This window comes from Sceloporus occidentalis, unplaced genomic scaffold, assembly GCF_023333645.1.
Source record: "Sceloporus occidentalis isolate IW3139 unplaced genomic scaffold, rSceOcc1.0.p SCAF_134, whole genome shotgun sequence".
Lineage (NCBI taxonomy): Eukaryota > Metazoa > Chordata > Lepidosauria > Squamata > Phrynosomatidae > Sceloporus > Sceloporus occidentalis.
Genome location: NW_028317114.1, coordinates 1,631,302 through 1,691,800, shown reverse-complemented (window position 1 = coordinate 1,691,800; position 60,499 = coordinate 1,631,302). Strand labels below are relative to the sequence as shown.

General features: G+C 38.7%; 3 protein-coding genes across 4 annotated transcripts; 1 reads left to right on the top strand and 2 right to left on the bottom strand.

Moving 5' to 3' along the window:
* Positions 1–342: 342 nt before the first annotated feature.
* On the top strand, positions 343–27,808 carry LOC149281358 (oncoprotein-induced transcript 3 protein-like). Its single transcript, XM_089499387.1, has 10 exons — positions 343–354; positions 4,606–4,657; positions 5,917–6,291; positions 6,370–6,480; positions 16,053–16,175; positions 20,017–20,139; positions 23,490–23,650; positions 25,855–26,270; positions 26,934–27,033; positions 27,635–27,808. The coding sequence occupies exons 1-10, from the start codon at positions 343–345 to the stop codon at positions 27,806–27,808; spliced, it is 1,647 nt and encodes a 548-aa protein (XP_089355513.1).
* Positions 27,809–32,079: 4,271 nt separating this feature from the next.
* PLA2G12B (phospholipase A2 group XIIB) lies at positions 32,080–37,521 on the bottom strand. 2 transcript variants are annotated; one of them, XM_089499388.1, is made up of 4 exons: positions 37,290–37,521; positions 35,398–35,486; positions 33,072–33,237; positions 32,080–32,198 (listed from the first exon to the last, which is right to left on the bottom strand). In XM_089499388.1, exons 1-4 carry the CDS (start codon positions 37,519–37,521, stop codon positions 32,080–32,082), a joined length of 606 nt encoding a protein of 201 aa, XP_089355514.1. The 2 variants fall into 2 exon arrangements, with proteins under 2 accessions (XP_089355514.1, XP_089355515.1); XM_089499389.1 differs by lacking the exon at positions 35,398–35,486 and having other exon boundaries at positions 37,290–37,319.
* A 7,571-nt stretch (positions 37,522–45,092) lies between these two features.
* LOC149281356 (prolyl 4-hydroxylase subunit alpha-1-like) lies at positions 45,093–59,970 on the bottom strand. Its single transcript, XM_089499400.1, has 15 exons — positions 59,960–59,970; positions 56,474–56,565; positions 56,003–56,099; positions 55,248–55,399; positions 54,758–54,895; positions 54,431–54,670; positions 52,760–52,935; positions 52,371–52,547; positions 52,029–52,099; positions 49,808–49,907; positions 48,565–48,618; positions 47,192–47,257; positions 46,244–46,312; positions 45,364–45,460; positions 45,093–45,163 (listed from the first exon to the last, which is right to left on the bottom strand). Exons 1-15 carry the CDS (start codon positions 59,968–59,970, stop codon positions 45,093–45,095), a joined length of 1,611 nt encoding a protein of 536 aa, XP_089355526.1.
* Positions 59,971–60,499: the final 529 nt, after the last annotated feature.

Below are 60,499 nucleotides of genomic sequence, written 5' to 3'. Positions count from 1 at the left end.
AGAAAAAAATAAATAACTTGGGTTACCTTGACAAGATTTCCTTGCAAACCAGATATTTTAATTTCCTTTGCAATTTTTGTTCATTTACATCATTTTTTTTCCAGCTGTTGTAACAGAGATTTTTTTTACAATGATGAATGTTCTAGAATTCTCTAGCCTTAAATGTACAAACTTGTAACATTTCTGCCCTTGCTATGTGCAGATAAATGACGTCCTTTGTCTTGGACAAGCTGACAAGTTGTTTGTGTTCTAAAAACCAAGCTGTCATTATCGGAAACGTCCCTTTATCTCAGATTTCTTTAACATCCTCGGGTTTTTAACAATTTGATAGCTCAGCACTAGATGTTTTTAATAGTTTGTCAAAGGAATTAACATTACCTCATAAATTATTGCCTTTTAGCATTGCGTAAATATGGTGGATTTAATAGAGAAAGAAATATACATTAGTCATATCCCCTGACAGATTAGGACAATTCTTGGGATGGAAATATTCTGAAAATAAATTAAACTTTTGGCTAACCATACATCACAGTAATAAGATAAAAAGATTCCAGGGCCACTGGGATTTTTGCTCTTCATGGACAGGAAAGCGTATTAATCTACACTCTTGAAATTCGTTTGGAGCATATGAAACCAGTGATATATTCTGACCTAGGCGATTTAGCCTAGGCCTAGGGCTGGAAATCCAGGGGGCAGCAGCCCCTCTAGAATAACAAGCAGCCTGATACTCAATGGGCTGGTTAACAGCGACAACTGGCCCATTAACACTATTACCACAGTCCTCCATAGTTTCCTCCCCTGCCTCTTTTTGGTGTAATTTCCCAGGCCCCAGTAGTGTGGATGGTACAACAGGCAGGGCTGTCCTGAGTTAGTCATAGAAATGTTCCCAGAGTTAATATGTGGATGAATTGTCTGAGTGAGGGAGAGCATGAGTTAATATGTGGATGATTTGTCTAAATGAGGGAGAGCATGAGTTAATGTGTTTGTGTGTATCATAGATGTATAATTGTGGAAGGGCAAAGATGGCACTAGCAGGATGTTTGAGCCTTGGGGACCAAGATGGCACAGGCAGGGTGTATATGGGACAAAGATGGCAAATCTTATGTGTGTTATCTGGGTGCTGGCCAGGTTCTATGTGGGCAGCGTGGACGCCAGGGCTGACTTTGGGGTGTGCAACCTGTGATCTATGCCTGTAATTTAGGGGGTTTAAAATATACCTTTAATACTGTGTTTTTATGTGAATTCCAATTGACCTACACCTGCAAAGCTGGGTTTCTGTGTTATTCTTTAGATCCATATCTGCTATGCCATGTTTCCATACATTATTTATGTATACCTGCAAATACAGGGTTTGTATGTCTTGTTCAGTTGATTAATACGTGCAATGCTGTTTCCATGTATTTATTTGATCTATACCTGCAATGCTACATTTCATATATTATTATTGTATACCTGATTCTGTTTATTTGATATATATATATATATATGTTGGCAGCAGGGACTAATATTAATATATATGGCCAGCAGGGGCTAATATATATATATCAGCAGCAGGATCTAATATTAGGCCCTGAAATCATTTAGTGGAAAAGTTAAGGTATTGTGTTTAAAGGATTTCAAGGATAAGTCGTACTAAATTGTGGCTTCAGGCTTCCCATGTTGAATGATCAAGTATTGTATTGTCCAATAACAAAAGTATCATTCCATAGCACATTACTTTTGGCAATATATATATATATATATATATAGATACCGGTGTGTGTATATATATATATATGTTTTTTCAGTGGTATGATTTAATGGTGGAAATTATTAATGCCCCCCCAGTTTGACTGTGGTATCTTGTATGCCCCCCCTATATATTGTTTCTAGAGTCGCCACTGTGTGTATATGTGTAGTTAGCATGAGCGTGTATGTTTATGTCCGTGTAAGAGTGTGTATGGAAATGTGTGCCAATGTATATGTTAGGCAGAGGCGTATCTACTGAAAATAACACCTATGGCAAGCACTGAAATTGTGCCCCTGTCCAAATATCTTAAACCCATTTATTAGCCCCTGCTGCCCACATATATATAAATATTAGTCCCTGCTGCCGATATATATAAATATATATATAAATATAAATATATATATATATATATATATATATATAAATATTAGAGCCTGCTGCCGATAGCAGGTAAAGATCAACACATTAACACACAAACCCAGATCAATTGAAATTCACTTGTGATCTCAGCACTGAAGGTATATATCAAATAAACAGAATCAGACATACAAATCCTGTATTTGCAGGTATACAATAATAATATATGAAACGTAGCATCGCAGGTATAGATCAAATAAATACATGGAAACAGCATTGCAGGTATTAATCAACTGAATAAGACATATTAACCCTGTATTTGCAGGTATACATAAATAATGTATGGAAACATAGCATAGCAGATATGGATCTACAGAATAACACAAAAACCCAGCTTTGCAGGTACAGATCAATTGAAATTCACATAAAAACACGGCATTAAAAGGTATATTTTAAACCCCCTAAATTATAGGCATAGATCACAGGTTGCACACCCCAAAGTCAGCCCTGGCGTCCACACTGCCCACATAGAACCTGGCCAGCACCCAGATAACACACATAAGATTTGCCACCTTTGTCCCCAAATAGCCCAGCACAAGTCAACTTTGTCCCCAAACAGCCTGGCCTGTGCCATCTTGGTCCCCAAGGCTCAAACCTCCTGCTAGTGCCATCTTTGCACTTCCACAGTTATACATCTATGATACACACAAACACTTTTACAGTCATTCACTAATTCACACTTTCATTCAGACAACTCATCCCCACATTAACTCATGCTCTCCCTCATTCAGACAATTCATCCACACATTAACTCATGCTCTCCCTCATTCAGACAATTCATCCACACATTAACTCATGCTCTCCCTCATTCGGACAACTCACTCTCCCTCATTCAGACAACTCATCCACATATTAACTCATGCTCTCCCTCATTCCAACAACTCATGCTCTCCCTCATTCAGACAATACATTCACATATTAACTCATGCTCTCCCTCATTCACTCAAGGCATCCACACATTAATTCACACTATTTACTTAGATCTACCCCCTCTCCCTCCCTTGTCACTTTCTAACCCCTTTCCCTACTACCCTCTTCCTCAATATCTACCCCCTCTCCTTCCCTTATCACTTTCTACCCCCTCTCCCTCCCATATCACTTTCTACCCCCTCTCCCTCCCTTATCACTTTCTACCCTTTCCCCCTCCGTTTAAAAGCTGCTCACTGGAACCCCCTTTCAAATGGCGCCTATGGCACAAGCCATAGGTGCCATACCCTAGATACGCCTCTGATGTTAGGTACCAAGTGTTGGGGTGGGAATTACCTGCCCAACCCAGGGCCAGAAGTTGCCAGCCTCCCCTTTTCTTTGGACTTGAACTCCACATGGGCTCATGCCAAATGTTAGGTATATCACATATAATGTAAATTCCAAGGACGGATAAGCAAGGAAGGATTATATCTGTTCTATTGGTAATTCTTGTAAGAGTTTTTTTCTGATTCATTCTGATGGGTTTTCCTCCTAAAAAGAAATAACAGTCTCATCACGTTTATCTTCTACTCAGTGGAGTAAGGTCAACTTCCACTACAACACCATGTTCTGCTTTTCAGTTACTCTTTGTTCGTCATGTTGACACTAAAAAGGTAAACATTTTTACTATCCTGCTTGATGCTTTTGCTCTATATGCCATTTAGCATCTTGGTTTTGTAGGCTGGATGCAGCAGAAATTAATCTAGCTCTCTATGTTGAAACATATAATAATGTCTATGTACAGCTCTATCTATCTATGACTTACACATACAGGATCTCTCTGCACACATAAAAGGGATACTGTTGTATTGATTTAAGAAAAAAGTTTTTAAATCAACAAACCTCATTAGAATAAAATGTAGTCTCATATAAGGTTTCAAGACCTCAGAGATCCATTACATCTGAAGAATGGTCCAGAAATGTCTTGAAAGCTTATTTGATCCTCCATTTTGCTCCGTGAAAGCGACTCCAATACAAGGTATAACAAATTTATTTGATGTTTATGCAAATGTAACTCAGTAAATTGCTTTTAATTTGGCATGGTTCATTTTCTAAATTCGGGTGCTTCAGGTCTGAGCGTCATGTGATTTGGTAAGAGAAAAGGAAGGGCTGATTTCAGCTTATGACCTGTCTCCTGGCATGCCTCCTCAGAGTTCCTTTTGGATAAGACTATGTCACTTTCAGGATTCCAACACGGGATAACAATAGGAGGATGAGACATGAGAATCAATCCTTAAAATATCCTTGTTTACAAAGTAGATATCTATTGGAAGGGTCAGAGGTTTGCCCCATTTCATCCTCTTCCTTCTGATAGTGTGTTCAGTAGACTTGATAAAGAAAGAACTTTTGGTGGTAAATAAATTAAAACAAAGATAGAATATACTCACGCACAGTCAGTGGAGGGTGGAAAGAAGCAGATCAAGAGAGAGTTTCCAAGAGAAGGTCCACATCCAGTTTTGGTAGTTTGATCTTGAGTTATTGAGATGCTGAAGCTCCTTCTAGCTTTCTGCCTCTATGTAAGGCTGAAACCAGTGACCTCACTTGGTAAGTAATAATAATAATTAATGTGCACCGAATGGTAGTTGGTATAACATACACTCAATGGCTATTTTTGTGACTCCAAACTGTTTCTATTGTGAATCAGTTGAGACATAAGTAGATGTAAGTGGGCTACATTCACACAAAATCTTCCTCTGATGTTATGTATTTAATTTTAAAACATTTGGTGAAAAATGAGAATTGCCTTTTTTGTGTGGTACATTATTGTTCTGTAGCATTATTTTAAAAAGAGATTTCTTTGCACTGTGGAATACTTCGCAAATGAGTTTGCACATTTTCAGATCTATTTTTTTAGGAGACGTACAGGTTTATTTGCCTGTTTGCTGTGAAAGTGGTTTCTGTGTTTTAAATAACGTCTGGGGTCCTAAAGCATGCGCTTGTAACAATTTTTTTGTGTTGTCATACTAAAACTATTATTCTTATTAACACTTAACTTACTAAATTCGCTTACTTAATTCTCTGAAACAGAGGTGACTGGTGAACTCGGGCATACACACAAATGTAATTGATCCTGCTTGGTAATTAAAATTATTAGTTTAATTTAGAAGTCAGCCTACTAATTTTATCAGTAGTATTTTAACACAGTGCTAGTATAGCTAATTTAAATGTAATTTAGCATTAAGTTCATTCAGCTTTTGTTAGTTTAAAACTGATGATTTAAAAAAATCATAGTAAGTCATTTTTGAATTAAATAAGTGCTGGAAAATCTTGAAATAATGTGAGAAAAAGATCTTAGAATTAATGCAGATTGGTTTTATTTTCTTAATTACATACTTTAGCGAATGCTGTAATAAAATACTTCGGGGATTATGTAGTAAAGATGGAGTTTGCAGAAGAATTTAATTTTGTCTTACTGACTTGACTTTATTTTATACAAGGTAAACACCTTAAAGTGAGATTTTAGAAAGTCACCTCACTGATGGATCTATATGGAGTTTTTTTCCAATAATTATAAAGGGATTATCCTTTATAATTAGGATAATTAGGATAACTCACTCACATCTCTGTACATTGTAAAGGGACAATTTTAGCCAATTTTACCTAGAATAAGGGCCTTGTTTGTCCTGCCTAGTGGATTTATATAGCCAATAAGAAGTGATGTGTTTCAAGTGATCAAAGTGTCCTCTGCTAGGGAAAAACAGCAATAGGTCCAGTTTCCTCCTGGGTTTTTACCCTCAATGCAACCATAAATTACCAGATCTGTGTAAGGGAACTAATTAAATGCAGATTTTCCTTTCTTTTAGCTCTCGACCCATGTTCTGCATATATAAGCCTGAATGAACCATGGAGGAATACCGACCACCTGTTCAATGAATCCCAAGACAAACCTATGTGTGACAACCATCTGGAAGGAGAGTGGTATCGTTTCACTGGCATGGCTGGGGATGCTATGCCAACTTTTTGTATCCCAGAAAACCACTGTGGTACACATTCACCAATCTGGCTCAATGGGAGTCACCCCAGTGAATCAGAAGGTGTTGTGCAAAGGCAAGCTTGTGCTAGCTTCAGTGGCAACTGTTGCCAGTGGAACACAACTGTGGATATCAAGGCCTGCCCAGGAGGGTACTACGTCTATCGGCTAACTAAACCTGATGTGTGCTTCCATGTCTACTGTGGACGTAAGTTTTTAGCTTGATTTCATGTGTATTTTCCTTTTTTTAGATTTTTTTAACATGCAATTTTTTAACATTTTCCAGATTTCTATGATATATGTGACTTGATGGAGTGCAGAGGCACATGTTTGGATACTGGAGATTGTGTTTGTGGAGCTGGAACTGTTCTAGGACCCGATGGGCAAACCTGTCTTGGTAAGAAAACATTATCTGAAAGTGTCAACATAAGTAACAAATGATAATTAAAGAGATTCTGTTCAGTGCTTCTGATTACACCTTTTTTTTCTCTGTGCCAGTTTCAATTGTCTTTTAGGAGTACCTGCTTCTTCTACTGTCAGTTACCTCATCAGTTGCTGAATTTTCATTGTCTCTTCAAATTAAATGTTTGCACTAGCCTGATGGCAATTCGTACAGACCTAATTACAGCCACAGTAGAGTACAAACAATATGTACTGAAGCTGTAAACATAATAAATGAGACGTGTACATGAGAGTTAGCCATGTCACGTTTCTCAAATAAACCAAAGTGTGTATACCTGTGAAATATAACCATTACCTTTTTTAAAACTTAGATAATTGGTTTAATGTTTGTCAAAGTGAAGCAGTTCTTGGCAGATACATTATGTTGACAAAAATATTGGGACACCTGACTATTACATCAACAGGGACTTTTATGATACTGCATTCTAAATACATAGACAATGTTCCTGTTTTGTAGCTATAATAGCTTCCAATCTTCTAGGAAGAGTTTCTGCAAGATTGTGGAGTGTTTATTTGAGAATTTTAGTCCATTCATCTAGTGGAGCATTTGTGAGGTCAGGCACTGACATTGGATGAGAAGGCCAGGCTCTCAATCTCTTTTCCAGTTCACCCCAAAGTTATTTATGGGTGTTGAGGTCAGGGCTCTGTGCCAGCCAGTCAAGTTCTTCCACACTAAACTCATCCAACCATGTCTTTATGGACTTTGTTTTGTGCACAGTCATGTTGGGATAGAAAAGGGCCTTCTTGAAACTGTTCCCACAAAACTGGAAGCATAGCATTGTTCAAAATATGTTGGTATGCTGAAGGAGACAGAGATGTGTTTTTTCCTTTGCCTCTCTCTCTCCGTCCCCCAGTTCTGTGTACGCACACACATTGCATGCAATAAAAGCTGCTCTAAATTATAAAATAATCCTTGCTTGTCTGTAGAGGTAAATTAATCCACAGCCTTGCTTACAGATACTGATACAGAAGAACTTTGAGGTCCACAGGACACATGAGATTTGTACTTTTATTTAATTTTATTTAATGTAATAAAGTCTTACTTAATGTATGGAAAATTTACTTAACTGTGTGGGGGGGGGGGGGTATGTGGAACAGCCTCCCAGTAGAGGTCACTTGAGGTCCACAAAACCACTAAGACCTTTTTTTTCTTTTCCTCATCTTTGGCTCTCTCTAATATACGTTGGTTGAGATTTTTAAAGATATTATTAAAAGTTTCATTTTAGAGTGATCTGTTTTTTTTTTCTTTTGCTGTAGATAATCTTTTGCACCTTGTCCTTGATTGTTTTCTTGTGAAATTTGTGTTTGCTAATACTTAATAAGAAGCTGTTTTATGGGGCTCTGAATGCTTAACACATGTACCAACTTTGAACCTCAGCCACATTTTCAGAGAATGATAAAAAGTTTCATCGGGGATCGCCCTCGTTTTGGGAGATTCGTAAAAAGCAACTGAACAAATTTATACGAATTTGAAGTCTAAGATATATATATACATGGTACATGTGTTAAGCATTCAATAAAATAAACAGGTGCTGCTTATTAAGTATTAGCAAACACAAATGTATTTAGATATATGTATATATGTGTGTATATATATATATATATATATATGTATATATTTGTGTATATATATATGTATATATGCAAATTTTGGCTTGATTATTTACTTTGGGAAAGTTTTGCGCATTTCACAGTTTCAAGAATTATGTTTTTAATGCTGTATTTACTAATACACAATAACAATCGTATTTAATCAGAAGTAGGCGGAATAGAACTTTAAAAAAAAGAAAAAACAGACCACTTCCCATCCCTGAAGCAAACAATATTTTGCCATGTAAGTTACATTTTCTGTGTTTTAGGCCCTGTGCACTTCTAGTCTAATGTGTGTTATGATGGATAGAGGGTAGCTCTTGCAGTTAAATTAATAGTCTGTATCTCTGAGCTACATAATGGGCAGACATTAACAATGCATGCCTGTCACAAGAATATTTTTAGTTCCTATCTGCCAAAAAATCAGAGGCTGATTTATGGCACCTTTGCCATGAGATATGAGGCAGAAAAATAATTTTTCATCTGCTATTACTGATCCATTCATTTGACCAAAGCATATTAGAAAGATGTGAACATCAAGAGAGCTGGGACAGGGGAAATGAAATGAAATAAAATTCTGACTAAGGATTAAAACGGATGAAACGAATTGTTAGAGATATTGATGCAAAATCTATTATTTCCAAAGCTCTAGTGTCTTTTTAACACAAAATGCTATAGAAAATAAATGAAGTGCTTGTGTTACAAAAATGTAAAGGTATTAAGATGTTATGGAGTCATGCTATACATAGAGCGTGATAGAATGAACCATGTGACCCTAGGAAGTCTTATTAGAGAAATCTACTATGTGAAAAATATTACCCTGTAGTTTTAGCTGGTTTTGGTACTGATAATAAAACAACGCTTAACTGAAAGAGGATGTGTCATGGTGTCACATAAAATCCATGTATTTAGCAGTCGCATGAGTTATAAATACCGTAGTTCCTATTAGTTGAACGTTCAGCGCCGATATAGATGACAATATGACATTAACCTAAATCCTGGAATGTAGTAGACCCCTTTTATTCAGGGCATCCAGTATATTTGTGTTACTGATTTGTGGGTACATGGTACATGGTTGAGTCATTTGTGGCCACATAGTCTTATAGACAGGCCAAAGGCGCAACAGGTGAAGGATCAGGGTGCACAATTGCTGCACCTTCTACCAAACAACTGCGGTGTTTAATAGATTGTGAAAAGGGGGGCGTGGCTTGGATGGCGGCTGAGTAAGACGTGCGGTGCGGGAGCTCCTCCAACTCCTAAGCTATATTCAACCGATTTCGGCAGTTACCGGGATATTATCCACGGATCTACTTCTACCCACTGCGGGCATTATGTCGGCGAGCAAGATCAAGCCGTCGTCGGGCTCTGTTCCGGCTTTTTTCGAGCCCAAACCCAGACGTCGGGCCTCTTCCCGCGCCTTACCTACCATCCGTGACGACGCGGAAGACTCCGACGCTTCACAAGGCCCGGACGCTGGCCCCTTGCCACACTCACCTTCGCCTCCTCCGAGTGATCCAGGCGACGGCGTCTTAACCGTCACCGCCATGAAAAGGCTTCTGGACGAAATGCGCTGTAATTTTAAATCGGACATGGCGGACGCCTTATCCAAACTCCACGTGGACCTCCAAGAGCTTGGAACTCGCACATCCCATTTAGAGGACAAAATGGAAGAATTTTCTTCGGCACATAACACAGTGGCCGATGCGTGCACCTCCTTACGAGATGAGATTGACACGCTTAAACACAAATTGGGCAACCTGGAAGACCGTTCCAGACGCAATAATCTCCGCATTAGAGGCATCACTGAGGATATCACCGCGGACAAACTGCGCACTTACACCATCACTCTCATCCAAACCATCCTGAACCTCCCGTCCTCTGAAGACGTCCGAATTGACAGGATACACAGGCTACCTCGCCCGAGATGTGATACTACGCATTCACTTCTATGACTTAAAGGAACAACTCATGCTGAAGGTGCGTCATAAGCAAGATCTACCGGCTCAATACTCACACCTGCAATTTTTTCAGGACCTGTCACAACACACACTACATCAACGAAGGGCCTTCTCCTCCGTCACCTCTACTCTCCGAGCACACAAGATTCCCTACCGCTGGGGCTTCCCCACGCGCATCAACCTTTCCAAGGATGGAGTGGCTATCTCCATTGCTTCACCGTTGGAGGGCCTGCAGCTTCTTTCGGACTGGGGACTTGCCGTTTCATCGCAGGATTCGTCATCGCCGCGCACCGTCAGGACCCGCTCACCTGTTCCTGCATCCTCTCCGAAACACCTCCAGCTGGAGTGGGATACAGTCCCCACCAAGACGCCTGCTTCACTCACCTGATCTCACCACCGCCGGTATCCTTTTTCTGGTGACTGCCTAGCTATTTGACTCACACGCCATTCATACACGGTTGACTTTCCTTTTTTTTTCACACCACGACGTACATCGCCATTTTTTATTTTATTTTCTCACACTACTAGTTTAATTACGTCTCGGCTCTTTGGAGTTGGGGGTTCTCCTTCGCCGTTTCAGGGATTTCCCCTCCCCTTTCGATGGGTACCATGTTACGGTACACCTGGACGGGGTTCCCTCCCCCTTGTGGCGCCCATACACGTCCTGGGCTGCCAACTGCTGTTTGGCTACACGGCGCTTTTTTTTCTATGTTCTCACATTATGTTTTCAGTTTTTATTGTTCATGTCCTGATGGCGGTAAATTTTTTGTTTTACACTCACTCTGCATCATACACTTATACTTCGGTTGTCATACTCTGGGGTATCGTCTCTGCAGTCTGCACATGTTGCGGTACATACACACCATTTTCTTTTTTACAATTGCGCTTCTGGTATGTGGTCCTCAATTTTTATTTATTTTGTTTTGGGCATTGGACGCGGCTCTCCCATGTTGTACTGCCTTCTCTGGGGGTCTCCACCGTCTTCCACTATACGCTACACGACTTCACTTTAATATTCCATTTTTTTTCCTCATTTATTTATTTTCAACTTAATGTCCTCTCGTCAGTTATTATCCATAAATGCTAATGGCCTTAACACCCCACATAAGAGGAGGATGTTATTCTCAGACGCAAAAAAGGCCCACGCCCAAATTTTATGTGTGCAAGAGACCCATTTAAAACGCTCAAAGCCTGCTCACATGTACTCTAAAGATTTTCCATGGCAATTTCATTCCATGGCCTCATCTTGCAGGGCTGGGGTGTCAATTTTTGTCTCCCGACATGTATCTTTTCAACTACTAGACCAGATGGTGGACCCCCCGGGGACGGTTTTTATTCCTCAACTGCATTATCAACACAGTCACTTACACATTAGTTGCTTTTTATACACCTAATACCTCTCAATTACTTTTTTTTCAGAAGTTGCTCCGCAAAGCCACTTCTTTTAAGAAAGGTTCCCTTATCTTATGTGGTGACCTAAATGCTATATTTGACCCCATGTTGGATGCCTCATCTCCCCCGTCGGGCACCTATGGTAAACGTATACGTTCCCTGGCCGCTGCACTCACCTCCACCTTGCATTCCTATCAGTTATACGATGTGTGGCGTTTGTTTCACCCTTCGGAAAGGGATTACTCCTTCTTCTCTGCATTACACAAATCATACACGAGGATAGATGTAATTTTGGTTGAAAAGTTTCTTTTACAATCGATTCGGGACTGCTCTTTAGACGTTATTAGTTGGTCGGACCATGCCCCTTTATGTTTATCTTTTAGTAATCCTCACCCTTTCCGGGGCAAAGGTTCCTGGCGCCTCAACAACTCTCTGCTCTCCGACCCGGCTATAGTTGCGGAAATTCATTCACAGCTAGAATTATATTTTCAGGAAAACCAAGATTCGGCCTCATCGATTGAATCTTTGTGGAACGCACACAAAGCTGTTGTCAGGGGCAAGTTTATATCTATAGCGTCCCATCTTAAGCGAGAGAGAGAGAGGGAGGGGGATAAGCCTTCCCTTCTCCTCCAGTTATATGAATTAGAAAGGCTTAACAAACAAGCCTCGTCTCCTCAACTCATTTCAGACATCCAACAAGTTAAATCTCGGTTGGCGGCGATACAGGCCCAATTAACTGCCAAAATGCTCCTTTCCCTTCGCCAACGCTTTTATTCTAAGGGCAATACAGCTGACACGATGCTGGCGAATAAGCTCCGGCATGTGACGGCCCTGTCTCGTCCCCAATTTCTTTTCTCGGCCTCGGGCTCCACTCTAAAGAATCCTTCCCACATAGCTGAGGAATTTGCTTCTTACTATGCCTCCCTTTACAATCTCTCTGACGACACGCACACTCCCCAACTCACACATGAAGTCATTAACCGGTATTTAGATTCACTGACTCTCCCCACGCTTACTGCCGACATGCTCCACACCTTAGACTCCCCATTAGATATTGATGAGATTCGGGCAACAGTCTCTCAGATCAAAGCTAAGTCTGCCCCTGGTCCAGATGGTTTTTCTAGCCACTATTACAAGACTTTTTTTCCGATTCTGGGGCTGCACATTCTAAAACTTTTTCGCTCCTTTATGTCCACTGGCACTATTCCGACAGAAAACTTGCATGCCCACATAGTAACGTTACCTAAACCGGGTAAATCCCCTGACAAATGCGCACATTTTCGCCCGATTTCTCTCCTTAACACGGATGTTAAGCTTTATGCCAAAATTATTGCTAACCGACTTTCCTTACTCTTACCTTCCCTCCTCCATAATGACCAAGTAGGCTTTGTTAGACACCGACAAGCAGTGGACAATACCCGTAAATTTTTGGCATTATCTTGGGACGCAGCATGAACCTCTACCCCTGGCCTTTTCATTTCTTTTGATGCAGAAAAGGCCTTTGACCGTTTACATTGGGTTTTTCTTTCGTCGGTCCTTCGTAAATTTGCTTTTCCTCCTTCTATGATTCGCACTATCATGGCCTTGTACTCTACGCCTTCGGCGTCGGTTAATTTTTCTGGTTTTCTTTCTGCTCCTTTCTCTATTTCCAATGGGACGAGGCAGGGCTGTCCCCTTTCCCCACTGCTATATACCCTTGCTTTGGAGCCTTTGGCTCAAAAGATACGGTCCGATCCCCTTATAACTGGTTTTTCAGGACGCAGTGGTGATTCCTCTGTTCTTGGTTTGTTTGCAGATGATATATTGGCGGCAATTACAAATCCTTCCTCCTCTCTGCCCGCACTGCTGGAGCAATTCGATAGTTACGCCCGAGTCTCCTATCATAAGCTCAATATTAGTAAAACGCAGGCTATGCCTTTAAACTTACCTCTCTCGCTCTCTCGTTCCCTTCGCTCTACATATGCATTCGACTGGCGGAAAGATTATATCTCTTACCTAGGGATTAAACTCCCTAAAAATCTGGCTAAATTTAATATTTTTAATGCATTTCAGACATGGAAATCTATTCAAGGCGAGCTCCAGGCTTGGCGTTCGTTCGATCTTTCCTGGATGGGTAGGATAGCCTCAGTCAAGATGATGGTCCTTCCCAGGTTTTTATATGTCTTCAGAGCGGTCCCGGTCGTCATTCCACATAGTTTTTTTACACAAGTACAACACATTCTGAACGATTTCATTAACAGAGGAGGGAGATCGAGGATCTCGAGACAAGCTTTTTTTGCACCGCGCTTTAAAGGCGGTTTGGGGGCTCCCAATATTGAAGCTACTATAAGGCCTCTATCTTATCCCAGGCGGTTATTTTTCACTCCAGGGAGGATATTCCTAGTTGGGTGCCTCTCGAAAACTCCATGTTAGCCCCACTTTCAGTGAGTCAACTATTATGGCTACCCTCTCGCCTTCGCCCCACACTCCCTCCTCTTCCTCCCACCACAATATGCACGTTCCATGTCTGGTCTGCAGTGTCGCAGTTCCTGCCTGTCTTATCCTCCATCACGAAGGCCACCCCGCTAACTTCACTCATGTGCCTCATCCCGGACCTAGACATACGCTATTGGAATTTTTCACAAGCCCTTCGTATAGGGGACTTATTCCACAAACAGGACATGTGTACATTCACTGACATCCAAACACGATTGTCCATCCCGTCACGCGACTTTTATAAATATCTTCAAATCAGGCATCTACTAAACTCCCGCTCTAAATCTCCCCCAGTTGATATTGTTTCATCTCATCCTATAGTTCGTTTATGTTGTAGGTCCTCTCCAAAAAGAGGTATGTTATCTATTTGCTATTCTGCACTCATTTCCCGTATGTGGGACCACAAGCTTCCTCATATGTTTGCCTGGAAGAAGGAACTTGGCTCCTCCTTTCCGCTGGAACGGTGGCTGGCATCTGAGGAGGCTATGAGGGGAGTCACACACTGCACTAACCACCTTGAATTGCAGAAAAAAATTGTTTGCAGATGGTATCTCACCCCGCTTCGCCTTTCCCATTTATTTCCTTCCAGTTCACCTTCATGTTGGAAGGGATGCCAGGATGTTGGCTCTATGTTGCATGTCTGGTGGTCGTGCCCTTCTATTTTGGCCACCTGGCAAAAAATATTCACGTTCATCTCCTCCTCTTTGGGTGTGTACCTTCCCCTCGAACCTGAGATAGTCTGGGAACATATGTAAAATAGCTATGTGGACTCTCCCACCCGTAAACTTATTATCCATATTTTTTTGGCCATGAAATCCCTCATAGCTCGTAACTGGAAATCTCCTACTACACCTCACATGTCAGACATTCTTGCAATACTGGAGAGGGTCCATGTTCTGGAAAAATTTTCTTTTATTAATGATCTACAGCTTCCTTTTTATGATAAAATATGGTCCCCATGGCTCCGACACAAGTCGGAGCCTTGCTGGCATTCTTAACGTGTGGTGTGTCGGGGTTTGATGTGGAGAGTCGCGTCCGGTCCGCAACACTTTGTATAATTTCTTTATTGTGTGTATTGACGGAACTGTGTTATGATTTAGTGACCAACATATGCTTACCGCTTGTGCCCTTGCGATCCGAGTCTGTCGTGCTCATTTATTGTGAGCGCCTATTCGCGTATCATTCGACCACAACACCCTGCCATTGGGACATCTTCTATTTCTGTTTTTGATTATTGTCCTATGTTTTCATCATGGTTCTATTTCCTTCACATGTGTGGAATAGCGCCGTCTCCTCGCTCATTACAATGCACTGTTTACTTTTCTGTACTCGCACTAACTGCTTGTTTTAATCGATCTGTACCATCGGCCTTGTGTCGCAAGTGTTATGTTGTAACCACTTCGCTTTCCATGCATTTTCGTATGAAAAGGAACTATAAAACAATAAAAAATTTAAGTTAAAAAAAAAGAAAAAATAGATTGTGAAAAGCGGGGTTGTGAACTGGAGTAGAGCCGTGTAAATACACATTCATCCCCTTCTTGAAGGACGTGTAAAAGGGCTTTTCATATGACTGATAATTGCAACTAGGTTCATGGAGAGCTAGGCCTTGGGTTTGGCTCAGTCTTATGTAAGCATTTTTCACCACAAGCCATCTTGCCAACTTCGATCGAGCCCTGTTAGACATAGTATTATATAGCGACTGATATAGGGAGTCAAAATGGGATTTTAGATTAAAGAATATATGAGCAGAGGTACCGAGATTAAAGGAGGACTAAAATTGATGAAAAGGTACACAAAAAGGACAAACATATTGATATATGACATATTGCTTTAAGTAACTACCCAAACAGAGCAGTTGAGTTCTTTCATGGCCTGATAATAAAAAAAAGCAGACATGAATACATGGTTTCTTGCCAGACAATGAACTTTGCGTACAGGAACACAAGGAGGGAAAACATGGCTAATTAGTAGCTCATTAAAAAACAAAAAACAAAAAACAAAACAGTAAGTAGCAGCTAATCATGAGTTGAGAATGAAATGGATACCTAGTGGGACACCGCTGTGATTATAATTATTTACATTTTTGTTTTAGATGAAAATGAATGTGAACAAAATAATGGTGGGTGCAACGAGATTTGCGTAAACCTGAAAAATTCTCACAGATGCGACTGCGGAAAAGGACGGGTCCTGGGCAGCGATGGAAAGACATGTGAAGGTACAACATATTTATTACTACACACGTTGGTAACCTGCTAAGAGCATAATATTTCATGAAATGAAAAGTGGTGAGACCAGCTCTGCTATTCTCAGCTACTAAATAAATAAATACATACAATTTCCCTTAAACATCCTCAAGAACTATTTAAAGGTAGCTTGTTTTAAAGAGACCTCTAGCTATCTCTGGAAGTCTGGGAGTGTTTTCAGGGTTTGGGCTAGGCCCCTTGGATCCAGTGAAGGGTAATGTTACTGCTACAGCATACAAAAAACATTTCAAACAATTGTATGCTTTATTTTTGGGGTACTAGTTTGGGAAACACCTTTCCTGTTCCAGGATAACCATGCCCATGAGCACAAAGCAAGGTCCATAAAGATAGGGTGAAGAGGAACTCTAATGGCCCTGACCTTAACCCCATTGAACACCTTTGGGATGAATTGAAACACCGGTAGTCTTCTTGTCTAACATCAGTGCCTAACCTGATCCTTTGGCTGATGGGACACAAATTCACAAGAACATTCTTCAAAATCCCGTGGAAAGCCTTCCCTGAAGGGTGGTGGCTGTTATAGCTGCAATCCGGTGCTGGTGACTCCATACAAATGCCCATGGTTTTGGAATGGGATGTACAACAAGCTCATATAGGAAATTGTAAGGTGTCCATTTGGTTATATAGTGTGTGTATGTATCTATATGTATGTGCTCTGAAGCCTCTCCCCTGCCTCTCCAGCTTCCCCGCTTATCCTTCCAGCCCCTTCCTGCCATTTCTGCTCTTACATAATCTCTCCACTCCTCTCACTCTCCCTTCCCGCACTTCTCTTACATAATCTCTCCACTCCTCTCACTCTCCCTTCCCGCACTTCTCTTACATAATCTCTCCACTCCTCTCACTCTCCCTTCCCGCACTTTTGTACTTAGACCTGCTCTTTCCCAAACCTTTCCTATACCATCCAGCTCTCTTCTGATTCTTCTACCCTTGTTATGACCTGCCCCTCCCTTACTTTGATCAATCAGTCAAAAACATAAAAATAAATACAAACTCAGAGAAGGAAGGCTTGCATCCAAAAGTTACTATAGACAGGAACAGTGTTTAGGACATCTATAGTAAATGACTCCCATGCGGGTTGTTTTATTTTTGTTTATTTGTTTTTTTAAAGAAGGATAGTCCCACTTGGTCATCCAAATCCCTCCTGTCCATCCTCAGTCAACTGGTATACTTCAATCAAGAGGTCACTAATTATAGGAATAAGTGGTACTGATCTAGGAGATCCAGTTACATCCTAATATTTGAAATGGCCATAGATGGAAACTTTATTTAGAAGTATGACTAGGGAGTGTAGATCTCATAAAAAGTACATTATTGTGACATTTAGAGCTGTAGATACACTCAAACCCAGAAAACAGAGCCCTCAGGAGAGCAAAGAAATTAGTTTTTTATATTTTATATTCTTTATTAAGAATTTTTTTCTTTAAAACATACATATAACATATGAAAAAGCCAATTATCTTCATATATCTCCACATCTACATATATCCTTGATAACAACAACAAATCACATACATTTACAAAATATTTGTCTGCCAAAGGGTCTCCAGGAGAGACCAGGGAGGTATCAGGGAAAACCAGAACCGATATCAAATCTTACGTGGCTTGTATACTCAGATGCTCAAGCGTTTAAATTCCTTTCATCCATAATTTTCACACTCTTTCCATATTTTTCTTGTTTTTAAAGAGGAGCCAATTATCCAATTAACCCCTCTTTCCATTGTCGATATTTTAATTCCGCTTTGTTGCAGGGAAAAATAATGGTCTTTATTCGACTTTCTGGATATCAATTGTTTTGCAGCCTATAAACATTCGATCTATATTTCCTTTTGGAGTACACCCAAGATGCAACAATAATAGGATCTATTTATTTCCACATTAGCGATACTTTTTAAAATATTTTATCACATTGTGCCAGAGTTTTTTTTACTTTTCTACAACTCCACCACATGGAGATAAGTGCCTTCCGTCATCTTACATACTGAGAGCATTGATTTGGGTCCTGAGGAGGCCTTGTTTGTTTTGTGGGGACTCTTTGGAGCTATGGCTTTATATTGAGTTATTATAACAGTACTTCTAAGACAACAGAGCCCAATTATTTTTTATGGCAAAAAAACATTTTTTTATTAGTTTATATATCATTTTACAAATATCTCTCTCCATCTCTCATGTCCCGTATTACTAATTGCTTGTCTGCTATTTCTTCATGGATGTCACAATGCTACCTGAAACTTAATCTTTCTAAAACTGAACTCATTATCTTCCCTCCCTCCATCTGTACTCCACTACCTGAATTCTCTATCACCATTAACAACCCGACTATCTCTCCTACTAACCAGGCCAGATGCCTTGGGGTCACCCTTGACTCAAACCTCTCCCTCATCCCTCACATTCAGTCCCTCGCCAGATTCTGCCGCTTGCACCTAAAAAACATCTCTCGTATCCGCCCATTCCTCACCCAAGAATCCATAAAAACTCTGGTTTATTCACTTATCATTTCCTGTCTTGACTACTGCAACACTCTTCTGGTTGTCACTCCACTGTCTCGACTCTCTCCTCTACAGTCTATCCTAAATGCCGCTACTAGGCTCATCTTCCTTGCACGTCGCTCCTCTTCTGCTTCCCCCCTCTGTGAAACTCTCCACTGGCTCCCAATTACCTTTAGAATTAAATTTAAAATCCTGGTACTGACATATAAGGCCATCCATAATACTGTTCCTCCATACATTTCTGCACTCATTAGCAAGTACTCTCCTACTTGATCCTTACGTTCTTCCAATGGGCTAAGGCTCTCCTCCTCACTTATCACCTCTTCCTTTTCCCATCTACAAGATTTCACTCGAGCTGCCCCATATCTCTGGAATCTACTCCCAAGGAACCTTCAGCATTCACTCTCCCTCCTGACATTCAAGAAACATCTAAAAACCCACTTCTTCAGAGAAGCCGCACCATCTTAGCTGCTAGAACTTCCTTGTCATCGATACAACCACCACACTACCTCTCACCCTTTCTTTGTGCCTTCTGTTTGTCACCCCATTTCCCTCTAGATTGTAAGCTTGCGAGCAGGGCTCTCTCCACCAAATGTATCGGTTTGTCTTAGTCTGTCAATTCTCGTCTTGTCATATCCCTTGAATTTATGTATTGTATTAAGCACTGCGTAAACTGTTGGCGCTATATAAATAAAGGATAATAATAATGATAATACAGGCAATAGATACAAAGATGGCTACAAAGGAAAATGCATGTTAACTATATTATACAATTGTATTATTAATAATAACAATAAAGTATTGTAGATCGAGAAACTTGTTTTGAAACATATTCAAAAATGTATCTTTCATGTATTCAGTCCTTTAAATTAATTTAATAATTTCAATAATTTAATTAAGTCTATGAAATGTAAACGCTTTATGCATTAGGTAGTTCTCACTTAAAGTGCTTGGTGACTTAGACATAAGAGGGGACTGGGCAGGCAGGCAAGCAAGTAGTCTCCCCATGAATCCGTCATATCCCGACTCCCAAACTCAAACCTACCCCCATGTGTCCTCAGCCTCAGGAGGTTAACATGACATTCACAATTGACTCAAGCATTAGAAACCTCATTCATAATACTGTTGGATAAACAACTGTAAAACCCTCAGAGGAAAGAATACAATTACATACTTGATAAAGCTCACTTGCTTAATATGTTAGAGAGGCTAATTAATGCATTTATGTTCAATTATGTGATACCACTTTTAAATTTCTTAGTTTGGAATATTTCATTTTGTCCACTGACTAGCTATTTTTTTTTATCAGATATTGAAGGATGTCATAACAGCAATGGAGGCTGCAGTCATTCCTGTGTACCCATAGGTGACACATACCAGTGCCAGTGCCCAAGGGGGCTGGTCCTGTCTGATGATAACCACACCTGCCAAGGTACAGGAAAACATGTTTTCACTTTTTTTCACATTCGTACTTAGGTAATATTTTAAGGAAAATAAATGGAAACATATTTGATTATAAATCATACATTCCTATGAGAAAAGTAAAACCATTGTTAGATTGCCATTGGGTATAACTGCCTAGTATGAAGAAGACTAGATGGGAGTTTGATGCGGATGGGAATTGAGAACCAGTTTTGCATTGGGACAGAATTATCTTTTTAATATCACCATGTACTTGGTGACAAACGTGTCATACTGTGCAATATCAATCCTTTGTTCTTATTAGTGTTGAGCTTTGGATTGTGGTAGCAGTCCAAAAGTCCGTGCTATGATTATGACATCTTTGTATGATAAGCAGCTCTTCTTTCTACAAAAAAACCAACCCACTCCCAGATTTAGTTTTCTTTTAACCCTCTATCTAATGCAACACATGTTGAGTAAGCCTATTTTAGCCCTAGTCAGTGTCATCTTTAACACTGAAAAAGAAGCAGCTGCTTCAGATCAAAACTTACCTTAGGGGGCCACGGCAGCTGTCTCAGGGTTACCTCAACAGCTTCCATAGTCTGAGGGAGGTCACTGATGCCCTATTTTTAACCCGCTGTGATAGAATAGGTAGAGCTTAAACATGTAAAACAAGAGTGTGAGCTCTTCTATTGTACTTCAGAGCAGTAAACATTAGCAACAATTTTAAAGAATTTTTAACAAGTTTAACCTCTGTATTCATCTAAAATGTGTATAAAATATAGAATTGCAACTCTGTCATCAAAGGCATTCTATTTTCATTCCATGTTCAACATATGAACATAAGACTGTGCCAATTACCGTATTTGCTCGATTATAAGACGAGGTTTTTTCCAGAGCAAATGCTCTGAAAAATACCCCTCGTCTTATAATCGGGGTCGTCTTCTAATCAGACCCCAAAAAAATGGCTGGGGCCATGCTGCTTACCGGTCGCGAGCAGCGTCTCTTCCGTTAGAAGCAGGAGGACAGGAAGCTTGTAGCTTCCTCACAGAACTCTTTCTCCCCCTCCCTCCTCTGGGGGCGGGGCCAGAGAAGTTGCTGGTACAGCCGGTCCCCTGCAGAAGTCTTCGAGTGAGAGATCTGCAGTTCAGGTAAGGGGGTGGGGGAGGGTTTTGGGGTAAGTATGTGTGATTAATGTGTGAAGTATGTGTGATTAATGGAATGAATGAGTATTTAAATGTTTGTGAATGTGTGTTTGTGTGTGATAGCATGGATGTGTAAGGGGGGTGGGGGTTGTAGCATGGCATAGGGAGGCTGTAATCCCACTACTATCATCCCCAGGTTCCAGCATGTACTGGCTGCCTTGGCTTGATAGGAGTGTGATTGCTGTTAGCAGCAATCACACTCCTATCAAGCCAAGGCAGCCAGTACATGCTGGGTTAAAAGGCATATCATGGGGCTGAGTGGCATATAGGGGGTTAAAATGCATTTCTGGACCTCCAGAAATGCATTTTAACCCCCTATATGCCACTCAGCCCCATGATATGCATATATACCTCCAGAAATGCATTTTAACCCCCTATATGCCACTCAGCCCCATGATATGCCTTTTAACCCCCTATATGCCAGAGTGGCATATAGGGGTATAAGGCATATCATGGGGCAGAGTGGCAAATAGGGGGGGTATAAAGCATTTCTGGGGGCAGAGTGGCATAACTGGGGGGGGCAGGTTGGCAAATAAAAGGAAATTTAAAAAATATATTTACATGAATTAATATTTACTGGTAAAACTTTTTTTCCTATAGGGTCGTCTTATATTCAGGCTTTTTGTTTTTTTCCTAAATTAATATTTTGATTTTGGGGGGTCGTCTTATAATCGGGGTCGTCTTATAATCGAGCAAATACGGTACTACTTAATATGTCAGGTCATAAGGGATAAAAAATTGTGCACAATGGGTAATATCAACCATCTAATTATGTTTCTACATGAAACAGAACAACGTGACACAGGAATCACTATGATATACCAGGGGGCTTTCATGAGCACACATGTATCAAAATAAAAATAGTATTTCTTTCTAGTAAACTAAGATTAATACCCAGGGTATCCATGACTCCAACATAAGCAAGACGCCAAAAAACCTGAAACAGAATGTTGAAAGAATATGTGGTGTCAGTTTATATTCAAAGTACACTCACTGGCCACTTTATTAGGTACACCTGTTCAATTACTTGTTAACACAAATACCTAATCAACATGGCAGCAACTGAATGGATTTAGACATGTAGACGTGGCCAAGACAACTTGATGAAGTTCTAGTGAGCGGCAGTTGTGTAGATGAAAATGCGATGTTGATGTCAGAGGAGAATGGGCAGACTGGTTCAAGATGACAGAAAGGAAACAGTAACTCAAATAACCACTCGTTACAACCAAGGTATGCAGAATACCGTCTCTGAACGCACAACCTGTCCAACCTTGAAGCCCATGGGCTACAGCAGCAGAAGACCACACCGGGTGCCACTCCTGTCAGCTAAGAACAGGAAACTGAGGCTACAATTTGCACAGGCTCACCAAAATTGGACAATGAAAGACTGGAACGTTGACTGGTCTGATGAGTCTCAATTCAGATTCAGGTGGCAGGGTGAGACTTTGGCATAAACAACATGAAAGAACAGGTCCATCCTGCCTTGTATCAACGGTTCAGGCTGCTGGTAGTGGTGTAATGGTGTAAGGGACATTTTTTTGGCACACTTTGGTACCATTTGAACATTGTTTGAACTCGACAGCCTAACTAAGTATTGTTGCTGACCATGTCCATCCCTTTATGACCACAGTGTACCCATCTTCTCAAACTGGTTTCTTGAACATGACAATGAGTTCACTGTGCTCCAATGGAATTCACAGTCACCAGATCTCAATCCAAAAGACCACCTATGGGATGTGGTGGAACGGGAGATTTGCATCATGGATGTGCAGCCGACAAATCTCTAGCAACTGCATGATGCCATTATGTCCATATCTCTGAGGAATGTATCCAGCACCTTGTAGAAGGTATGCCCCGCAGAATGAAAGCAGTTCTGAAGGCAAAAGGGTGTCCAACCCGGTACTAGCAAGATGTACCTAATAAAGTGGCCAGTGAGTGTTATATATCTTTAATATGTAAGGAGTGATTTTGTAACAAAACGACTCATTTATGACAGACATCAGTTCGGTATCTGTAGGTTAATGTAAACTATTTGGTGGTCTTTTACTAAATCAGCCATGGCAATTACCATTAGTTGTTTTTTCTCACATGACTCTTCTTTGCTTAAAAATATAAAGAGTAAAGAAACATACTTTTCTACATTGAAATATTCACCACTACTGAATATATTTCACAGTTCCTGTCTTGTGCAAACCCAGCTCCATAGAAGTAGCTGTTCCTAAGGATCTAGTTGGAGGACTGGAACTATTTCTGTCCAATTCATCCTGCAAGGGAGTGTCAAATGGAACCCATGTCAACGTCAATTTCAACCTGAAGACTTGTGGAACCACCATCAATGTGTGTAGCCACAATATATTATTATATTTTTTTTTTTTGTCACAGATAAACATCTAGTGGTATTCCATAATTCATAATTAATAGCCAAGTAATTTTGGAACCATATATATTGTTACATATTTATAAGATGAAAAAAATATAATTTTTTTTTCCAGGCTTTGTTTTCCCAGATTTCCCAGGATAAATTAAGTTTGCCATCTGTTAAATTAATTTGCCAGGCCTGGGGCAAGTATAGTTTGTGAGACCTAATCGCCCTAAGGATTACCTCTCTCTTTCAAGCTCATGGTCTCTGCAGGTATGAGAAAAGTATGGGGCTTGGACATGACACAATATTACAGCACTCTGCTTTGTGAAAACTTGGAGAAACCATTAGCTGAGGAAGAGCAGTCAGCAGTGGCCAGAACATGAAACCATCACTGGATCTCTTAAATCAAAATGTTAATTATGACTTGTTTTATGGGCCTAAATTATTTTCCCAAGTTTTTGTTTTAGTAAATAATTTTAGTAACAATTTTCCAGCTGTATTGTCAGCAGGGCCGGCCCAAGACAAAATGCTGCCTGGGGCGAAGTTTAAAATGCCGCCCCCCCCATTATCTACCCTTCCTCTCCCTCCGTCCCTGCCCCCCCCCCATTATCTACCCTTCTTCTCCCTCCCTATTATCTACCCCCCCCTTGTACTTACCGTATTTGCTCGATTATAAGACGAGGTTTTTTCCAGAGCAAATGCTCTGAAAAATACCCCTCGTCTTATAATCGGGGTCGTCTTCTAATCAGACCCCAAAAAAATGGCTGGGGCCATGCTGCTTACCGGTCGCGAGCAGCGTCTCTTCCGTTAGAAGCAGGAGGACAGGAAGCTTGTAGCTTCCTCACAGAACTCTTTCTCCCCCTCCCTCCTCTGGGGGCGGGGCCAGAGAAGTTGCTGGTACAGCCGGTCCCCTGCAGAAGTCTTCGAGTGAGAGATCTGCAGTTCAGGTAAGGGGGTGGGGGAGGGTTTTGGGGTAAGTATGTGTGATTAATGTGTGAAGTATGTGTGATTAATGGAATGAATGAGTATTTAAATGTTTGTGAATGTGTGTTTGTGTGTGATAGCATGGATGTGTAAGGGGGGTGGGGGTTGTAGCATGGCATAGGGAGGCTGTAATCCCACTACTATCATCCCCAGGTTCCAGCATGTACTGGCTGCCTTGGCTTGATAGGAGTGTGATTGCTGTTAGCAGCAATCACACTCCTATCAAGCCAAGGCAGCCAGTACATGCTGGGTTAAAAGGCATATCATGGGGCTGAGTGGCATATAGGGGGTTAAAATGCATTTCTGGACCTCCAGAAATGCATTTTAACCCCCTATATGCCACTCAGCCCCATGATATGCATATATACCTCCAGAAATGCATTTTAACCCCCTATATGCCACTCAGCCCCATGATATGCCTTTTAACCCCCTATATGCCAGAGTGGCATATAGGGGTATAAGGCATATCATGGGGCAGAGTGGCAAATAGGGGGGGTATAAAGCATTTCTGGGGGCAGAGTGGCATAACTGGGGGGGGGCAGGTTGGCAAATAAAAGGAAATTTAAAAAATATATTTACATGAATTAATATTTACTGGTAAAACTTTTTTTCCTATAGGGTCGTCTTATATTCAGGCTTTTTGTTTTTTTCCTAAATTAATATTTTGATTTTGGGGGGTCGTCTTATAATCGGGGTCGTCTTATAATCGAGCAAATACGGTACCTTTCAGCAGTCCTGCGGTGAGTCTCCCTGTTTGGTCTCAGTGCCGGCTTGTAATGTTAAGCCCCGGAAATGACGTCATCTTCCGGCGCTCAGCATTACAAGCCGGCACCGAGATCGAACAGGGAGACTCGACGCAGAGGAGAGAGGGACGCCGAGCGGGTACTGACAATTTGGTAAGTGAAAACCACTCGTCGCCCCTCTCTCTCTCTTCCGCTTTAAAAACAAAAAAAGGGCTTGGGGCGGCAAAGTGCCGCCCCTTCAAAAGTGCCGCCTGGAGCAGTTGCCCCACTCGGCTCCATTGTCGGGCCGGCCCTGATTGTCAGTAAACATTTAACATTAAAGAAAAATATAACAGAGATGGGCTACATTGCCAAATGATACCAATCAAGTCTTTGTCCTAGAAACCTTTATAGAAAAGAAATATATTGAGTACTTCAATTAAGTTTCATTATTATTCTTTCTGAATTTCCAGGTAGTAAGTGATAAAATTATTGCCACTAATCTTATTACGGGAATGCCGAAGCAGACTCCAGGCAGTAATGGGGATGTAATCATTCGCACCAGCAAGCTCCTTATCCCAGTGACCTGTGAGTTCCCCAGACTATACACAATATCTGAAGGCTATGTACCGAATCTCAAGAACTCACCACTGGAAATAATGGGACACAATCGAGGATCCTTCCCTTTTACCTTGGAGATATTCAAGGATAAGGATTTCGATGAGCCATATAAAGAGAACTTGCCGGTGCTTAAACTTCGAGACTCGCTTTACTTTGGCATTGAACCCTTAATGCGTGTGAATGGACTGGAAACGTTAGTGGAGAGCTGCTATGCCACCCCAACATCAAAATTTGACGAGATTCTGAAGTATTATTTGATCCAGGATGGGCAAGTGCTTTATTCTTTCTACTAATCTATAGGATACAATTTAAGCAAGCACTGGACGGGCTTAAATCTATCATAGACCTAGCAAAAAAAACTAATAAAGCTTGTAGTTTTACAGAAAGCAGGCTATTAAATTCAATGTTTTTCTGTTTCGATAACAAATATTTATTTAAGCTCGAGAAAGCATTGGGAGCACAATATTCCAGCTACGCTTAATACAGAATGATACCAAGTAATATAAAAGAAACACATTACTCTCTAAATTGCTGTGTGCCTTGTATACTTTTAAAATTATTACACGTATTATACTTTCTTTCCGTTTTCTTTCCAGTTGGGAAACTGGTTTAAATTATATATATTTTATATTGCTCTTAATATTTTAAAAAGTATTTATGTCCAGTGCCCTGTTTATTTTGTGTTTTATTTTTTTGGTTATATGGTAGACTGTAATTTCATTTCAGAGCCATGTATATAAACTGCTACTAATGAACTTAAAATATCAGAGAAACTAGATAGAATTTGCAGGGAAGAACTACAGGTATAAAACGAGTAATTATTAACTATGTTAATGTAATGTAAAATTAATTATTTTAACTTAGAATGGATCTTATATTTTTAAGTACAATTTTCTTAACTGATCCTTTTCCTTATTTATTTTATTTATAGATGTGTTTCAGATGAGAGTGTGAAGCAATATACATCAAAGGATCATCTTGCAAAGCACTTTCAGGTCCCGGTTTTTAAGTTCGTAGGAAAAGATAACAAGGTAAATAGAAAGGAACTATACTGTGACTAACGCTTATTTAAGTAACCAAACATACCTATGCATAGTTTCACTTTTGTTTTGAGAATTGTACTTCCCAGCATGTGGGCCCAGGATCTTATGAACCATGAATAATTCAATGTTAAATATCATATGTCTTTTGTGTGTGGGGTTTTCTTTTGTTTTATTTGAGACGATAACCAGGTTTTATACCTAAACCAGTGGGGTAAAATTATTTTATGACATTAATAAATATAAGTGCGCACTATACCAACATAACGGTAGACAAGTAATAGGGTACTATCTTTAAATGTGGTGGTCTGGTTTTAAGATAATGGGTGGCTACCTGAATCTTTTTTTGATCATTTTATTGAAATTCTACAGTAGCCACAAGAATGTCTAGACTATGAAGGGGTTGTGGTGCTATTATATATATTTTTTTTTCTCTCATTGTAGAAGGGCACAGTAAGGGTAGCAGTTGTATAAAATACAACTCTGGCAGGCTGAGCCAAGTACCTGCCAAGTATCCCATATTTGTCCTATTTCAACATTGATCTGTGGCAGTGCAGAATTTCAGAACATTTTTTTTTTTTCTCCCCGTCAGGAAGTGTTCTTACACTGCCAGGTCCTTGTATGTGGTGCAACAGATGAACGATCTCGATGTGCACAAGGATGTCGCAGGCGCATGCGCAGACAAGCAGAAATGGCAGAAGGAACTAGCCACCTGGCTAACCATATTCTTACTGGGGGACCTATTATTATAGACATGGAAGAGTAGCTTCCTCTAGAAATGCATGGCTGCATAAAAAGAATAACCGTCTGCTTACATCTACTCTTTTTTAAACTTTAGCTTCCCCTTCCATTTTGTCTCTTAAAAGAAGACTGATTTCATTAATATAATACAAAATATGACTACTTCAAAACTCCACATTTTTTTCACAAACCATTTCCAGAAACTACTTTTACTTGCTCTTATGTGTCCATCATACCATGCCCTTTCAAAGCATTGGATGTCTATATCTTTGTTGGGTTGTTTAGCCACCAAACTGGGAATTTGCAGGAGATTTGAGCATTTCAACTCTCTGATACCCCAAATGAGTTATGACAGGTCAGTTCAGTCCATCTTGCAGGAGAAACTCAATTGACTGGGCCCTTAATAAAGCATAGTGGAGAAATTGAAACATTCAACTTTCTTCCAAACTCCTCGATTATTGAATGCATCCCACAACCTAATTTGCATTTTTGTATTTGAATTTGTTAATATCAAGATGCCTGCTTGTTCAGGAATATATAAAATTTAATTATTTGCCATTAGGAATTACCCTTTTTGTTTACCCATTATTTATATATCAGGGTTTTTATCTTATGACAGAAGAGGTGTTATTTGTAAATGCTGTAACATCACCCTCTGATGTTTGGCTTTACTATGGTTTGGTATTATTGCTTTTATATTTTATATATGAATTAACTGCTGCAAACATAAACTTATTTATTGCATTACCACCAAGGGTTAATACCATTCATGTAAATAGTGGCCAGATGGTAAATCTTGGGTTAAAAGTATTGGTCCAAATATTCTGCTGAATGTAACACTTTTGTAACTAAATGCAGCATGGCTTTCAAGGACAACTCTTCAAAGACTTCTGAATGCGCAGCCCCTTCCCAAAAAGTAATCATGTAAAATGTTGCTGCGTTCACAAAACCAGCCACAGATAATTCCCTTAGTAACTGAAAAACACATTTTAAAAGTTCCTGTACCATTTTGAGGTTTATTTAACTCATATGCTAGACAGTCCAAAATATGTTTGTCTAAGTGGAACAGCACCTTTAAAGCTTTCTGTGTTATACTTTATGAGAATAGACAGTTTGAGGAAAGAATAACATGGCAGATATGCTTAAGTGTCTGTGTTTTGGCCAAATGAGGGATGAAAAGCCGTCCTGGCACTTTAAGGCCTACAGCCGCTAGATGACATGGCCACATGTTACATGGTGTGTGGTTTTACATTTACAGGCAGCGAGCGTACAGCGCAGGCTCCAATTTGCCTCTGGGGCAGCATTAAAGGTAAGTTTAGGGGCGCTAGCACTCATTTGCCTTGCATGCCAGATGATCAATCTGGACCTACAAGAGCAAAGAATTAAGATAATAAAATTACAGATCTGCTAGGGTTTATTTGCTAGAATCTCCAATTAAGTTTTGTCTTAGCAGAATCTTTAACTTAATTTGATCTATTTACTTACATTAACGGTGAAATGTATTTGTATGTTTGTAATAACCATGAATGCACATGGTAACTAGAATGATTAAACCCTCACACTCCTGTGGATGAAAAGCATTATCAGAGTTTTGTGTAGCAGCAATATTTGTTTTTTCTGATTTCAAGTTGTATGTCTTCTTGAGTTTAACAGGCATATTAAAAATACTTAAATATAATTAAATGTTTATGCTAATCTACACCGTTGTTTTATTATACACAAACCTTATAGCATGTAGCTAAATGTAACATTATTTTTCTGGTTTGTGCAAATCTTGTATGATTTTGCAGGAGTGGTCAAAAACAGGAGGAAACGTAGCTGCTTACGTTATCGTGTCATGCCTTCTTATATTTGAAATGGCAGGAGAGGGACAGTTGTAAAGAATGTGGTTAGGGTTGCAAGTTTCCTTTGACATTTTCTGTTCTTTTGTATTATATTGAGGGCTCTGCCATCTTGGAGTCCTTAAGCTCAGCAGTTATGCACCAAACAATCCCCTGATTGTATATATACTGTAGCTGCTTCGCTACAAAAAGGGAGGCGCACATGAGAAAGGAGACGCCGATTGTCTCTCCCGAGTGGTTCTAAGCTGCTGGAGTGGCTGTCACTAGCACTGAGCCTGAGGACCCCATTATAGCAAAGAGTCTTTTGACTCTAGAACTTTTGTACCAATTTTGACTCTCATTATAGCTATCGCAAAACGTGTCAGGGCTTCTACAACAACACAAGTCTCCTTACATGCATATCAGCGTATCTGTTTCCGGTGGCATTTATCATGTATGTTTATGTATGTAAAAACTCCACTTATTTCTAGACTTTCCCTGGTATTGTCATTTTAGTTTCTTCTAGCGTTTACGCCACATCTGTTACATTCTTCCCTCTGTGCTCTGATCTGTCCAGCTCTCAGGCACCGCCATGTTAAGTGACCCAGCAGTAGAAGTGTAGCAGCTCACACAGACAACGCAAGCTGCACTGAAGGCTCAGTATAAGGGAGAGGGGATGGAAAGCTGGGAGGGAGAGAGTGTGTATGTGTATGGTGTTAGAGTTATCGTGTGTGTCACTGTATTTTATAGGGGAGCCATAAGCAGGAATAATGCACTTTAACGTCACAATTGTTCTGTTTTATAGTGATATCTGTTCACTGTGATAAGATTGTAAAGTATGATGTTAGTATGTGTCACTGCATTAAACTAGTGTGTGTGTGTATGTTGTTGTATGATGCTTGCGTGTGAGTGTTATTGTATGGTATTAGAGTGTGTGAATGTTTTACTGAGGGGGTGGTAGGTAAGTAGAGCAGCCCCTAGCACAAATGGTAGAGGCTAATGCAGTGAGGAATTTAAACATGCAAGGGATAGACACAAAGCAATGCTAAATCTATCAAGGACTGGGTCTTTACATCAGAAAAAAAGACTAGATAGGGCCTCTGCGTGGTTCTATGCTCCTTTGAGCAGGGCTCTCCTCAACTGTTCTTTCTATAAGTCAGATTGTTATACACTACGTGTTATGCTAATATTTAGCAGATTTTCTATATTTCCAACACTTTTCCTGTATAGACTGTTTTTCCAACTGATCTTTGGTACCAGCTGATGTTGGGAGAGTCAGGCGTGGCTGTTGGTTTTGCATGAATGTAGACCCCTGCAGCAGTGAAATTCACCAGAGCTGCTGCTTCTTTAAAGAAAGATGGCTAAACTGCTCACTTAATTCAGTAATTCTCATTCCACTTTTCCCTAAACACTGCTTTAATATACAGTTTTTAAGTTCCTCTTTGCTGTAAAACTCATCAAGTGAGGATAGTCTCTAGCTGTTCAACTGAACAGACAATAAATATATAGAATCAGTTTACTATAAAGAATGTGAAGAGTCTATGAGCTAGAATTTAATTTATTAAATTGATTGATTTACCCTCTTTCCTATATATCAGGGGGGCTTACTATCAACTTATTCACAGCAAATCTACTCTACATTTTGAGGCTAGGCTATTGTAGTTTCCTGAATAATAAACAGGAATTTAAGTAAAATAGAAATAAAAATCCATAATTATACAAGAGTTGGAGGGTCTCATAACCAGCAGCTGGCCTAACAAAATGCCAAAAGTGTTATTCTGAAGCAAATTTTTACAATTGATCTTATCACCATAGCTATAGATTGATGTCAAGTTTAAAACAGATAGAATACTACATGGCTGTTCCTTACAAATTATTTTTTACTAGAAGTCCACAAAAACCATAGGTAGTAAAAGAAAAAGGGCTTTTGCAGTGGCCCAGGTGCTTTGCACAACATCATAAGTCCATCATATGTCCCTTTGCAGGGAAAAGTCAGAGATACATGGTACATCTTAATAAAACACTGAACAGAAACTTCTTTCAACTTTATCCTACAAGTACAATTGGATCTGTATTGTAAAATTTTGAGATTTGCATTGTGGTCAGATAAATCTGTTATTACATGACATATAGTTATTTTTACCCTTGGTTTTAGCGAGTAACCCGTCACATAGCTCACCACTCTGAAACCTTTTATGGTACGATGCATCTGACTGAATTGTGCAGTTCTCATACTCCTAGGATTCATTTCTTTTTAACAAAAGATTTAGAACCTGACGAGTTTTGTGGCTTAGATAACAAATACCTAAAATGGAAAGTAGCCCAAATGAATACATAGTTATAGTCTATGTAGCTTTTCTCCAAAGGAATAATTTAGTTCTTTGTATTGACAAGCTGCACGGTTCTGCAATGCCCAACAGAGTCTTGGAAATGATGAGATCATCTTCAGTGTCCAGTGGAATTAGCAATGTCGAGCTCAAAGTTCATCCCGCTCTTCCTCATTGCAAATACAAGATGATCTCTGACTGTTCATGAATGGTTTGCATCCCAGGGTCCACACTGTATTGAAGACTGTGTCTGCTACAGCTTCACAGGCTACAGAAAAGCAAAAGACAATATGCACGTGAAAAAGTATTTCTTATGTATATACCACCAGGTTGGTCCTATACAAATAGCACCCCATGTGCATCATTCATGCATCCAACCCTCACACGTAGAATTCCCTCTCCAAACCTCATGCATTGCAGATTGCTGTGTCACCTGGCACTGTATACTGGCCACCAGTTGCCGGGATAAAATGGTCATATGTTCCCCCTGCTACTATTCTGAAATTATGCATTTTGTCTTCTACTGTTTATCTGTCCAAGTCTCGGCTCTAGTTCTCTTAAACAGCTTTGTTTTTATTTGAAAGGCAAAGTTAAACAAATATCACTGAACTAGAGCTGAGATGCCATTTCTTTTACTTGTTACTCAATGTTTCTGGCAAATCCACTTACGTCCAAAAGCCACCAGGGAATTTATCATGATATCTATAAACCTTTAGGTATGATAGGAATCTGAAAGCAATGTTCAGAAATTACGTGTGTTTTTTATATACTGTTGTAGATACGTTTCTTTGGACTCATCAGCGCTATATACAATAATGGCATGTTTACGAAGGTTTACCTAAATCTAGAAGAGCTAGTGGAAAAAGGCATGTTTTCTATAGTATTATTCTAGGTTATTAATCTGATGGACACCACATACATTTTTTTTTGTCAAAGACAACCAATCAATTAATGGTCATAAACATCTAAATGGTCTAAAGCAGTTTGAGATTTATATTTTGTGGTATTTTTAGTGTACAACAGCCATTCTCATATTGTGATGTGCTCATTTTGGGATTGGGTGCAATACAATGTCTGTATGAAGGAGTGTGGAGTTAGTACTTGATAATAACCATAGTAACAATCAATCGGTGTAACTAACCTTCCACTTTGGAGACAAATCCAAGGCTCTTTTTAAGGTCTGAGCATATGGAGTGGAGGCACCAGCGGAATTTGGCATCACACCTGTATTTGTTGGCCCCACAGGTGTCATAACAGATATCCAGCTGGTTACAGCATTTGGTCATTGCTGGGATACCCATATCCAGCTGCAAAAAAATAGACAATAGTTCTGGTTTAAGTTAACCAGTAACAAACACAATTATAATAGACCTGAACCCTCCCAATAAAGAGAGCATGGGCCAGATATTGGAAAGGGGAAGGAAATGGAAGCAGGATTAAGTTGCATAACCACAATTCCAAGTGGGGCACCAGTGTCATATATTATGCCTTTGAAATAAATACAGAATTACTGCACCAAATCAAGGATCATACCTTAGTCAAGACAAAGTAGCCTGTTGGGTCAAACTCCATCTGAACAGTCTCATATGCCTACGGCATCAATGATTGTTTGAAAGCCATTGACCCCCTAGGTGCAGATGGGCTAGTATAATGACTTTCGCTACTATGATTCTCAGAGGTAGGCACCTAGTTCATCCCAGCGACCTCCTGTCTTTAACCACTCACACAATTAATTGTAATAGACACAGTGATATTTTTAATAGTGAAATTGTGTGCGTCTTTATTTCACAGTAAAAAGCACTACATTCAAACTCCTATGGCTCTTGTTTATGAGTCTAGAATGCTAAAATCCCAAACCCGATTCTGAAAATGGCGTGTTTCCCGCAGGAAATCAATAGCAAATAAACAGATATGGTGTCCAGCTGGCACTGTCTCAAGATCAATTCTTATGTCAAAGAAGTCTGCTGGATACATTAATATGATAATGAAGACAGATCAAATGCAGCACTGAGAAATATTTTTATCCCTGTGTTTCTGTATGGAACACTGGAACACATAACTCTCTAAATTGACTAGTGATAGCTATAAATGGGCCATAGACACTAGTCAATATAATGTACTCAATAATACATTATTATATCATGTTACCTAAGGCAACCTTTTTCAAGATCTAGCAATGCATGGGGGCCTGACATATAGTTTTAGGTTTCACCTAGATCTTCACTAATGATTCTATCAATATAATAGTAATAACAATAATTTTGTACAATAATTTTTTCCTTTTATTGGGGTACTCTTTGAGATCTGATCATCTTCCAAAATGAATCAAGGAATGTTTATTCCACTAGCATATGAGCATCAAACATTTGGGGGTTTGTAGGGCTAACCTCTCTATGCAGTCCTAAGGAGTTATAAAGTCATCACCTGCAGGCAGAGCAGTTCAGTTAGAAAAGCTATGGACAGTAATGAGTTCTTAAAGACAATTACTTGCCCCTGGTAATATGCTGTGTCTTATTTAGGGACAATCTAATATGGTAGGTGGCTCCCTCAAACACGATGTGCTGCTGCGTCATAGCTTAGCATTTCCTATACACTTCTTGTAGAATCTGTATAATTACATCAAAGGGGACCGTGAGTGGGACTGACTCAGCAACCACCACCATCTTATCTCATAGGGATTTTAGCCATCCTAATAGTGACTCAGAGGTGGGTGAAATTGGCTTACAACCCAACACCTCCAATACGATTATACACAACATAAATGTAGTTTTAAACAATAAATGAATTACGCTAAACACAAACATCTCCCATTTAACTATAACCAAGTTCAACAAAGTATCCAAAGACAAATGTTATCTTTGAAGAAAAGAAAAAAAAAAGTATCTTTTCTGTTAGATGTTTCCGGATATTAGGGAAACAATATAGAACATTGCTGCTTGATGCCAAGGTAGGAGTTGCAAAATAGAAATTCTGATGATAAGCAATAATAACCATTCATAATGAACAAATGAACTGAGGAAGTTGAAAACACAACTCTCCTGCCCACTCCCACACTTTAGTGAATATACCTAAATTGCAGACCCAGTGCACCCCAACCAAGTACATTGGAGGGTAATATAATAAAATATAGTAGAGGAAAGCCTGGTAACACATGAAAATTTTTATTTTAAGAAGTTTTTCCCCCGGACACCACTGATTTTTGGCTTATTTTTGAGTTGTTATTTTTAATATAATGCGTAATTTAAGTCAGCAATGCATTTATTTTCATTGTTTTTTTCCCCTTGCAATATGTATTCTTTATCCTATAGTACGGTATTGGTTTTATTAAACAGTTTCAAGTTTATCTTCTTAACCAGTTAAATTTTGAATTTGAAGTATAGCGATCTAAAGTAATCCCCAACAGTACGCTCATTAGGGTTAATGACTAAAGCTTCCGAGCATATACAATAGATGTTAGCTATACATACACTCTCTGGTACCTTGAGACCAAGAAAATAAGAGCTGCAGCCGTTGGGTTCAGGTGGCTTGTAGTCAGGTCTGGGCAGTGGTGCTTTACCTGAATTTAGGAAATAACAAAATTTCCAGTGAGCTTACACATAAATAAAACAGTGTTAGTGCGAAATGCATTGGAGACAACAGAACTCTTTGAACAGTGTATGCGCACAAAAAAAAGGGAAAATCCTGGAATTAAGAGTTGATGCAAGGCTTAGAAGCTTATAACAGGCTACACTGAGCACTGGCATCAGAATTTAGCTGTCTGAGGTATTAAGCTAACATGTTTTATGAGTTGATTCATATGTTTGGCCACGGTAATACACTATGACCTCTTATAACCATGCATCTGTGTGTGTTTACTTTAATACAAGTTAATGTCTATACTGACATTGTACCAGTCAGGCAGGGCCGGTCCAAGACTTAATGCCGCCTGAGGCGAAGTTTAAAATGCCGCAACCGGCATGCCGACACCTGGGGGGGGGGCGGCTTTTTAAACTTCGCAGACACCATTATCTACTCCCCCGGTACTTACCTTTAAACAGTCCTGCGGTGAGTCTCCCTGCTCTGCCACGGTGCCGGCGTGTAATGCTGAGCGCCGGAAATTGACGTCACTTCCGGCGCTCAGCATTACAAGCAGGCACCGAGACCGAGCTAGAGGGCTCGCAGAGGAGAGAGAGGGGCGCCGAGCGGGTAAGCGAAAACCACTCGGCGCCCCTCTCTCTCCTCCGCTTCAAAAATTACAAATAAAAAAGCGCTTGGGGAAAAGCGCAATTGCCCCACTCGGCTCCATTGTAGGGCCGGCCCTGTTTTCAGGCCCATATGATGATTTCATACCGTAATCTCAATAGTTAGATACAATTATATAATCTCAGAGGTTACTATAGAATTCTCAATGGAAATCATTGCTTTCCTTTAATCCAAGTGTGTGTTTATAAAGCAGTCAACAACATGTGTTATTCATACGGGGTCTGTTAAGACTTTAAATGAGATAACCTTATTTGTAAGTATGTGTTGCACACGTACCAATCAATTATTTTAAAAGGATATAAAACCTTATATTAGCAACAACACATTAGTTACACTATGAAGCTTACATTTCTTATCTTAGAGAGGCTGCCTATTTAGCTGAATTTACCACAAGGATCTTAAACTTCTTGAATCTTTTTTTAATATCAGCCATTGTCACACACATTTAAAACATTGACTCATTTTTTTCCAAGCTTGCCCACATAAAGAAGCTCTCTTTTCCCAACTATCTCTCACAGCTCTGTACATAAACTCTATACATAGCCCATCCCATGCAGTCAGGCAAACACACAATGTTTACCAAACAGTAACAATGCACATGACAATTGAATGGTCATGTTGGTGTCTATGACAAAGAGCTGAACCTGGTATCCGTTCAAATGCCAAAATTGTGCAATGTTTTGCTGTGTGTTGCACAATTCTTTTGCACTTAGAGGGTTAAAAGGAGGCCTTGGAAAACATTTTTCCTGTGTGCGAACAATCACTTTGCAGAGATAACAAATAATTAGAATTACATTTGTATAAAGTTGAAAAATGTCAACCTCTATTGGGACAGAGCTAAAATGTAACAATTAAATTAACTTCCAACAAACTTAAACACATGCAGTTTACACACACACACACACACTATTATTATTATTATTTATTGTATTATATAGCCCATCATATTCCGATGTGTCATTAAGACATAAATACATAAATTACAAAAATATCATAAGAATACATTTTGCTTTTCTATAGATCATACAAGTGTAGATTCATATTCTATATATATAAACAATATTCTATATTTATACAAAAACTATAGCAACGCAGATACAAAAAACTGCGAACATACCATATCGGCATTTGTATTGACAAACTCCATTTCTTCCACCAAGAAGTTCCAGAAAGGAGTCAAAAACGCCATTGACTGCTTCAAATCCATCTCGTATTGTTCCAAGGCCCCAGTCTGATGAAGAGTCCTCTGGTGGGATCTGGTTGGTGGTACTATTTTGAGTGGTATCTTCTGTGCAGGTCCCGCTATTTAGGGCCAAGCAAATCACAAGTGTGCAGAAATATACCTTCATTGTGTGTTTAAACCTGCGGAATCCAAGTGACCAGGTCAAAGCACTGGACTGGAAGATTTCTATTTGTTATGAGACTGTGATTTGTACAATCCCTGAAAGTGGACTTTACACATTGCAATAGTAGCCGAGGTGAGGTAACAACAATAAAAAAAAGAACACTGGTCAAAGGTTGGTCTTCGTTGAAGACGAGCAATACCTAATTAGACATTGAACAGGGGGAAAAAAGTACTGAATGGACTTAAATTACACAAATATACATTGAATATATTTTAAGATGCTGTTGTGTTTGCTCTTTTGTATTTGACACTTTTATAACTAAGTGCAGCATTTGTTTGTAATACTTTAGAATCAATATTTCTGCAATGTAAAATTTCGTCACATTACATATATTTCGGGGAATGATCAGCATGCAGCAAAAAAATGCTTCCTAATTTGTTTTCAATTATACTTAACCCTTCAAAGGACAGAATAAATTTGTGTCTGCCATAGTTTATTTGCTTAAATCGCTAGAGAGTACAGTTAATGTTAATTGAGCTTTGTATAAGTGGGACAGCATCTTTAACAGACAAGCCTTGGTGGATGTTGGAACTGAGAAAACAGGAACCACCATGCTGTCCTAAAAGAGATGCCCTAGCCCCAGAATCTAACTTGCTTTAAGGGAATCTTTTCATCAAAAATCATACACTTTACAGTTTAGTATTACTTAACTTATGCGAGGGTGTTTACAAATAAAAAACCAAGCAGGGATCATAATTTTTCCAACACCAGATATTTGTTTAAGACTACTTTTATATGCAGATCAATCATTGAGTATTTTATAATTAATACTTATGTATACACAATATAAAAACATGCTCAGCGATATCCCTTGAGTTCAGTAACACACTCATCCCTAACATACTATTTTTTTTTTTGTTTGTTCTTTTAATTAAACTTCTAGTGGGAGTAGTGTGCAGGAATAGACACCAACATTGTTCTTGGTGGCCATTCACTGGGGTCTGTGGCAAAAATTTAGTGATGTTCTATGAACCGTCACAAACCTTGCCACAGACACTTTGCCTATCTCTAGTAGTATGAGGTACTTGGGCCTTTAGTTTGTATTTTGAAATTTTTTTCAATTTATTATTAGTACAATCTCCAGGGGTTGTCAAATTCAATTGATGCGTTTAAACATAGGCTAGATTTTCTTTTTTTACAGGGATGTAACTGATCAGATTGCCAATAGAGGTATTGTTCTCTGTTTGGGGCACAATAACAAATCACTTCAATGTGGGGTTTTCTTCTGGATTAGTAGAGGGGAACTTTTTTTTTTAAATCTAAATTACTGCGTTAATATTTATGTAGAATCCTAATTTAAAAAATAAAGCTGCTACCTGACATATATTTATCAGTTTTGTGTGGTTACTTGCTCACTTACCCAGTGTGGCCCTAACACTATCTGCTTCTAGCTCCATAAAACAGTTTGTGGTGCAGTTTTTGCCAGGGGAAGCAAAGCAAAGACTGCATCAGAGGGCAAAGTTCTAATGAAAAAGATAAATGCAGCTACATATTATCATTTAATGGGCTGTTTATGTGAATAAAGGTTGCTTATTATTGGTATTAATGGGCTGATCAAAAGCCCTGATGTTAAAAAAAAAATAAGGCAGCAAAGTACAATGGAGGCAAGGAACTTCCATAGTGGATAGGACCTTACTGAAGACACGGGACCATGTATTCTCTCTGTTTTGACGTCTTCTGACCATAAGTTACAAGGGGCCTATATATATATGGCTATTAAACTACACATACTGTTAGATATCAGCCATTCACTCTCAGCATTCGCATGACAAAGTGACAAAACTCCATAGTGATGGAAGATCAATCTTATTTACTTTGAGTTATTGAGATGTTTTTCCTGCATCTTGGCTTTTATCCTCTATGGCTAAACATTAAGCCAACATCAAGAAAGAAATGTCACAAGATGAAATCAAGAATTGTTTATCACTCTCAGAAAATTACATAGCACTATTATTAATTAGGGAGAATACAAACTAGGAATAATAAGTCATTTTAAATATACATAAGGTATTGAGGGCTCTGCTTCTTGCGAACTTTTAGTTGGGCAGAAAGAAAAGCCAACAATGACATATTACCGAAGGGGCAGCTCTTCAAATGGTACATAACAGTTTTCATTGAAACAAATCTAACAGATTTAGCCCCTTCACATTAAACTATTTCTTATAAAACAGAATGAAAAAGCAAAAAGGTTATCAGCTTTTCGCAAAAGAACACTTACTCTAATAACAGTTTGCGCTAAATGTTGCTGAATCAATAACTAGTTACAAAGTTCACAAGCTATTGAGAGTCAGAGAAGGTGATATTACTAGGTTCCAAATGACTCATTTTGGGCACATGGTACTCCGCATGTGGAAATCATAGTCTAGATTGTTTAAGATAAGGTAATCATATTAAATATATTACTATGAGTTCACTTGATATTATGTATATATTGTAAATGTATTGCAAGACATTGCAGGGTGACTGACTCAGGGTGTTGGCTTTAAAGACACCATTCTCATTATACACATCCCTGGGAGAAAGGCATTGGGAAAGGGTAAAGTGGTTTTAAATGATCCCAACCTTGTAGGACTGAAATCACTCATCCTGAATTTTTGAGTCATTTAATTTTGATTATGCATGGAGAGCTCAGCTCTTCATACTGGGGCAGCTCACCTGGGTTGCCCTTTATAAAGCATAGTCAACAAAGTTGAAATTTTAAACTCCCATGTTAAATCATTATTTTCACATTTCACTCTAGGATGCCTTTTTTTCTACATGTACACCGTCATAAAAGTCAAGCCTGACCAAGTGATCGGCGTTCCATTCCGGTCGGCGTCAGTGGGAGTTCACTCAAAGACAGGAGAGCCCTCTAAGCTCTCTCTGACTGATCACACTTATTGCAATCAGCAATGTAGGGCTATGGGGACCTGCTTGCTGATCACACTGTAACATCATTGGGATCAAAATAAAGTATGAGTGTCATGCCACGCTCACCCTTACCTGTTGTCCCAGCTGTCCTCCGTTTCTACAGGCCTCCTAAAAGCTCCGCAAAAGCGGTCTGTAATAGCATTGTGATTGCCGCCTGTCCTGATCTATTGGACTGTTCCTGACTAGGCTTTTGGACTGCTTGTGTTTCCATTCCTACCAGGGTGTCCTACTTGTTTATTTATGTGGCCCACCTGGTAAGGGTGCCTGGCATACCCAATCCTGACTGAGAGGTCCCCAAAGGGATTTTGAGCCAGACTGCAGTTGGATCTGTGCAAAAAAAAAAAAAAAAAAAAGTACCCCTTTTAAAAGAAATCCCTACCCCTAAACCCATTAAGCAAATAATATAAAAATATGTGCTGTAGGGTAAACTGTAAAGCCTAGATGTCCTCTTGAATATGCGTGGTATGGCTGTAATCAAGAGATGTTGCTGAGCATAAATTGATAAATTGTGTCAATGTTGTTCTATGGCACATACAGTATATAATATAGTATGTGTGTATATATAATATATACAGTATATATACATTATAGTATAGTTTTTTTCTTTTATCTATTAATACTAATAACAATTGTGTTTTATGCATTACAATGATTGTAAAAGGCTCTACTTCTCCAGAATAAAAATGATGTATAATTTGTGCAGTTTCACCAAATATGGAAAGGGGAAACCATGGTTTCAAAAACAATGGTAAAAAAGAAATATGGTGCTTAGGTTCGAAAACTGGGATTGATGGGGTTAATAGGAGTGTCAATAAATTGTAATAAGTTGAGTAGTTTGTATGGTGTGATGGTTTCATCATGCTTGGTCACATGCCAGATTTATGATAGATATTTGCTTTTCTGTCTAGACACATTCTTCTCTGGTTTTGCTTAACATGAACTCATGTTGAATAACGATCAATAACATGATGGCTTTTGTGATCATCAGTGAAATAATGTAACCCCCCCCCCCCCAAAAAAAAAAACCCCATAGCTTTTGCTGATTGTTATCATGTGGTACAGTCTCCTGAGGACATGACGAGGGGGGAGGAAATTATTATGGCCATCGCAGAACATATCGAAATATTATACAATTAACAAAATAAAAAAGATAAGGTTGATAACACTACTACTAGTCTTATCACATAATTATAATACTATATTTTTGTATGATGGTACCATGGATGAAGGGCATAGCCCTGCTACCATCGCGTTTACATCTGCAGGTCCTCCACCTATGACACCATTTGGTTCTGATCAAATTGACATGTATTTGACTAACTCTTCCGTGATAATTCAGACACTAGAAAAAATGCAGCTCCATATAGCTTTTTTGGCCCTGAACAACCATTCATGTGCCCATGCAGTTGGGTGATGTTCTATGTGATAACTTAGGTAATGTTTTTCTTCTACTAATGAATTTGGGATGGATTTTTTGGCTTTTCTGACAGCTGTGTGGAAAGTATTGGAAAGTTTATATTGTACCATAATCCTGTTGTTCACCATTTACCTAAAATACATAAAAATGTGGTTAATCCCCTGGCCACCCCATTATTACAGGGATTGGTTCTATAGGGGAGGGCATATGCAAATTTGTGTACTATGATTTACATGCCCTAGCTAAATCACTTATGGGGAATGCACAGGACACTAAACATCTATTAAGTCAAGTTGCTAATGTTAGTTGGAAACCAAACTATATGCGTTACACCAAGTGTGTCATTTTATTCCCCTTTCTCTCATCATAGTAGAGTTAAGGCTACCAATTTTTTCCCCGCCATAATAGTGACTATTGCCCAAATTTGATTATTTTTTTTTCCTTTCTGAATGCTCTTTTTATTTCCAAATGTGGGACTGCTATGTTCATTTGTTTTTGCCCATCTTATGCCGTAATGGCTGACTAGTACGGCCTCCGCATTGTATATGGTGATATTTGCAAGTGATTAAATAAATCACATTGTTGGTATTGCTATTAATATAATCCTTTAAAATATTTTTTTGTTTTTTTTTTTAAATAAAAGAATTTGTTGTTTGAACAAATTCACAGTACCGGCATCTCTCAGAATTTTATTTCAGTAGCATGTAACCAATCACAACCTCCTCTGATACTTTTAATAGGGAGATAACCAGGGGATAGCGTATGTTATAAAGATCATGGTCAGAAACCTGACAAAGCTTATCAGCTTTGAGAATAGGCAAAGTTCTCTGAACTATTTCCCTAGTTATGTTAAACCCCATATGAAAAAGTGATAAAGGTAAGAAACCCATTATATATATATATATATATATATATATATATATATATATATATTATATATAATTTTATTTATTTTTTTTAAATGTTTTTTTTTAACCTTGTTTTATTCTGGTACTTTGGATGCAAATCCCCAAAACGTGGCTCTATCCCTATGCTTAGCTTAATTATTGGCTCTACTTATAATGTTAGTATTCCTTTCTATAGAATCTTTGGAAAAATTAAAAGTAAATTGCAGATTCAAATCATTAGTATTCAACAAATCCATATACTGAATAAGAGATTCATCATCCCCAGACCTAATAAATAACAGACTGTCCATATATCTGGCATACCAGGCAAAGGAGGATCTCAAGAGTTTTTATATCCAAAGATGTGGGACTGCTCCACACTTTTGGTCTTAGAAGAGGGGGTGCGAAGTTATCCTGAGTCTATGTATAACAGTCCCCAGTATAAGAAATGCTACATCCTGAAAATGGATTCTGAAGGCATGTGATATTTCAAAGAAATGTAACAATCATTTTTTATCTTTTTTTAGAAATGTAATTGGGAAAAGGAAGTTGCAGACAACATTACAAAGTTGTAACTTTTTGAATACAGGGATGTTTCAGTCACGCTGTTCCTTCCATTGCATTTCCTATGCACTTCACATTCCACATGTACAAAAAATACATTTTTAAAATGGTTATAAATAGGTCAAAATTCTGGCCACACATTTTTCAAATACAAAAAAAAAAAACCCAAATCATTTTATCAAACAAAATGCAGGAGAAGGATGGTACCAATGCTGAGCGAAGTCCAGTTAATTAATTTGTTTTTTTTAACTCTATTTCGAGGACAAAAACATTTGGGAATTAGCAAACAGTGTCAAACACTGTTCCACGCCAGGATTGTTATTTGGAAAGCTAAGGCACTTAACTATATCTTCAGGCTTCCAAAAAGCAGTAACCATCCTTGAAGAGAATCTCGTCTCATAGCTGTCAGAGGTCATTTTCAATAGGTCCCAAACTATAATTTATCAGTTGATCGTAAAATGCAATAACAGGTATGCACTACTAATTCATGATTATTACACACAGCTAATTTCATTTTTGGTTCTCTAAACAGCCATACATATTCTCAAGACAGCAAAAGATTTGATAAGGACAAAATAAATACCTACGCCTAGAGCACACAGGTAATAACAGAAATCCAACTGAAACACTACCAAGATCTTTAATGGTAAAGTAGTATTGGAGAGGTGGTGTCTACCTGATGAGATCGCTGTTTAGTGTAAATATACCATTTACAGGTGACTTTTGGATACCTGCAATACTTGGGGAATGCTTTCCAGTATTGCATTAGAGACCGGAGTAAAAGGCAAGTTAAAAAACAAAAAAAACAAAGGTTAAGACTTAAATACCAAAAAGAAGGCTGTTTGTGACATACATCAACCAAGACAGTTTGTTTAAATTGGAGTGTAGCAAGAGAAGACCTAAGATATGTTCTGAAAACATAACGGGACGATGAGATCAATATACAAGCAAGTCACCATTGCTTTTCGTTACTAGATCCTGTTTTTTTAAGGCCAGTTGTACTGCAGAATGAAACGGTTCATATTACAGAGAAACTAGCACATTGGTAAACTCACATTTAAGAGCAGCAATCCCTTCTCCCAATATAAAAAGGTTTATTTTCTCTTTTGCAGATTCTGCAGCTACTATAGAACATTAGCACTCATGGTTGTCTACACCTGAGAAATAGAAGGGCAGAAATCCTAAGTGAGACTCATTGCAATACTTCTATAAATGACATTTTAGATTATTTTAGTACCTGCCAGGTATAATACATCATGATGGTATACTGTGGAATCTCTTTATAGAAGCAATAGACACACAGTCCAAAAAAAAAATATATTGTCCTTAACAATCCTGCAAAAGCACTGTGCGTTCAAAAACAGGTTTCCACTTTCTTTCATTAGTTTTTTCCCCCCCAAGTTGAAAGAAAGTCTGGGAAAAACATTATGTAAAACGGTCACTTGCTTGGGGTATAAGTACATGGTTTAAGGAATAAAAAAAAAAGTCCTTAGGAAGTGTACAACAAATGGTGTGTCCTCCAGGACATATTCTTAACCTTTTAGATAATGCTCATACGCATGCTCTTTTCATAATGAGCAAAAGTAATATTAAACGCTTCTCCCACAATTACGGAATCCCTTTAAATGTTTCCGGTGAACTGCATCAATTTCTAGCAAACTGGACAACGCACAGTCTGGACAGCTTTGTGATTGAGATGTGGATTTGTTTTTCACAGGTTGTGTTAGATTTTTGCTTTATTCCAACTCTGACAATTTACACGGCCTTCGGAATTCCTGCCCACGTTCATGGATCCATTTATTGGATACTGAAGGGGGAAAAAAAAAAAGAAAAGACAATTAAGCTTTGTTTTTTGTTTCTTTCCCACAAAGGAGCATAAGAATAGTTAATTGTGAAAAATATTGGTCACCTTTGTCCCTCCTTTTGGGAGACCCTACCCCTTTTTAGTATTACTATTATTTCACTTAATGGACTAGTGGGTGTCATAAAGTAGGCATCAATACTCACCCCATTTATTTCCAACTAAGACAGGACAGGCTGCGTGTCTTGTGCTATAGTCCCCTTCACCACTTTCAAACAGATTGTACCAGAAAACTGCTGTTCCCTAAGGTAGGAAAAAATAAAACATATAGAAGTCAATTATTCTGTCTACTAGACTGAGTCCGCCAAACATTTGTATATTGCAGTAACAACCCTTTTAGTAGGATTCCCAGCTCAGTGCGGTATGCAAGAGTTTGTTATGAAAAATAATAAAATGAGATGACCCCATCCCCTCAGTTTGCAGCAACTTATTTTTTATAACCATCTCTGATGGAAAATATCTTGCAGGAAGAAAATATCCTTAACTTCACTACAAGAGCTCCAAAATACATAGGATTCAGACACCACGGCCCTGGTTTGTGTTCCCAAAGGTTTACAAAACAGAACATTCACACAGCAAAGAAATGTGGAAGTAACAACCCAGCAAGGCGAATTAAGACTGCTGCAAGAGCATATGTACTAAAATACCCAAATGTCTGCATTCTACCACTCAGTGCCCATGTCAGAAAGAAGTTTAAATGAGCTTGTGGCCAGCAGGTGCATAAAACACACTATGAATGGTGTTACATAGTCCAGTCGCTTCAGAATTATAGACTTGTTTTGATTACAATCCGACATTAACAATATTAGTACCCATGGATCAATGAACAAAAGCAGCCTTTATGGATCATATGATGCCTAAAGCTCTGATCACTTGTAATTTTCCTCATGTAGAAACGTTCAAGGGAAAACCGTGGTGACCTACTGCAAAGTTTATAAACTTTGCATCCCTTTTAGTGTTTTTGCCATTTTTTTATTTTACTTTTGTTCTAGAGGTTTAAAAAAAAGATATATATATATATTTTACCTTTTTTGGATAGACAGCAGCTCCAACTTCAGGGAAGACAGTAGCGCCACCTGCTGCGACATCACTCATCTGTAAATACAGAATTTAGAAATAGGTGAGCAGGTGATACCTAGTGAGCTAATAGCAGAAGAGCTATGTTAAAGCCCCCCCCCCCCCCCCCAAAAAAAACTAAGATTAGGTTACTAGTTCACAGAACTTTGAATGTAAATGATCAAAGTCTACATCATAATGGAATGGAATTCTTTTTTTTTTTAATCAGTTGTTTCATGAGAAATGGAACAAAAAGAAATATTTCTAAAGAAAATCCTCCAAAGGGAAGACATGATTGGAACTTGGTTTCTGCAAGTATGTTAATCGTGCTCCCTTTTTATAGAGGGGGGGAAAGCAATTGTTTGTTTGTTATATGGAACATAGAAAGTTTATGATATGCCTGAAATTGCAATATTAAAAGCATAAGAATACTGTAACCCTGGGCACAAATCGAGCAATAATATTACTGTAATCTAATCAAACTCAGATGGATAAAAACCATGAATGTATGCTGGGAAATAGAACATAACATTAAAATACAATAAAACTAGTTAGGCTCTTTATATTAAAGGTGGCTATTGACAAAGGAAATATAGAAACATTGGCATTACAGGAAAAGTTATCCTGCGAGGAAATCGATTAAGATTGGGAAAAAGGAAAAGGGCTGCATTAATGTTCTCACAGAGTGGTTTAGATTTTAAGAATTGTCCTCTGGAGATAAAATTCAACAAATGATCACCGATTTTAATAGCTATTTAATTTAAATATGCTATTTGTAGCTGACACAAATACACATACAATTGTAGCCACAAAACAAAAAGTAAATTCATGGCTCACATGTCTATGCTGCGGGAGTAACTTGCAGTAATGCAGCATGATGTAAATAAACAGTCTACGTTAACACCAGCAGCGACTTACATAAAATAGCCAGGTAGCGATCCTGTTGCCTGTCCCAAGCTCTTTAAATGCATCAGGTTCATCTTTCTGTACAAGACATACCAGCAAATAAGTCATGGCGTGTATAAATATCCACACACACACAGCAGTAAAGCCAACAATTATAAAGTACTGTATTGCCCACCACTGTCGATTTTCACGTTAACAAATCTGGATTTCCCCACTAATTTATTTTTTAAAAATGTCATCACGTACATTGTCAGTCTATATCAGAATCAAGCACAATTTATTTAACTGCGGGATGCATTAAATCAATAAGGACAGAGAGAGTAATTCTGTCCAGATTAATGCAGTAATTAATACACTAGACACAGGTGGGGATGAGGAAGGCTCTACAAACATTATGACAGCGCACACGCGTAAGGATAACGGAGCAGATTTTACAAACTCTGAAAGGACAGATTTAGTGCATTACAAAGTTATCAGCGTTTACAGAATCCACTAATCCATTATGAGTTATCCACAAACAAATTGAATGCAAACTGCTGCTAAACGGGATCAAACATCAAAGCGCATTCTCTAGTTTGTGGGAAACGCCTGGAAACTCATCTTGATTTTTAGAAATGTATTTGAATATAGAAACACGTTTGAGGTCCTTAAATCTGCCTCTTACAAAAGCTTTTCCCAGGAACAAACACACCGACATGTTTTAGGGAGACGGGATTGGTGGTTTACTGTAATTACATCAGAAGCACTAAAAAAATTAAATAGCTGTGTATAATTTGTAGATGTGGCTTAAGACTAATGAACTAGTTCGGCCGGTGAAAACATCAAATAACGAACACCCATTTTATAACTGTGGCTCTGAATGTGCTTTCTATTTAAAGCAATTAGATCAATACAACTAATAGCTTTAATCCTCTGCTGTCTACCTACGATTTTATTTCAAACATTTTAAAAACAAGCATAGGTAACTTTTTAGGTTTTGTTCGATCAGCAATGTCACAAAAATTTGTATAGAGATTTCTCCTTTTCTCCTTGTATTAGGTGCGTTGTCATGTGTTATATGACCCACTGGACGCATTAGAAACTAAAGGCCTCCTTCAAAGCTGTCTAGGTTAAATTTAATCCTTTATATGCCCAACCAAGGGAATCATTAAAGCAGCAGTCCAAACACAAACACGTGCAATTAGATCTAGAATTCTTTTTAGATCTAGAATTATCCCTGGAAGAGATGCAGGGAAGTGCTGCATTAATGGAGTTCGCTAACACTTTACTTGCCCGTGCAAAATCAAAGTGGGGTTCATATTGTCCTCCCATTCCATAATTTGCCACCTGAAAGACAAAAAACACAATTGGGAGATATTTCAATCAACTTTAAAAGCTGGACTTACCCTTCCAAAATCAAAATGGGGCTCATATTGGCCTCCAACTCCATAGTTGGCTACCTATGAGAAGCAGAACACAGCGTGTATTAAGCGTGAACATATGTGGCCAGTTAGGGTTTCCTTTCGTAGCGGTGAGTGATATTTCTTTAAAAAGGTATTATAGCTAAAAGTTCATAAAATAGGCAGCTTATTAGTCAGGGGGCTATAAACCCATGAAGCCATAGGAATGCCCTTTACAGCCACATGATGAGGAGGGACAGAAAAATTAACAAAAGCACATTACGGGGCATACTACTCCATGGGCTGATCATATTATTTGGGGGGGGGGGGGGGGAGAGAGACATTGTTATTAAATTAAAAATGATGGTTCTCCAGCAGTTTAGGTTTATTTAAACATAAAATGATACAAAAAGCAATAGTAGTATGTTTTACGCTTGGGTTTTATCTAGCCTTCTGTTTAGGTTATTCACATCTATATTTTGTAGCTGTGGCATCAAACGGCTTCCACCATATCCCAGACAAGTCTACAAAGTTCCTATTCAATACCAGATCAAATTAATATCCTACCATAGACAAAAATGGGGAGCTATAATAAGCTTCCTGAACACCACCTGCTTTACTTTTTCAGATTTGTTTTAACTCCAGGTTACATACCCTTTACTGCCATTGGTTCAGCCACTTGGAGTTTAAGCTCAGGGATCTTGACGTACAATAAGATACAGATTGAGGGAGGTTAACAGATTTCTCAGTTTTCTGTGACATTTATTTGTAGACAGGATATTTAGAGGGTTTCTGTTCTTTTTATAAGAACAAGCCTCCTCAACATCAGATTCTCTGCTTTATATGAATTATAGTTATATTTCCTATTTACTTTTTTTTTTAGATGAATTTTAATTATTGTTTTAAATATTAATATTAGAAGTTTTAATATTATTTGTACTCTGGATGTGGCTATACCATCACTATTAACGTTTCAATAATTGCAGGATTTTTCCCTTAAGTATAGCCTTTAATTGGTCATTTTCAATTATTTTCCTTACTAATTACAAATATTAATATCCGACCCTCTAACACTTTTATTAAGGATTGCCGTAAGAGATTATAGGGCCTGCTGAACCCAACAGTTGTATGGCTTCAATGCCCCAGAAGATGAGGTGGAAAAAACTGAATAGAAAATATGACTAAACAGTAGTAGCCATAGTGGCCATATCACAGCGGGTTTTTGCCACTTATAAAAAGTGTCACTTACTTGAAGCTCTTCAGCCGTAGATACATCAAGACCCGTTAGCGCTTGTATTCTTTGGTTGAGTCTGTCCACCACAGGATCTTCATAACCAGACAACCAAGCACTAAAGCAAGACATTGTATTTATTTTTTTATTTTGTGTGTAATTAGAAAGTATACCTTCGCAGTCAAAATGATATCATTAAAAAAAAGCTATATTATTCCATTTAGCATTCAGGCATAAATCAGGTCTATAAAAATATTATTCCCACTTTGCACATATTTGAGGTTGTTGGCTCCTCATTAGTCTGGTTGCAGCTTGCTGTCCAGGGGTTAATGGGGAGGAGGTTTAATTGCACCTCCCCCAACACATTAATAAGGTTTTGGTAGCCGTATAAACTGCTTTGTGTGCCCACTATGTAGGAGGTGAGCGTAGGTTCTCACCCTATTGAGAGTGGGCCTTGACGTGGCGGGTGAGCTTAATTATGCTTTGGCCAATTCATATAACCAAAACCTCTCATTTATATTATGTTTATATATTTGTTGCCAACTTTATTAGGGTAAGAAGCGCAGACAGTTTTTGTTTTTTGTATACATTGTACAGCCAATACACTGTATTTGCAGCATGCTCATACTGTTTGGTAGGCCTCGTATCATACATTTGTATTATTTGCAAATAAAACTTAAAAATAAAAAAACTTAACACTCACTGTACTTTTAGTTTTTAGTCTGGCTATTCTAGAATGGGGTAAAAAATTGGTTCATCATTCTACAAAAACGTTGGTGCTTGTATTTAAATGTTGTATATTACAACCCATATGGGTACTTATACCCACGTAATAACAATCCTTGATGGAATGTTTACGTTATAAAACCAAATGAGACAGAAATATTATCCAACACACATCTGCAATCAGAGGGCGCTAAGAGCCAATATCTTGAATTGTATTTAATCTCTCTGTACCCTAAAACAGTGTTCTATGTGGGACATAACATGGAACAGGGAGAAGAAAGCACAAAAATGAGAATGTGAATACACGCAAAAAAGCACAGCGATTTAATTCTCCAAAACAAAGCTTTCTTAGCTTCTACGCGATCCTACACTATGTCAGGCTTGCCGTTCACAGTATTATTTCCACATGACAGATGAATTTATGTTCACGCATTGCGATATGTTGGTGCACATGAACATAGTGCTGACTGATCCACCGCTTTAATACAGTTAAAGAAGATCCTGTACCCAGCAACACTTGAGACCATTGAGGATGCGATCTTCCTGTCAGATACATTGCCAAGAGCTTCCCAGTACACGATCATGCAAGTGTCCCTTCCCTCTACAAGCCACCAGCTGTTAGAAATAAGTCTCCAAGATGTAGAAGAACTCTTTCACAAGGACAGTGAAGCATAACACAAATGGGCACGTGCTAGCAATGCTTTACCCCAATACTTTTCACTGGTTTGTCAACATCAAAACTGGCACTTCTGTTACACCGCTTGTCAAACTGTAAAATTAACTTCTTGCTTGAAAATGCCAAACTTCTCCAAGCACATTTGGGAAAGGTATTTGGAGGGTTGGGCAATCCATTTGTCAACGCAGCAGGTTCACGAAAACACTTGCCCTTACCTCTTAGAGACTCTGTATTGTGCTGTGGTCAGTTTTCCTGTCACTGGGTCATGCACTGTAGCCCTCCTAAGCTACAAAAAGAGAAAGGACTTTGGTTTAATTTGTGAGCAGGCATTTTTAAGCCGTGCCAAGGATTCAGATTGGTTTGGGTGGAATGCCACTAAGCAAATCTGTGGGAGTCTCCTCGGGAACATGAATGAAGCTTCATCCTGGTTCACTATTCAATGTCCTTTCACTTTTTAGTAGAAATACTAGTGCAGAGTGCCTACGTGCCATTTTTGTTTTTAGAAGTTATGTCTTATCCCACTTGAAAAGAAGTGAAATGGGCCGCGTTCACGTTTCAATGAAAATGTCTGAACAAAACGGGAAAAATAAAGTACACATACGTATAATATTCCCAAATACAAATATATGGACATGGCCACCAATATTAAAAAGATAAAGTGGAAAAAGAAAAACTTCTGCATAACAAAAAGAACGTTGGACACTCTGCATTAGCATTGACATTATAGACAGGACCGATATATCAGGAACATTGTCCTGTTACCTCAGTTCCTTCGACACCTTTGCCCCTAATGCAAGCGATGCATTACAGATATGGCATGAAATCCTTTCCTCTTACCTTTTGCTAATTCTGTAGGGTGCAGTCTCCAGGACTCCTGTTATAGGGTTTGAAATGGTGGCTCGCCTCAGCTGTGAAGCCAACCAATCACAAAAATTGTAACAAACATAAAAGTAGCATTCACCCAACCAATCAGAAGCCTTTATTTGTTAAAGTAGCAGGTAAAAAAGTAAGAGGTTAAGACTGAGAAAATACTCGTGTTTTCAGATAAGGCATTTTTACTTATGAATGCATAAGAAAAGAAAAAGTATAGTTGCACATGTTTTATAAACAAACATTCTGTTAATCTAAACCACAGAAGAGGGCATAACACATTAATAAAAGGAACCCTGATGAACATACCCTTGGCTTTGCAAGTTCTTGAATTTTAGTAATCTCCTCATCTGAAATTATATCATGGTAACGTACAATCCAGGGTTTATCCCATTCATCTTCCTGCTTCGTTGGAGAGAGAATAAATTGTGGGCTTTTGTTCCCATTGTAGTAACGGCAAAAAAGTTTCTTTTGCCTGCGAGGTGTCTAGAAAAATAGAAGATTAATAGTTTTATTCAAAAACTAAGCATGGTGCAGAAGACAATTACATGGCATCAGTGCGATACCATCCGCCTGCATTGTACATACTTATGAATGATACTGAGGCTAACAAATAACGTCTGTCCATCTTTCTTGTACCTATATTATGTACACACACACACACACGTTTTATATTTTCTCCCAAACAGTGGTATTACCATTTTAACCCCTTCTCCACGGCAGAGCATCTCATATTTCTGTCTCTCGGGTAGGTGATCCAAAGGCCGTCCTTTCCTGGCCCCGTCAGACGTAGCTGTACTAGATTTATTTTGCTCCTTTGACATGATATATTCAAAGTATTTCAAATTCCCATTTCCTCTTTGATGCTCAGGATCTAAGATTCAAACATTATGGAGAGAGTTATGGGCAAATAGCTAACAATTGAAGATGGAATTTTGAGAGCGGTCAAATTAACGTTATATTGTCCACTAAAAAGACTCGGCATACAATGCCAAGTTATACAAGCACTTACAAGACACAAGATTAGTTTGGAAAAACCCCATAAAGGGTCCAATTTTAAACCGGCATGGGGAAACAGGATTACATTACGTCAGAAACCCCCCCCCCAGTAAAACCGAGGCTGCTCGCACACACACAATGTGAAAGAGAGGTAAGGGGGTGGGGGCATATATGACTGTGAATGTGAGTATGAATGTCTATGTATAAGTGTGTGTGAACATGAATCTGTATGTGAAAGCACTTGTATATATGTGTATGTGTTTGTGTGTGTGAACATGAATGTTTACATACAAGTGGTTTGAGAGGGGAGTGTTTTTTTGTATGGATTAGCATACTACTTGTGGGGCAATAACAACACGGGCAGACTGTTTGGGGTTTAAAATGACACTGGTAAGCTTCTTGGGGGCAAAGGTGACACTCATAAGCTGTTTGGGGAAATGGTGCCACATGTTGGTTGGTGAAGCTGGGGTCCCGGGGACAATTTTTGCACAGTGGCTCTGCAGGTTCTAGTTATTCCCCTGCATATAACACGCAGTCAGGTTAGAAAAAGATCTAACTACGGATTACATAATTTATTCCTTGTTGACATTGCAAAGGTGCCAGTGCATTGTTTATAATAGGGGGAGTGTTTCATTTAAAAGAGAACTTAATTTCCTTAACAAATAAAGCGACATGCGAACAGCTGGTAAAAGCCAGATAGGAATGCTACATCCTTGTTCCTCTTACCTACCAGTCGTGCCAAGCAAATATGGGTTTATGCTTTCCATTTCTTCAGCGTTAGTCAGTGAAGAATTTTATTTTACCAAAGTAGATTTGAGAAGGCCGTACTTGTCAAGTCAAAATTGCAGACTGACATAGGCACCAGACCAACAGGAGTAAACCCACTGTACATTTAAGATAAGTTTATTATCCAAATTGGTTTTATAACTGTTCCAGTAAATGTCACTGGCCTTTTTGATGCATGTGAAATACCGGTATATTTACATTCTTAGTTCAGTAACCTGTACAGTTTTAACAAGTTACTTGTTAAACATTCTGCAATTAGAGAAATGGCTGCAATGAGGAAGCGAAGCAGAAAAACGTAGCATAATTTTAACAATCCTAGTTTCTGAAGAAAGTGTACCATCATCTGATATATACCGCTGGGGAACTACTCGCAGCTGAGCAGACGCTTTGGCCAACAAACACCAGAAAAAAAATGAAGACTGCTGTTTTGGCCAAAAGTAATAAAATAATTTCCAGCAACGCATTTACATTAATCATGTTTACTGCTCATTAAGCAACCATCAGCATGCCTCTTTACTGTAGAACACAGACTAACAGCTACTAGAGAAGTATGGAGCATTTTACTCTATAACTTGATTCCTTACCCAGTTCCAGTAGTCTCTTCGTTAGCATCAAAGCTTTGTCCAAATCTCCTTGTTGGTACACAGAATAGCTAAGGTAATCTAGAACTACAACTTTGTCAATGGAGGATTCTTCTCCATCATCCAACTGTTGCAGAGCCTGCCCCATCCACAGCTCTGTGTGATAATAGTCTGCATCCGTGTAGGCAACTTTACCCAATTCAAAACAGTCTTCAGCGGTTAATGAAGTTTTGTGCTTCACACCTAGGGACAGATGAGTTTAGAAGAGGTGCTTCAGCACACACACATACTATATTCATTTTTTACTAGTGATAAATATATTACAATTACCTGGAAGATTACCCCTGGAGATGGTCTCTGTGTCAAGTTTGTAAGTATCTTGCAGACGAAGCAAGGCTTTTGCTGCACCCGTCTGGTCCTCATCATTGGGGAAATACTGTCTCTGAATAGTTAGGTTGGAGATAAATCCTGTGAAGACAGTGAGGAAGGCCTTTTTACAATACAAAAAGCGATCAATGAATTGACAGACGTTCAAAAGGAGAATATATAATGGGCAAATACAGCCAATGTTAGCCCTACGAAGTTTCGGTAGGCTATGGTTAAGAAAAAATTGTCATTTAAATATTTTTCACTTTCTGAAGTAATCATCCTGAGATTCCTAACCATGTACAAAGAATCATTGATGTACTGTACATCAATGTGAAGGAGAGAAATCTGCTACATGGCGAAGTCCATTTATCTTGCAATCTAGCACTTAATGGTCTTGATTGGGTTCCCATTCACTCTAGTAGTGCATTAAAGAAAAAAAAATGTACTGTACCATCAGACATGTCCTTCAACACTAGATTTTCTAGCTCAGCCCATTCAGTATTGAGTCGCTTCATCAATTTAAAAGCATTGACTGGGTGCCCCAAGAACCCCTCAGGGTCCTTGACAGCTATTTCTGTCAGTTGATCCAACCTTTCTGCCCACCTGCAAGTTTAGAGAAAAAAAAAAAATACATAAAAAAGTCCTCGTTCGTCACGCCGAGGAAACATATGCATGCAGACACAGAGCCTCAAAGCGGGAAGACTGGAGCAGATGGCATGTTTGACTACATTAATAACGGAGCTGGAAAATGAAAGTCACCTGCAGTAGTTGTTTAACAATTGGCACAAAATTGTTTACACAGAAATTAATGGTATGTGCTAAACATTAATAAAAAAAAAATACTGAACCCTATCCAAATCACACCTGTTTATGTAGATACAAAGCAGTGACATGTTAAAGCTAAATTATACCCTAAAGCACTTTTTTTTTTTAAATAAAATGTAATTGGTGTGGGTGCTTCCCTACAGCTGATATATAAACCAAATGTCTCCACAGGAAACTATTAGAGGTAAACTCTCTCTGCGCTATTAACGCTGAAACAAGTATTGTCATCCACAGCTATGAAAAGCATCTTACCTATAACAATTAGTGGTCACTTGTTAAAAAAAAAAAATGTTTTTTGTTCCAGTTACATTAGGTGGATGATATACGTTCTGCTGTACGGAAGTATATACTGTACACTGCCACATTGTAGATCTGACTTACTTCTTAATTTCTGCCAGTTTCACCTCTTCTGCCTTAATATAATCTTTCAGTGATGTCACCAGGTCTTTCTCTGTGCTGAGCAAATCTGTCATGTGACCTAGAAATCAAACAGATGAAGATCATGAAGATTGGGAAACAAATCTTGAAAACTGTATGGATCATCTGAAAATTCAAATATATATACACACACACACATAAATAAGAGATTATCTTACAGATAATACATTTTCATAAGAGAACTTTACCGTAACTGCATACATAGGCACCAATCTCCCTGTCCTATTACCTCTCTGAGCCTTGTTTTTGTCTGAGATGGTAATAAGATGTAATGTACTGGCCTATCTTGGGCTGCTACTGTTAATGAAATCTTTCATAGTGCAAATGAAAGAAAAATAGTATTTGCATTATAAACTGCAACCAGATTCTGTAGAGCTAGAGATAAAAAAAAAAACAACCTAAAATAGAACTTACCAATGGATGTAAAGAAGTCTGTGTGAGCACAACATAGGGAAAATAATCCCAGGGCTATCAACAGATGGTATATGTGCATGGTGATGGCAAACCTGTAAAATAAAAGAGGGGCATTTCACTCACATATTACAAGATTCTCTATCCCACTTAACATGTTCCAATTCTCTTATTACTGTTCACATAAAATATCAATGCACTATATAGAGACATACATTATTTCTTTAATCTTTGAGATGGAAGAAGATGCCTTTGAGGTCCAGAACTCATGCAATTCTATGTCTTTTTCTAGGTTGGACCAGTAAACAAACTTAACAAAAAGTTTTGGAGTCTTGCTTTTTAAATTAATAAAATAATAATAATAATAATAATAATAATAGTAAAAAAAAAAATGTAATCATAATTCTATTGCTTAGATTATGTCTGTATTAAACCAGGTTCATGAATGGTACCGCCACAACGCAGTAACAAATTGGCAACATAATGGGTAGAACTACTGAAAAGGAATTTAGAATGAACATACAGAATAATTTATTCAAACAAACATTTAAACAGTATGATATTTTGGCAAAAACCTGCTGCAATGCGTTATATTGATTTAACACGCGGGTGCGTAACTCCAATACGTTTATTGGATTTTACTCTAACTCTCAAAGGGTTACTCACTACAAGAGGAACAAACTCAATAACATCGCATAACCGGCTCATAGGCATCAGGCCAAAAATGCAAAGCTTAATAAAAATCCGTATGCATTTTTTGAGGGATAAGGTTATGTAAGATTGTAATTTTAATAAACCAGTGCCAAAAAAGTATAGACCTATCTTGCTGTATGACAGTGGTATATAGCATGTAGTTCTCCAGCTGTGAGACCCCAATTACCGATATAGGAAAAGTCTACAGGAATAGACAGGTCTGCTGATGGCATTAATAGCAATGGGAGCAACTATGGTCATGAAAAAGTAAGATTGCCGTGCAGAACAGAAAATGAAGAAAAAATAATAATAATAATAAACACATTATTTTATTATGATATACCGTACTTTTCACCAGAGCAAACACCAGCTCCCATATTATGCTCAGAGTTTCACGCACATTCCAGAGCTGGTTCTAAATATGACTTCATCATCCTTGTTCTCACATTGCTATGTGTTGTATGTGTTATTCAGATCCTTTGGGTCACAGCAACCAAGAATGAAAATTATCCTCCTCCACGCGCTGTGTTGCAAGCATATGCCAACTTGGCTTACACTGTGCTACCCACAAATTCAAAATGCCAGGTGGCGTTTGAAATGGCAATCTTTCTCCCTTTGCTGCCATTTCTCTGCCTTTTTTGCAGTGGAAACCACTAATAAATAGTAACCTGTTTTTTTAGTATAGTAATACTTTACTTCATCACTAAAGTGTCACTAGTTCTCTACTTCCAGGTGGTACCACCATCTCTACAAGCTTTCCCATAATGCATACTTGCAAGAAAAGGGCTATCATTCTGTGATTAAACACATTCAACCATGAAATAATATTCTTGCAAAAAATAAAAAGTAGCCTATATTGACCTTAGGCATGGCACAGCTCACAAGTTCTGGTAGTTACAGGAAGCTTTCTCAGTTCAGAAGCAGCCAATTTCCTTGGAAAGATCCCTGGAATTCAGAGGTTTTTTTTCTTGCAAAGGTTTTGCTGCCAACACTTACTGCTTGAAAGATATTTTCCAACATTTTAACACCATGACCTTTTTCAACTTTTTCAAGCCACAGAAACATCAAAATTTCCAAATATTTGGTGATCCTGCAGGCTACCGAGAAGGTGCATTATTTGAATACACATTGTGTGCCTCTACAATAAACATCCCACATTTACTAACCAAAGGACTTCCCTGTTGTAGGGTACGTCAATATTGCCTTATGCTTGCAAGAGTTACAGATATTCAGATCATTATCTATTTGTAAAAAAAACAAAAACGAATGAGCTTGGTCAAATACTTTGTAACAAAAAAATAAACGGTCATTTTTATTTTATTATTGATTCCCCAATAAGACAGATTCAGATAAGATAAGACAGGCAAGGTTTCATGGCCAAGGGAAATGGTTCTGGGATTAGAAGGGGTCTCCGGGGGAAAAAGGATCTCAGTACCTGCTCCCCACCCACTTTCCAAAGTTGGTTGTAATGTATCATTTTAAGGACTTGGATGGTAAAACATTCTAATTGTAATGCAGCTTATGCTATAACTAATACCTATACATGTTATAAGGATTGCTATATTACTAGTATTCGGTTAGTATATGGAATGCCAACTCTTCACCTACCAGAAGTTATACATTTTAAACTTTCCTCATGAGGTTTATTACCCAACTGTTCAAGAATATTTAAAGCTAGGCATGCAGCCTAGTTATAAGACCACATTATGTACTCCTTGATGGCGAAAGCGACAACTGAAAAAACCATGAGGCCGTGCCAGAGAAAACACACAATCCAGTCAGTGTTCTGCTGTAAATAACCCCGCGAACCATTCCAGATTTTAGTATTATAAAAAAGGAGGTGAAACTGAAAGAGTTTGCCTTCAGTAGACAAGCAGTAAATTTACTCAACAGTAACAAAAAGAAGATTAATTAAGATTGTTATTCCAATAGCATGAAAAGCAGCATTTAACATTGTAGACTATCTTGTTAACCCAAGCCAGGAGTAACAAAACACACACCGTTACTTTTGCATAGAGAACAGGGCCTGACTGGGAGATTTTCTGGTGTGCCGGCAAGTCATGGGGCTGGCCAAGCTGAACTGGGGCCGCACAGATATCTATGCGGCCTGATAGCCGCCTAACGCGGGCACGCAGCTTACTGCAGAGGTTCCTGCTGTCCCACAGTGCGCGAGCGCCAGAGCGTTAGGCAACTGTTTGGCTTCATAGACATCAGCAAGACCCCAGTGTCGCTCGGCCGGCCCCCAGACCGGTGAAATTTGCAGATTTGGTAAGGGGGTTTGGAAGAGAGAATGGATGAATGAATAAGTGAGTAAGTGAGTGAATGAGTGTTCAGAGGCAGAGACAGATACTGCATTTAACCATGCAAGTCAATGGAGCAAGTTTCTTTTTATGAGCAAGTCCTAAAATTGGCGCTATAGTTTTACAAAAATCCTCACATGGAAAGTTAAATTACCAGCATGGTAATGTATGATTTAATCAAAGATGTCCCAAAAAAATAGGACATAAGCACAGACTGACCAGATGTTGAAAATTTCAAAAAAAATTACAGTTCCCAAATGTGGACTTTTACCCCCCACTAGCATTTGGAATATCCTGGGGTATCTAGTTTTCAAACATATATGGTTTGATGGGGTAAAGTGAGGTGCACTGCTTCAAAGATGTCCCACATAGAACATGGGGGCAGTATGACCATATTTGGAAAAAGACTATGCACAGTTTTTTTGCATTAGCTTTTGTAGACATGGTTGGATGAGTCTAGTGTGGAAGAACTTCACTGCCCGCAGGCAGACCTGACCTCAACTCCATCGAACACCTTTGGGATGAACTGGAACAGAGATTGTGAGCCAGGCATTCTCGTCCAACATCAGTGCCTGACCTCACAAATGGTCAACAATTCCAACAAAACCACTCAAAAGACTTGTGGAAAACCTTCCCAGATAAGTGGAACCTGGTATAGTTGCGTCTTCAGTATATAATGTTACTTAATATTAACAAAAAATAAATAAATACTGGGACACACATGCAAGTAATAATTTGTACCCACGAAAACAAAAGAAACAATAGGACAATCAAAAGCAAAAATATATTGATAAGAATTCTTTAAAAACACAGTCAGTAAATGATCCAGCCAGATATAAACTGTCCAAATAAAACAGCAAACAACATTCTTGCTGTGGTAAATTTTGCTGCCTTATTCAGCCTGTCACCTAAAATCAATGCGTTAATAGAATAGAATGTAGCCATTTATCTTGAAATGTCTGTGTGACTTACAAACTGGATCACAGAAAATCTTTTAGTGAAGATCATTTCGTCAATCATGTAGTAGGTTTCTGTT

Excerpts from the sequence above, each read along its gene's own strand:
- LOC149281358 (XM_089499387.1), top strand. Across the intron at positions 20,140-23,489 it reads TGATAACCACACCTGCCAAG|TTCCTGTCTTGTGCAAACCC; the intron begins GTACAGGAAAAC and ends TATATTTCACAG. Across the intron at positions 27,034-27,634 it reads TCGTAGGAAAAGATAACAAG|GAAGTGTTCTTACACTGCCA; the intron begins GTAAATAGAAAG and ends TCTCCCCGTCAG.
- PLA2G12B (XM_089499388.1), bottom strand. The coding sequence starts at position 37,521 with ATGAAGGTATATTTCTGCACACTTGTGATTTGCTTGGCCCTAAATAGC. Across the intron at positions 33,238-35,397 it reads GTCTCAAGGTACCAGAGAGT|CTGGATATGGGTATCCCAGC; the intron begins GTATGTATAGCT and ends ATTTTTTTGCAG. Across the intron at positions 32,199-33,071 it reads ATTTGTCTCCAAAGTGGAAG|CCTGTGAAGCTGTAGCAGAC; the intron begins GTTAGTTACACC and ends GCTTTTCTGTAG.
- LOC149281356 (XM_089499400.1), bottom strand. Across the intron at positions 48,619-49,807 it reads CTACGGCTGAAGAGCTTCAA|GTAGCCAACTATGGAGTTGG; the intron begins GTAAGTGACACT and ends TGCTTCTCATAG. Across the intron at positions 45,461-46,243 it reads CTGCTGTCTATCCAAAAAAG|GGAACAGCAGTTTTCTGGTA; the intron begins GTAAAATATATA and ends TTCCTACCTTAG.